Here is a 60,948-nt window from a genome sequence, read left to right as displayed (position 1 = left end):
GGCCCGCCTGCCGCCGCAGGAGTCGCCGCGGATTGGCTTCCGCGGTGGATGCGAGCGGGGAGCGGCTGCTTCTGCCTTACTCAGACCCCACTTTTTTTTTAACCATAGCTATGGTTACCACGTCTCTCCCCGCCTCCCTCCACCTGCCAAGAAGGCGGCCGGCCATTGGCTGCCTGTCACGAAGTCGGCCAGTCATTGGTCCCTGGTGAAACCGGGCGCTCCCCCTTCCCTGTCTCCTGGGTCTCTAGAGGAGCCCTGCAAGGAGGCTCGGCTAGTGCTGCCGGGCCAAGGGCTACCGGGACCGGGCTGCGGCAATCGCTAGCGGGTCATGTCGGCCGCCCAGGGCTGGGACAGGAACCGCAGGAGGGGAGGAGGCGCCGCGGGCAATGGTGGCGGCGGCGGAGGTAGCGGGGCCGGCGGGGGCAGCGGGGGCAGCGGGGGTCGGGGGACTGGCCAGCTCAACCGCTTCGTGCAACTCTCCGGACGGCCGCACCTGCCAGGTGAGTCGTGGGACGGGGTCCCGAGGTCCTGACCGCTTGCGGGCGCGGCGGGCCGGTGACTGCTGCCCTTGCTTTTCTCCCTGGCTTTCTTTCCCTTGAGAGGAGGAAAGGCAGGCCCCGCACATCTCAGAGGGACCGGGGCTTAGAGAAAAGGAAAGGTGTCTCTGAGGTCAGGGAGGGACAGGAACACACGGGGGGCGGGGGGTCTGTTTTTGCTCTGTTCTGAAGCTTTGTGCTGAGAGTTGTGTTTTCTTTCCAAAGGAGAGCCCGCTGTCTCACTGACACTCCCCAGTGGTTCGCTCACTCGGTTCCTAGTCTCGTCCTTTCCCGCAGTTTGATCTTGTAGAAGAAAGACATTGGCTCCTAGCTGTGGAAATTATGTTTTCAGGGGGTGCTGAATTGAGGAGAGAAGAGGGAAGGGCATTCCAAAGAGTGATTTTGGAAAAACCATCTCGAGTGTGTAAAAAAAAAGTTAGGCATTCTGAACCAAGAAAGGAGGGTTAGGCGTGGACGGGTTGTTGGGAGGTGGGTGGGAAACAGAACCAAGAGAATTTAGGGAAAACTAGTTACATTATTCATATTATAGAATGTCCAGAGACAGAATGGATAGTGTGACTGGATTTTAAGGGAAGAAAACGAAGATCGAGAATATACTGCCAAAATTATGCCGTGTCTACTCTATAAAAACAGCTGGCTAAGAATTGGAAAAATGTACCCAAATATGATTATTTCACGTTTTGGCCCACAATTCCATATCCTTCCGTTCAGGTGTCTTAAAAAACAAAGACAAATCAAATTGATATGTGTGTACAGACCATTGTAAAACTATACATTTATAAGTAAATAATCAGTGTAGTAGAATGAAGGCAGGGAAGTAAATACCACACAGAAGGTCAAACATTAATTGGGCAACCTTCTTTTACCATGAAGAGAACTATCAGGATGATGTGTTAATCATGCACCATGTTTTTTGTGTGAATAATGTTGAAGTTGATTTTATCAGTGATATATTTAGCTGATGAATTTTGAGAACATGATGGTTTTTGAATTGTGTTTATTATCGTGCCTTGTACTTTTAAGTAGTAAAAAATTGTTAGTTGGATTAATTTGAAGATAACAAAGGGAATTTTGTACATTCAATGAGACAATTGCTTATGTCTGTGATACAGTTATTGATGTGTGGTAGAAATACATGTTAGCCCATTTTTAATGCGCCATTGAAATTAACATTAAAGTACTATTAAATAGTCAAATGTATAATGCACCAGGAGTTGGTTTTGAGTTGATAGTATCAGATTGGGTATTTTACAATCACTAAATGGTATTTGATCTTTAACATGAAAAAGAAAACAGGAGTCTTTTTTTTCTCACCCCAAGTTAATAACAGAAACTTATATTTTTGTGTATTGACAGATTAGAAGATAAATCTCTTACCAAAACCTATCACCAGCTTGCCCTTTACTACTGAAATCTTTAGGTCTTTGATCTTAGATTAATTATACCATGGGCTTCCTAGAGATATTTCCGGGCTTCAAGAACCTGGTGATGCACTTCCTCAATGCTACCACTAGGTGGCAGTGGAAGCCATGATTTCTGATTAGGGGCCTCAGTGTGGAGCTATTATTTCTGTATTCCCTTAGCACGAAAGGCCAAGAACGGCTGTTTGTCCAGAGGTAAAGATAAACGTGTTTAAACCGTGAGAATTCATGCCTTGGGGTCATCAGCCTCTTTCTTTTTCTAATTCTTTCTTCCCCAAGTAGGCAGCCTCTGTCTTTTCTTTATTCTCAGAATTGGAAACATCTGATACCGCAATATATACTTTGAAATTCTTTCACACCAAGGCTTTCTTTTCCTAAGTATTGCATTTAAGCTTACCCTCCCCCTTATTTTGAGATGTTTAAAAAGATTTTAGGTGATGGGGAGGGATAGAAATGTCTAGGCCTGTTTTATGGCTGACCCTGGAGGTAAAAAATCAACAAATATAAATAGATATTTAAGTTTTTGCAGCTAATGTTCTCTTTCCTTTGAATCTAATCCCATTTTCCATTTTTCATCCTTTTCTACAAAGATTTCCAGATTCTGAGCACCCAGGTCCCTTTCTTACATTTTGTGCATCTCCCCTCTATCTATCTCTCATCGAAACAAAACAGAACAATCTGGTCTTCCTGGAGCATTCTCTCTTTCAGTGATAGCACCCTGACCCATGTTGTTATGCAAATTTAAAATTTGGGCATCCTCTTTAACATTTTCTTTTACCTTGCATTTTGGGTATAATCAATCATAAAGTCCTATTTATTTTATTTCTGCTCCAACTCCAGTCCATGCTGCTGTCATCTATCACGTAGGTCTCCTGCAGTAGCTTTCTAAGCAGTCTTCTGATTCTACTCTTGCCCGCAATTCGTAAGCATGCTTATCTTCTGCAAGCACAAATCTGTTCCCATCGCTGTTTATATCCCTTTACTAGCTTTTCATTGCTTTTAGGATAAGGCAAAAATCCTTAATATGGCCTAAAAGGCACTACACAGTTTGTGGTTAACTCTCTAGTTAATTCTACATCATATGGTCTTGCCCTTTGATCTTTTCCCACCTAATTAGACATATCATGCTCCCTTCTGCCATGGAGCCATTGCACCTGCTATCCCATCATTCAGGAACCCTCTTGCTCACCATTTTTTTTCTCTCTCTCTTTTTTTACTTTTCTTCCATTGGATCTCAGCTTGATCACACTGTTTTTTCAGGGAAGTCTTCTCAGACCTCTGATTTATTCTTTTCTCCTTATACACACGCATAGCACCATGTGGTTACCTGGGTATATTTTCCATTTGTGTGTGATTCCCTGATATGCATGAATTGATACTCTTCATACACACGCACACACACACATACACACACACACACATGGTGTCCCCAAAATGTATACACACTTTGGCTGCCATTATTAATTCCAATGGGTTAAATCGGAAAACAAAGAAACATCAGTTGAGCTATCAGCTGTTAAAATGTGTATACATTTTTGGGGAACACACCTGTATATGTACCCACTTCAAGTAATATATGTATATACACATAACTACTTATATACATATATATTCTTAAATTCTAAATTAATACATTGGCATTATGTGTAAGCAATTAGTTTCTTGTGAATTCAATTTAATTGATGTGGTTCATTCCTCTAGAGCAGGGTGGGGAACCTTTTTTCTGCCAAGGGCCATTTGATATTTATAACATCATTCGAGGGCCATACAAAATTAGCAAATTAAAAATGAGCCTGCGGTCAAACATTTAATTAACTCACTCCTAATGCCTTGGCAGGGCCAGGCCAAATGATTTTGAGGGCCTTCTATGACCCTTGAGCCAGACATCCCCCACCCCTGCCCTATAAGCTCCACTGACTCTGGACAAATGGGTAAAAATCAAGTTCTTAAACATGAAAATAGTGGACTGGACTCTCCATAGTGACCGTACAAATGATATTTTGTGAAACCTTGTTTGAGCAGCCTCTTTTTGCTGTCTCCTGAAATAGAGTAGTGACTGTTTGCCCCTAGGCCAAGAAATTTCATAGCTTCTTGGTCCTGGATTTTGACTAACTCATAATTTCCATACACACAAAGAATAGGGAACAGGGCTTTTTGTAGAGGAGGTATGCAGTGGTAGAGCTCAGGAGTAAGGAAATGTTGGGGATAATGGAACCCAAGTTAAGATTAATTGTGAGTTTTATTAAATACCATGTACAGTATTAGCCGGGGAAACAGTTAAAACATTATTGCTAATGTAGGAATTAGAAAAGGGATAAAAAAAAGGAGGAGGGAAAAATATAACAATTGGTAAAGCTGGGTAAAAATAATACTGAAATCTTAAGGTTTTAAAATGTGATATATGTTTGTGATATAAAATCCAAATGATACAAAAGAGCATGTGTTAAAAGGCAAGTTTTCCTTCTACTTTTGATTTCAGTTAATTGGCTTCCTTCCCAGAAGCAACCAGTGATAAATTTTTTTGTGTATCCTTGCCAGAGAGATGTGGGGTTGGGAGGAGGGGAGGAAGGAGGGTAGCATTTCTTTGTTTGGCTGGGCATTTAAAATGTGTACAGTTGTGCTAATGCAAATGATGATATAATGAATATTGTGCATATATAACTTTGTACATTGAGTGAGTCTGTCTTTAGGATATATTCCTAGAAGTTCAATTGCAGGTCAAAGGATATGTACTATTTACATTTTTCCCCTATTTTTGTTGTTGTTGTTTGTACTATTTAAATTTTGATAGATTTTTCAAATTGCCCTCCACAGAGGTTGTACCAGTTTATGTTCCACTATTGGTGTTGGAGCATTGACTTCCCATACCCTTGGTATCAGAGTAGGTTATCAAAATTTTTTAAATTGCCAATGTAATAGGTATGTTTTTTTCATCTTTTCAATAGGTATAAGAAACTTATTTCTTTCCTTTATAGCATTTGCTTGTATTTTTTAATTCATCTGGATATGTATTTTTTTGTTAATTTTTCTATTGGCATGTTTAATACTGTTTATGGGAACTCTGTTCTTAGGACATTTTTTGGGGGTCTTTGCTATATGTTGCAGACATTTTTCACAGTTTGTCACTTGGCTTTTGACTTTGTTTAATAGTGTATAACTTTAAAAGAAATGAAAACATTTTTATAGTTGTAATTATCAATCTCTTTTGGATTTTAAGTTTTGTGTCATAAGATAGGGTCTTCCCTATTTCAACATTATTTCTAACTAAAATTAAAATTCTCGTTTTCCCCCCTGATACTTTTATAATTTTATTTTTAAGTTAAATATACTTATCCATACAAAATATAAGTTGTGTAAAGTATAGAGAGGTGTATAGGAATCCAACTTTACTTTTCTTCCAGGTGACTACCCATTTATCACAGTACTGAAGTATTGTCTATAGGTATACTTAGTTCCTACATATAATTTTGGTTTCTATTGGACTTTTATTGTTTCAATAGAGGCCCGATGCACGAAGATTCGTGCAAGAATGGGCCTTCCTTCCCCTGGCTGCCGGCACCGCCATTGCTCCGGCCGGAGCCACCTTTCTGCCTTCCCATGCTGCCCAGAAGCCCGGAGCTGCTGGGGCAGTGAGGAACGCCTGCGTCGTTGCCATAGTGACGACGCAAGCGTCCCGCCCCACCCCAGGCCGCTCTGTGCCTGTGTATGCAAATTAACCTTCCACCTTTGTTGGGTTAATTTGCATACTCACTCCTGATTGGCTGGTGGGTGTCGCAAAGGTACGGTCAATTTTCATATTTCTCTTTTATTAGTGTAGATTGGTTAGTTTACCTATTTATACCTAATGACTTCATTCTTTGATTATAGTCCTCGCTCATTCTACTTCCAGGGATATTCTTGTTTGTTTATTTTTCCATAAAACTTAAAATTAGTTTATCAAGCTACCCTACCCTGTTAGTATTTTTATTGGTACTGCATTATATTTATAGATTTATTTAGATATAATTGACATCTACTTAAGGTTCAATCTTCTGTTCAAGAACAGGGTATATATTCATTTTTTAATTGTTCAAGTTTTCTTTTGCATCCCTCAAGATTTAAATTTTTTTCATATGGATGTTTCACATTTCTTATTTTGTTTATTCCTTGGTATTTTCTCTCTTTTTTTTGTTTTGTTGCTATTGTAAATGGAGTTTCTACTTCTATTATGTCTTTTATCTTGTTTGAATATGGGAATGCTATTAATTTCTGAGTATTAATTTGTACATAGACACCTTTGGAATTATAATACTTTCTGTAAATAGTAACAAAAAGATATTTGTTGCCCTGACCAGTATGACTCATTTGGTTGGGTGTCCTCCTGTGCATGAAGAGGTTGCCAATTTATTTATTTATTTATTTATTTATTTATTTATTTATTTATTTAAATATGTTTTATTGATTTTTAGAGAGAGTGTAGGGAGAGGGATTGAGAGATAGAAACATCGATGAGAGAGGAACAGCATCAATCAGCTGCCTCCTGCATGCCCCTACTGGGGATTGAGCCCACAACCTGGGAATGTGCCCCAACCAGGAATCAAACAAGTGACCTCTTGGTTCCTGGGTCGACATTAAAAAAGTGAACCCCACCAGCTGGCCCGAGAGGTTGCCAATTTAATTCTGGGTCAGGGCACATGATCCCTGGTAGGAGGGGGCATGCAGGGTTGGCCAATAGATGTTTTGCTCCCACATAGATGTTTCTTTCTCCCCTCCCTCTCCCTTCCTCTCTTTCTAAAAATCAATTTTTAAAAAATCTTTAAGAAAAAATAAGAGTTCTTTTTCTTGGGTTTTATAGTTAAATAATTATAAAATTATCAAATAAAGATATTTTATCTCCTCCTTAACAATTTTAATACTTATTTCTTTTATCAAATTGATTTGTCTAGTACTTCCCCAAAATATTAAACAATAAGATAGTAGTGGATCTTTGTCATATTCTTGACTTTAATGGCATATTGTTAGTGTTTTCCTATTAAGCTTTGACCTGACTTTAGATTAAAGTATACATATTTATCATGTGAAAGTAGTCAGCTGTTACCATTTTATTAAGATTTTTTAATATGGAAGTAAATTTTGTCAAAGGCCTTTTCAGCCCCTATGACAACTAAGGTAATTTTTCTCATTTGATCTACTATTGTAGTGAATTGTACTAATAGATTTACTATTACTGGACCATCCTTGTATTCCTTAATCCATTCACTCTGTCATTCTGTATTATCTATATAATAAAAGAATAATATGCAAATTGACTGTCACTCCAACACACAAGATGGCTGCCCCCATGTGGTCAAAGATCACTGTCCCCATGTGGACACAAGATGGCCACCACAAGATGGCCAGCAGGGGAGAGCAGTTGGGAGGGACCAGGCCTGCAAGGGAGGGCAGTTGTGGGCACTCAGGCCAGCAGGGGAGGGCAGTTGGGAGGGACCAGGCCTGCAAGGGAGGGAAGTTGGGGGCGATCAAGCCTGCAGGGGAGGGCAGTTAGGGGTGACCAGGCTGGCAGAGGAGGGAAGTTGGGGGTGACCGGGTCTGCAGGGAAGGGCAGTTGGGGGGGACCCAGGCCTGCAGGGGAGAGCAGTTGGGGGAAACCAGGCCTGCAGGGGAGGGCAGTTAGGGGCAAACAGGCTGGCAGGGGAGCAGTTAGGCATCAATCAGGCTGGGAGGGGAGTGGTTAGGGGGTGATCAGGCTGGCAGGCAGAAGCAGTTAGGGGCAATCAGGAAGGCAGGCAGGCGAGCAGTTGGGAGCCAGCAGTCCCGGTAGGATCGGGCCTAAACGGGCAGTCGGACATCCCTCGAGGGGTCCCAGATTGGAGAGGGTGCAGGCTGGGCTGAGGGACACCCCCCGCCCCCGGTGCACGAATTTCATGCACCGGGCCTCTAGTATAATATATGACTCCATTCATACGATAAATAGGGAAATCTATAGAGACAAAAAATAGATTAGTGGTTGCTTAAGGCTGGGGAGGGGGGTAGGTGGGAGGGTGGGCAGGAGGATAAGGGAGTGACAGCTAAAAGATATGGGGTTTCTTTCTGAAGTGATGAAAATGTTTTAAAATTACACATATCTGCCCTAGCTGGTTTGGCTCAATGGATAGAGCATTGGTCTGCGGACTGAAGGGTCCCAGGTTCGATTCCGGTCAAGGACATATGCCTGGATTGTTGGCTCAATCCCCAGTGGGGGGTCGTTCAGGAGGCAGCCAATCAATGATTCTCTCTCATCATTGATGTTTCTATCTTTCTTTCCCTCTCCCTTTCTCTCTGAAATAAATAAAAACATATTTAAAAAATAAATAAAATAAAATTGCACATATCTGAATATACTAAAAACCAGTGAATTGTACACTTTAAATGGTAAGTTGGATGGTATGTGAATTATCTATACTAATAAAATAGTAAGATGCAAATCGACCGTACCTTCACAGCGCCCACCAGCCAATCAGGAGTGAGTATGCAAATTAACCCAACAAAGATGATGGGTTAATTTGCATATGCACGTGTTGAGCGGCTGAGAGCAGGGCAGGACGCTTGCGTCATCGCTGTGGCATTGATGCAGGCATTCTGCCCCTCCCGCAGCCACTCCAGGCCTCTGGGCAGTGTGGGCAGGCAGGAAGACGGCTCTGGGCTGGAGTGAAAAGGCGGCTCTGGCCGGAGCGAAGGCAGTGCCGACAGCCAGGGGAAGGAAAGTCCATTTTTGCATGAATTTTCATGCATCGGGCCTCTAGTATCTCAATAAATCTATTAAAAATATAAATGAAAATATTCAGAAAAAGTTTAAAAGGATTAACCACTCTTGTGCTATAGAAAACAAATAAAAATGGAATTAGAAACCATTTATAAAATAACTACAACTATAACTCACAGAACACAACTACAGTACCATACAAAAGAAATCTTGTAATTTAAACACTTGGAAAGAATGAAAAGAACACTAAGCATCCATCATAAGAAGAGAGAAAAACAATCACAAAACAAAAAATAAAGGAAGGATTTAAAACAATGAAAGGAAAAATTAATAAATAAAAAGAACTAATTTTAAAAATCCAAGAGCTGGTTCTAAACAAGAAAAAGGGGCAAGGCCTCACATGTACAAAATAAGAAGTGATAATGAGTAAAGTGATAATGTAATCAAAGACACAAGAATTTTTTTTTAACTCATAAAAGGATATCTTCCTCAACTTCACACAAATAATTTTGAAAACTTGGATGAAATAGATTATTTTCTAGGATACTAGTAATATAAATTATCAAAGCTTCCCCCAAAAGATATAAACTTTAAGCAGTTAAATTATCATAGAAGTAGAGATATTGCCAAAGAGCTACTATCTCCCCAAAATACTCAAGGTCAAATGATTTCATGGGCAATTCAACCAAACCTTTAACTTCAATACCATTTAACCAGAGACGGAAAGAAAAGAAAAAAAGAAGCATAGAAAAGTTTGAAGTTATTTTTATGCAAGTGGCATAATTCAACAAAGATAAAACACAGAAAACTACAAGCAATTTAACTTATCTGAGGAGAGAGGCAAAACTGAATAAAGTTTAGCAAACAGAACCAAGCAATATATTTAAAACTAGAGGCCTGGTGCACGGATTCGTGCACCAATGGGGTCTCTCAGCCTGGCCTGCGCCCTCTCGCAATCTGGGACCCCTCGGGGGATGTCGGACTGCTGGTTTCGGCCAACCCCCGCAGGCCAGGCCGAGGAACCCCACCAGTGCATGAATCTGTGCACTGGGCCTCTATTATGCATATAAGATCTTTGCTTAATCTCTTCCCGCCCTTCCCCCTCCTCACTTCCCTCTGAGATTCATCAGTCTGTTCCATGTTTCCATGCCTGTGCATTGAGCGTCTGCCCCCTGGTGGTCAGTGCACATCATAGCTACCAGACAAACAGCCGCTTAGGCTTTTATATATATACTAGAGGCCCGGTGCACGAAATTCGTGCATGGGGGCGGGGGGTGTCCCTTAGCCCATCCTGCACCCTCTCCGATCTGGGATCCTTCTCACAATCCAGGACTGCTGGCTCCCAACTGCTTGCCTGCCTGCCTTCCTGATTGTCCCTAACCGCTTCTGCTGGCCAGCCTGATCACCCCTAACCACTCCCCTCCCAGCCTGATTGATGCCTAACTGCTCCCCTGCCAGCCTGTTTGCCCCTAATTGCCGTCCCCTGCAGGCCTGGTCACCCCTAACTGCCATCCCCTGCAGGCCTGGTCACCCCTAACTGTCCTCCCCTGCAGGCTTGGTCCCCCCAACTGCTCTCCACTGCAGGCCTGGGTCCCCCCCAACTGCCCTTCCCTGCAGGCCCGGTCACCCCCAACTGCCCTCTCTGCCAGCCTGGTCACCCCTAACTGCCCTCCCCTGCAGGCTTGATCGCCCCCAACTGCCCTTCCTTGCAGGCCTGGTCCCTCCCAACTGCCCTCCCCTGCTGGCCATCTTGTGGTGGCCATCTTGTATCCACATGGGGACAGGATCTTTGGCCACATGGGGGCAGCCATCTTGTGTGTTAGAGTGATGGTCAATCTGCATATTACTCTTTTATTAGATAGGATAGAGGCCTGGTGCATGGGTGGCGGCCAGCTGGTTTGACCTGAAGGGTGTCCCGGATCAGGGTGGGGGTTCCCTTGGGGCATGGGAGGCCTGGGCGAGGGGCCTGTGGTGGTTTGCAGGCCAGCCACGCCCCCCGGTGACCCAAGCGGAGGCCCTGGTATCTGGGATTTATTTATCTTCTACAATTGAAACTATGTAGCCTGGAGTGGAGCCAAGCCTCCTGCTTGCTCCATGGCGGAGGCCATTTCTGTTGGTATTTATGTATCGTCTATAATTGAAACTTTGTAGCCTGGAGTGGAGGCCAAGGCAGGCCAGGGCTTCAGAAGCTTGGCTTCCTCCATTGCCGGGGGCAACCCTAGCCTCCTGCTCTTTCCAGCTCCGTGGCTGCCACCATTTCTGTTTGGATTTATTTATCTTCTATCATTGAAACTTTGTAGCCTTGAGTGGAGGCCTAGGCCAGCAAGGGCAAGCGGAAAGCTTGGCTTCCTCCATTGCCGGGGAAACACAAGCCTCCCTCTTTCTCTCTGTGGCCGAAGCCATCTTGGTTGGGTTTATTTGCATATTCACTCCTAATTGGCTGTTGGGCGTGATTTGTGGGTGTGGCTTATGGGTGTAGCGGAGGTACGGTCAATTTGCATATTACTCTTTTATTAGATAGGGTGATCCTTTGTGACTGCCTTCTTTCACTTTGTATAATGTTTTCAAAGTTCATCACAAGTATCAGTATTTCATTCCTTTTCTTGGTTAAATAATATTCCATTGTATGGATATGCCATATTTTATTTATCCATTTATCCACTGATGGACATTTAGATTGTTTCCACTTTTGGGCTATTATGAATTATGGTGCTATTAACATTTGTGTACAGATTTCTGTGTGGACATATGTTTTTATTTCTCAGGTATATATCTAGGAGTAGAATTGTTCAGTCATATGGTAATTCTATGCAATGTTTAACCATTTGAGGAACTGCCAATCTGTTTTCCAAAACAGCTGGAATTTTACATTCCTACCAGCAGTGTTATGAGGATTCCAATTTCTCCACATCCTTGTCAATACTTGCTGTTATCTGACTTTTTCATTTTAACCATCCTAGTGGATATGAAGTGGCATCTTATTGTAGTTTTTTAATTTGCATTTACCTGATGACTGATAATGTTGAACATCTTTTGTTTTTTCTTTCTTTTCCAGCGTGCATATATATATATATATATATATATGATTTCAGAGAAGAAGGGAGAGGGAGAGAGAGATAAAAACATTAGTGATGAGAGAGAATCATTGATCGGCTGCCTCCTGCACACCCCGTATTAGGGATTGAGCCTGCAACCCAGGCATGTGCCCTGACTGGGAATTTAACTAGTAACCTCCTGGTTCATAGGTCAGTGTTCAACCACTGAGCCACATCCGGCTAGGCTTTTCCAGATTTTTTGAGATGTAATTGACATTGAGCATATTTTCATGTGCTTGCTGACTAGTTCTATGTCTTCTTTGAAGAAATGTCTGTTAGATCCTTTGCTAATTTTTAGTTGGATTACTTGTCTTTTTATTATTGAACTGTAAGGGCTCTTTATATATTCAAGATATAAGTCCCTTATCAGATAAATGATTTGTGAATATTTTCCCATTCCATGGTTATCTTTTCATGTTCTTAATTGTGTCCTTTGAAGCACAAAAGTTTTAAATTTTGGGAGTCCAATTTATCTACTTTTGTGGTAGTGGTTCTTGCTTTTGGTGCCTGATCTAAGAATCCTTTGCCAAATCTAAGGTCATGAAGACCTACCTGTGGTTTTTCTTATAGTTTTACTAGAGGCCTGTTGCATGAAGAGATTCGTGCAATAGGCCTTCCTTCCCTTGGCTTCCAGCACCGGTTTTCCTCTGGCACCTGGACCCAGGCCTTTGCTCCGGCCAGAGTCTGCCGCCTTTGCTGAAGACTCCAGCCAGAGTCTGCCTTCTTCGTCTTTGCTGCAGACTCAGGCCAGAGTCTGCCGCCTTTGTCTTTGCTGCAGACTCCGGCTGGAGTGTGCAGTCTTCATCTTCGCTGCGGCCGGAGTGCCGCTCCTGTAGATCCCTTTGCCCCCTGCCCTCCCTCTCATAGCAGGCGTCCTGCCCCACCTGGCCACTCTGCACCTGGAGCAGCTGGGCGGCTGTCATCTTTGCCCTTCTAATTTGCATATTCCCTCCTGATTGGCTGGTGGGTGTAGCGGAGTGATGGTCAATTTGCATGTTTCTCTTTTATTAGTGTAGATAGTTTGCTCTTACATTTATCTCTTTGACTCATTTTGAGTTAGTTTTCATGTTTTTGTAAGGTAAAGGCTATCTCAACCTGCTGTCTTATTGTCCCAGCCCTGTTTGTTGAAAATGCTGTTCTTTTCCCATTGGCATTCTTATAAAAAATTAGTTGACCATAAACATATAGTTTATTTCTGGACTCTCAGTTTTATTCCATTGCTCTATACTAGTATGTCTATCCATGTGCCAATACTATACTGCCTCAGTTACCATTGCTTTGTAGAAAATTTTGAAATCAGAAAGTGTGAGTCCTCCTACTTTATTCTTTTTCAGGGCTGTTTTGACTATCCTGGGTCCCTTGCAATTCCATTTAAATTTGTGAATCAGCTTGCCAATTTGAAGAACTCAGCTAGGATTCTTATAGGGATTGTGTTAAATATGCATATCATTTTCAGGAGTATAATGTTATGTCTTCCAATACCTGAACATGGGAAGTTTTTCCATTTATTTAGGTCTTCTTTCATTCTTTCAATAATGTTTTATGGTTTTCAGAGTTCATTTATATCTTGTTTGCCTTTCTTAGTCCTGTCGTCCATATCCCTTACTATGTTTTCAGCAATGTTTGTCCTCCTTTGTATTAACTGCAATGAAGATTTCACTTCTGTGTTGGTTTTATTTTTCCCTTCTATTTCTTTTCTGCTTTCTGCCTGCTTATATTTTATCTCTCTATTATCTGTCTTCCTTGAGTTAAAATATCTTACATCTTTTCTGCCCTTGAAGCATCATTAATTTTGGTAAAGCTCATTGTCTTCCAACCCCTATAACCACCTCTATAAAAGGAATATAAGCTCATTAAAATTTGTAAAATGTTGCAAACTTGAAACAAGGGAAAATCATCTATAGTAATTCCACTTAAAGACAACTATATCAACATTTTGATATTGTTTTCTTTTTAGTTCTTTATCAGTGAATGTTTTGTTTAATACTATGTAAAAAATTACATATAACTAGTAGCAACGGGACTCTCTTAAAACTTCTATATTTAAATGCTTTACTCATAAACATGTGTTTATATTTTTTGTTATTTTATCAGGTAGAATTTGTTTCTTCTCAGCTGATAAGGTTTTCCCCCCGAGACAATGTCTTATTTTACTTCTTGCCTTCACAGCCAAGCTTTCAGAAAAAATAGTCTGTTGTTTATTTTAATTTCTTTTTATTTTTTCTCTTCAATCTATTGTAGTCTCATTTCTGCCTCCATTGTTCTATTCAAGTGCTCTTGCTAAGGTAATAACTTCCTAATTACTAAATCCTTTAGAGACCTCTTAGTCTTCATCCTATCCAACCTCTCTAGATTTTGTTTTGACTACCTCCTTAGTAGAGCCTGGCAATCCACAGATTAGACAGTCTCTGTTTTAAAAGAGCTCTTAGTTATCCTTTTATTTCTTGAACTTTTATTTCTTGAGCTTTCTTTTATCTGCCCTTAATATTGGTATCCAAGAGTATATCTGTTTGTTTTTCTTTCTTACTCTATTTTCCATTGCTGTCATAATATCCTGGCAATGCCCAAATCTGTCACCAACCCAGACCTCTTTTCCTGGCCTGTTTGCCAATGGCTACTAGACATTGTCATCCAAGTGACTGATGAGTACCTTAAATTCAACATGTCCAAAAACAACTTTATCCTCTTTTCTGCCATATCTGTTCTTCTGTGCTTCTTATCTTGACCGATTTAATGTCTATCTCATCAATTTAGTGACTCAAGCCACAAACTTGAAAATATGGTCAAATTTCTTCTTTTTGCTTATCCCTTATCTAATTGGTCCCAAAATCTTGTCAGTTTTTCCTCATTACCCTATATCTCCTGTTTACCACTTTTTACCTCTCCAACCTTATAATTTATTTCTTTCATTTTATATTTCAGTTATATAGAAATATTTGTAACAAATAGTTGCCTTAAATTCTTTGAATAAGATAGGTTAGTAGAGATTAAAAACAAAAACAAAAAACTTGACCTGGCCAGTGTGGCTCAGTTGGTTGGGCATCGTCCTGTCTACTGAAAATTGCAGGTTGGATTCCTGGTCAGGGCACATGCCCAGTTGTGGGCTCAATCCCTAGTAGGGGGCCTGCAAGAGGCAGCAAGTTCATGTTTCTCTCTCATCGATGTTTCTATCTCTCCCTCTCCCTTCCTCTCTCTCTAAAGGTCAATAAAAACGTATTTTCATTAAAAAAGTATACCAGGAAGACAAAATCTCCTTTATACCCTAGATCAGTGGTCGGCAAACTCATTAGTCAACAGAGCCAAATATCAACAGTACAACGATTGAAATTTCTTTTGAGAGCCAAATTTTTTAAACTTAAATTATATAGGTAGGTACATTGTTATTAACTTAATTAGGGTACTCCTAAGCTGGCCTTTGCTAAAAACTCAAGGGGCCAAAGAGCCGCATGTGGCTCACGAGCCGCAGTTTGCCGACCACTGCCCTAGATCCCTAGTTCTGTAGTCTCACTCCAGAGGTATCATCTATTAGAGTTTCTGGCGTATCTTTTCAGAAATAGAATGTGCACATATATGCATATAGGTATATGATATCTTTAATTTTAAACAAATTAGAGTACAACATAAAGTATTTTTTCTGAACCTTTCTTTTTTTTTAAACTAAAAATATAATTTGGGGATTGATCTCTATTCACACATTAGATCTGATTTTTCTTCATGGCTTAAAGTATTGCACTGTATGGATGTACAATAATTTACTTAGATTGTTTCTGGTCTTCCATTTAGAAACATTGCTGTGATACATAGTGATAAGTATTGCCAACTTACTCTTTTAATATTTGTGTTTTTAAAGTTTTCTTCAAGTTATAGAACTTAAAAACTCACATTTATATTTATTCCGTTATTTTACTCAACTTTTCCCATCCAGCTAATCTTTAAGTACTTAAGTTTTATCCCCATAATAATATTACTAGCTATAAACCTTTACTCATAACTGACTTATTGTCCCTTTTTTATAGAGAAGGAAGCTGAGGCCGAGTGCCATATAGCTAGCAAGGGACAGAGCCAGGATGTGAACATGGTCAGTGTAGTTCTAAGGTCCATGCTCTTCTCTGTTGCCTGTCTTTCCCACTTCTTTCTGATATGACTGTAATTCAGGCCTCCACTGCCTTAAACTGGAATATACTAACAGTGTTTTTGTCATTCCCAGTGTTCATTTCCTATTCCCAGTCTTCCTTTTCCTATGTACTGAAAAAGATTAATCTTCAAAAGCACAGCTAGGATCATTGCTTCCCAGCTCAAAAGGGGCTTCCTGTTGCATTTAGACTGTAGCCTGATCTCATACTCTTCCCGTTTATATTTGCTATTCTGTTAGTGAATTTGCTCCAAGCTTTATGTAAGATATGATAATTGAATTGTGTATAAGACTAGATAATAAAATTGGAAGTATGATAACTAGCAAAAAAGTGAAGCAAGTAATCTTTGGAGTTGAATGGTGCTTTTTTTGAGTTGTTTCCCTTTTTACCCATAGTAGCTCCTGCCATATGGTTTCAACAAACTGTCAACTCAGTTAATTTAAATCAGATGTGTTATTGATCAAACGCTAACCACAAACATCTTGGTGTCACATAAAACACATTCCTTGAAACATGCAAAACCCCACAAACCTGATGGAGGAGTATGAAATTTCTAAAGTGCACTCTGAACTTGGTGCTTCAGAAAGAGGTAATATATTTAGCTTTAAATACACATACATATACAAAACAAAATATTGAGGAAACCATTCAGGAAGAGAAATAACTTCTTAAAACTACATCAGTTTTTCTGATTTGAAGTTTGAAACTTATCTCTCCATCTATAGATGTGAAATGTTATTCTTTGAATAGCTGTTCTTTCTGAATATAATGCTTCCTACTGATGTCTTACTAGACATCATGTCTACTTTGGCAGTATTCGTATCTGACATTTTTTAGTTTTGCATTTAAGATATTTTTATTGGCTCTCTGCTTGTTACATTAAAAATTATTATCCATTTTTTAGAGTATCTTGTTTTTAAATATTAGAGTTTTAAAAACAGTTTTTAAAATATCACGCATTCAAATTTGAGCCTGGCCAGTGTGGTTCAGTGCTTAAAACGCTGACCCATGAACCAGGAGGTCACAATTCGATTCTCGGTCAGGGCACATGCCCGGGTTGTGACTTGATCCCCAGTGTGGGACGTGTAAGAGGCAGCCGATCCATGATTCTCTCTCATCACGGATGTTTCTCTCTCTCTCTCTTTCTCCCTTCCTCTCTAAAATCAATTACAAAAAAATGTTTAAAAAATTGTTGTTTAGTGAATGCCTTGTTGCCTTTTGCTAGAATTAGTCTAACACAAGCTTTTATTACCTTTAGTTAAGTCTAGATATTGCCTTGGAAGATATTGCATTTGCCAACAGAAAATGGTGACTTGAGAGAAGGGGAAGTGAGTTCATAAAGAACAGTTGTGTTTTCACTTTCAAAACATTACTTTTCTAGTTTTAATCAAGGAACAGAATGAGTAGTAAAAGTAATAAATGACATTTCTCCGTATAATCATTTAACATAAGAATTTGAGGATTTCCTTCTGCTGAGTTTCTTAGTTTTACTTACAGAAATAGGGAAGGCTCTGTGTCTATAGAGCTACCCATCTTTGGTGCTCCTTCAAGGAGGGAGGTTGCAAAATTTTAGTTCATCAGGCATTGTTAAAATGTATTGATTAAAAATCTGTTTTTCATATTTAGTCTTCTACATCTACATTTACCCAGTACATAGTCTTTCCTCTCTCTCTTTCTCTCTCCCTCAGGGATGTTTTTGAAGAGAGAGGTTATTCTCTGAATACTAAAATTAGAGTGCAAGAAATCCAAGAAGCAAGAAAAGACCAAACAATGTACTCTGATTCTTGAGTGGATTATTACTATAAATTTTTATTTCAGTATAATTAGGATACAAAATTTAGTTGTTAGTAAGGAAACTGATTGGGTTATTTTGTAGTGTTGTAGGATGATTTCTATACTTATTCTTTTAAAGAATAAAGTTTTGCTGGGGATAAAAAGTAAGGAGGTGATATTAAATTAAAAACATCTTTTGGCAATAGTTTACATTTCAAGACAGGCACACTGACATAGCTACACACAGAGTACAAATGCAGGCAGTCTTTTTTAAAATCTAAAATACAAAACAACCTTTAAGCAGTAAAAAAGGCTTAAAATTAAATTTTTATCTTTTTCCTCTTCTAAAACTCCTTAGGATTATAAAACGTTAAAATTGAAAGATCTTGGAAGTCATCTTGCCCCACTTCTATCCAGTGTGGGAATCCTTTCCATAATAGCTCTAATCTTTTTGTTTTTAAACTTTCATTTTATTTTTAAATTATTTTAGAGAGAGAGAGAAGAAGGGAGGGAGAAACATCAATTTGTTGTTCTACTTATTTATGCATTTATTGTTTGATTTTTGTATGTGCCCTGTCCTGGGATCGAACCTACTGCCTTGGTGTATCAGGACGATGCTCTAACCAACTGAGCTACCTGGCCAGGGGCTAAACCTTAATTTTAAAGAGGTCTACTTATTTCAACCTGCTTATTGCTTTGTTAAGAGAACTGTCAGATTATTTGTTGGCTTTAATTATTACAAAGAGTTGCCATAAATTCAACTGCAACTTTTACGAGTTTCTCCCAGCTTTGTCATCTGGTAGAATATGGAATAAATGTATTCCTTCCATTTAACTACCCTTTTGAAAATAACCATAAAATTCTGGGTCTAAATTATTTTTTTATTTTTTAACCTGGGGTCCATCAATTCATGAGTGTGGGGCTGGTTTATCATATGTAAAATTGTGAGTATATGTGCATTTTTCTGGAGAGAGAGCCAATAATTTTTACTAGTCTCAGTGGAACCTGATTCCCCACCAAAGTTAATATGCCAGGCCTACTGGGATGGGCCTAGAAATCTGCTTTTTGTTTTTATTATTATTTTGTTACTACTTGCCCGAGGATACTTCTTTTTTTTAAAATATATTTTATTGATTTTTTACAGAGAGGAAGAGAGAGGGATAGAGAGTTAGAAACATCGATCAGCTGCCTCTTGCACACCCCCTACTGGGGATGTGCCCGCAACCAAGGTACATGCCTTTGACCGGAATCGAACCTGGGACCCTTGAGTCCGCAGGCCGACGCTCTATCCACTGAGCCAAACCGGTCTCGGCCCGAGGATACTTTTTCCATTGATTTTTTAATTTGTTTTGTTAATCCTCACCTGAGGATATTTTTCCATTGATTTTTAGAGAGAGTGGAAGGGAGGAGGAGAGACACAGAGAGAGAAACATCAATGTGAGAGAGACACATTGATTAGTTGCCTCCTGCATTCATCCCGACTGGGGCCAAGGATGGAACCTGAAACCTGGGAATTGGATCCTCAACCCTTTGGTGCTAGGGACCACACTCTAACCATTGAGCACACCATCCAGGGCTAATTATTATTATTTTTAACAAGCTTTCAATGAGTCGGCTAGTCTAGCATCTCTGGAACCATTTCACTAGATGAGTTCTTATATTCTCAGAACATTTTTTTTTAAAGAGAAGATGGTTTTGCTCTAAATGTTTTCCAAAGTTTTGAATTACTCTTGGTTTAAATATATTTCTTTATTGATTTCAGAGAGGAAGGGAGAGGGTGAGAGAGATAGAAACATCAATGATGAGAGAGAATCATTGATCAGCTGCCTCCTGCACACCCCCAACTGGGGATTGAGCCCGCAACCTGGGCATGTACCCTTGGCCGGAATCGAACCCTGGAGCCTTCAGTCCACAGGCCGACGCTATATCCACTGAGCTAAACCGACTAGGGCTTGGAACATTTCTGATTTCATTGAGAATTGTATAATTTTTAGAGCTTTAGAGACCATCTGGTATACATATAATTTATGGTATATTTATAGTTAGTCTTTCAAAAGAGCATGCAGGAGGCCGCTGATCAATGTTTCACTCTCACATCGATGCTTTCTCTCTCTCTCTCTCTCCCTCTTTCTTCCTCTCTCTCTAAAAATCAACTGGTCCAAAGGGTGGGGTTTTATTTAAAAATTTATTTCAGTCTTGGCAGTCATCACAAACATTAAGAATGTGATGAGACCCTGGCCAGGTAGCTCAGTTGGTTAGAGCATCATTCCAATATGTCAAGGTTGTGGGTTTGATTCCCAATCAGGGCACCTGTAAGAATTAACCAATGAATGCATAAATAAGTGGAACAACAAGCTGATATTTCTCTCTCTCTCTTTCTCAAAAAAAAAAATAAAAATAAAAAATCAGTAAATGAAAACAAAAAGAAAAGAATGTGATGATGTTATTTTATTTTAATTTTTTATTTATTGACTTTTTAGAGGGAGAGAAGAAGGGGGGGGGGAGACATCGATTTGTTGTTCTATTTATTTATGTATTCATTGGTTGACTCCTGTATGTGCCCTGACCAGGGATACCGGAACCTTGGCTTATGGGGATGATGCTATAACCAATTGAGCTACCCAGTCAGGGCTGATGATGATATTTTAAATCAAGAGTGTTCCCAGGATTTTTGTTTGTTAGTTTCAGACTTAATATTTTAATCTAACACAGGTTTATAAATTATAATACTTTTGGATTTTTAATTTGTAAAGTTTATAGGTTGTTTAAAACAATTTCTAAGGAAGAAAAGTATAACTTATAATTCAGTCATTTATGAATACTGGTTTCAAATACCACATCTAGCCCTGGCCGGTGTGGCTTAGTTAGTTAGGGTGTTGTCCTGTCCACTGAAAGGTCACAGGTTTGATTCCTGGTCAGGGCACATGCCCCTGTTGCAGGCTCGATCCCCTATCCCCAGTAGGGAACATGCAGGAGGCCGCTGATCAATGTTTCACTCTCACATCGATGCTTTCTCTCTCTCTCTCCCTCTTTCTTCCTCTCTCTCTAAAAATCAATAATTTTAAAAAGTCAAATACCACATCTACACTTGAAACAGTTTGAGCCTGATACAACTCCTCCTGTGCACCTGCTTTTAATCACGGACAGAACTGCTCAACCAACAAACCTGCTTTTTTCAGTAAAGTAATATTTGAATAATTAATTTTATAAACCAAAATGACAAAGCACAGCTTAAGATTTGAAGATACTTCTCAATGGGCTATGATTACTTCACTGTTATAGAAGGAAAGAAGACTATGATAGTTTCACTTAAAAATATATATATTTATTGATTTCAGAGAGAGAGAGAGAGAGAGAAACATCAATGATGAGAGAATCATCGATCGGCTGCCTCCTGCATGTCACCTACGGGGATCAAACTCGAAACCCCAGCATGTGCCCTTGACCAGAATCGAACCCGGGAGCCTTCAGTCCACAGGCCGACACTTGATCCACTGAGCCAAACTGGATTGGGCAGTAGATTCACTTTTTGCTACAAATGTCAGAGGGGTAATATCAGAAGAGACAGGAGACTAAAGTGAAATAAAACAGAAAATTGAAATATGGCAGGGGAAATGAACATGTTTTATTGAACAATAGAAATGGCAAGCAACAGAGAAGGCGAGAACTAGCTATTTTCATTTTTTTATTCCTCTCTTAATGCCAAAAATATTTGAGTTGGTTTATAAACAGAGATATGTATGAAAATAGAATGCTTAAATAAATATGGGCGTGTTTAAAAACAGACGGTATATCTGTTATCTGGGGTGCAAATAATTGCCTTTCTCTCAATAATGTAACTCCCTAAAGATACATTTCCTGTGTGTGTGCATTAGGGAGGTACAGTAGAAGCCAGTAAGCAGTCAACAGCTTCTCACACCCTAGCTTGAAGGCCCTTAAAAGAATCAGAGTGCATGTTCACTTTGCCAGCACTGTTGTTCTTAACCATTTTTTGACTCCTAAAAACTTAAAGGATGGGAAATATTAGTTATTTCATTAGTTACAATGACTTATAGTTTTTATTCTTAATAAAGTGGCAGTATGATGGTATATTGGGGGATAAGACCAGACAGAATCTTGGGAGATGAGAGCAACTTCGTTATGGGGTTGGGAGAGTTATACCTTTGGTTGAGAATCATTATTTTTGTATTTATTTATTCAACAAGTATCTTATCAGATGCCTCTATTAGACAGTTTTTCAGGTGCCAACTTGAATTGTGACTAAGAGCATTATTGTAGAGTGGTTAAGAGTGATTTGGACCCAAACTTCATGGGTTTGAATCCCAGATTTTTCACTTAGTTAAGAGACCTTGGGCAAATTACTTAATCTCTCTATGTCTTAATTTCTAGATCTGTAAATTGGGAATCATCATAGTATGTACCTAATAGAGTTGTGGTGAGGATTAAGTAAGTTCTTGGAAGAGTATTATTAAGGAATGCAGTTGTTTTCACACACACACACACACACACACACACACACACACACACACACACACACACTATGCCATGACTAATTAAACCATAACAGAACAATATAGTACTGTAACTCATATTTTAGTTTGTATTGATTTATACACTTTGTTTCAAAAAGGTTTGAGAAAAAACTGAGGCCTCCTAAGGAATACGGTATACCCATGTAGCACAACAGAACTAAGATATGGGCTCAGATTTCCTTGTTTTGAAAGGCAGAAATTTAAAAATGAGTATATACAAGTGCTAGGAATAGGCACTCAATAAACATTATTTCTCTTATGTTTAAAAGAAAGTTATTTACTTAACAAGTGGGTCACTGTTAGCCCAAAGTGTACCATTGTGCAACGTTTTAAAAAATGCCTTTTTCAGGTAGACATAAATGCTATGGGTGCATTGGGGAGTAGAGTACAGACTAGATTTTAGCCTCCACCCCCACTTAGCCTCTTGGCGTGGAGCTCTTGTGCAGTAAGCAATCTGCACAACTGTGTGGTGATTCTAAATCCAGTATTAGTTTCCTTCTCTTTTGAAATTCTTTATAGATACTGAATTGTATAAAGTGGTAGGACCATACCACAGCTCTAGCCACCTAAGTCAGAATTCTTAGAGTGTGTTCTCTATCAATAGTTCTCATTATTAAAATATTTATTGTTTCAGACATATCATTTTGAATGTAATCTGCCCAATATCAGCATCAATTTTTTTCATTTTGATTTTTAGTTATTTAAAATTTTTATAGTTTTTACTTTGAGATATTGTAGATTCACATGTAATTTAAGAAATAATACACAGAGATCTATATGTTCTTCATCCAGTTTTCTCAAATGATAACATCTTGTTACTATTGTACAATGAACATAACCAGCAAATCAACTTAAAAAATGTATTTAATCCTTACCTGAGGATATGTTTTTATTGATTTTTAGAGAGAGAGGAAGGGGTGGGAGGAAAGAGAGACATACATCGATGTGAGAGAAACATCAGTCGGTTGCCTCCCATACTCATCTCAACGTAGGCGTATGCCCTGACCAGAAATCAAACCCGCAGCCTTTTTGGTGTCGACGCTCCAACCAACTGAGCCACCTGGCCAGGTCCAGTAAATCAACTTTGATACACCATCCACTGACTTTACACAGATTTCATTAGTTTTACAAGAGGGGGGGGGGGGAGAGAGAGAGAGAAAGAGAGAGAGTATTGTGTATGTATTGAGTTCTAAACAGTTTTATCATAGGTGCAGATTTGTGTGATCACCTAGTTAAGATATAGAACAAATCCATCACAAGGCTCCCTCATGTTACCCTTTTATAGCCAACCCCTGGCAAACCCCTGGCAACTACTAATCTGTTCTCCATTTCTATAATTTTATCATCTCAAGAATGTTATACACATGGAATCATAAAATATATAACATTTGAAATTGGCTATTTTTATTCAGCATAATTTCCTTGAGAGCCATCCAAGTTGTTGCATATATCAGTAGTTCATTGATACTGAGTAGTAATGCCATAGTATAGATGTACCGCAGTTTGTTTAACCATTCATCCATTAGAAAGTTGTTTCCAGATTTTGGCTATTATGAATGAACCTTCTGTGAACATTTGTGCACAAGTTTTTGTGTGAGCATAAGTTTATTTTTCCCCCAATTTGCTTGGTGTTGAATTTTATCAAATGCTTTTTCTATATTTATCGAGAGGATCATATGTTCTTTTCCTTATTCTGCCAATGAGGTGAATTATACTGATTTTTGAATGTTAAATCAGCCTTACATTCTTAGAATAAATTTCACTTAGCCAAGATGTATTCTCCTTTTTACGTAACTTTGATTTGATTTGGTAGTATTTTGTTTAGAATTTTTGTGCCTATGTCTATAAGGATGTTGACCTGCAATTATTTTTATGTCTGTATCGGATTTTGATATCAGGGTTCTTCTAGTTTCACAAATGAGTTTCTGTATTCTCCGAAAGTGTTTGTGTAGAGTAGGCATTATATCTTCTTAAATGTTTAAAGTGAAGCCATCTAATATTCTTAATCTTTTTTACATAATATTTAAATTTATGTTTTCTATTGATATTTATGTTAATCCATTTCTATTTCTTTCTTCTAAATAAGACAAGGACTTTATAATTCACCTGCTTTCCCTTCTCCCAACCCCTCTTCTTACCCTCACAATTACTCCTGTCAATATCACATATTGTAGTTTTGAATATCAGTAAGCGTTTGTGTTTTGTTTTTTATTTCAAATCAACACTTACTTAAAGGCTTTGCTGGTTTCTCTGCTTTACTCTTCTTATACCTTGATTATTATTTTGGATTAAATTTTTTTATTCCAGATATATATCTTTGAACAATTATCTCACCAGAAATCTGAAGGAAGCAAAATTTTTGCGTCCTTGTAGATTAAAAAATGTCTTAATTGTACTCTCACACTGAGTGAGAGTTTGAGTAGATATATAATTCTAGGTTTAAAAGTATATCCAGTTGTCCCAGGACCGTGTTGAAAGACTATTCTTTTCCCATTGGATAGTCTTGTCACCCTTGTCTTAAGTCCATTGACCATAGACATAAGGGTTTATTTGTGGACTCTCAATTCTAATCCATTGATATATGCCCATCCTTATGAAAGTACTACATTGTTTTGGATAATGTATTTTTTTAAATTTCTTTATTGATTAAGATAGTATTTAAGTCAGGAAGTGTGAGTCTTCCAATTTAGTTATTTTTCAAGATTGTTTTGGTTTTCTGGGGTCCTTACATTTCCATATGAAGTTTAGGATTAGCATTTCTGCAAGAAAGGCAGTTGAACTTTTGATAGAACTTACTTAATTCTATTTTATATATTAAGTTTAAAAACGATTTTCACTTCTTTTTCCTTCTATACTGTATTCTGGTGAATTTCTTGGCTTCAGATTACTAATTTAATTTGTTCTTTTTTTCAGTCCTTATTTACATTTTTTAGTTCAGTGATCAAAACTTAACTTCGAAGAGTTCCAGTTGATTTCATTTATTTATTTATTTTAAAGACTAGTTTATTGCTTTTTAGAGAGAGAGGAAGGGAGAAGTGAAAAGCATTGATGTGAGAGCACAACATCGATCAGCTGCCTCCTGCATGCCCCCTACCTGGGATCGAGTCTGCAAACCGGGGCATGTGCCCTGACCCAAATCGAACCAGCAACCTTGTGGTGCACAGGACGACACCCAGCCAACTGAGCCACGCCAGCCAGGACCAATTGATTTTATTTTAAGTAAATGTTATCTTGCCTATCTCTGAAGATATTAATTGTACTTAATCTAAGGTCTTATTCTATTTAATGTATTGACTCTTTAAGTGTGAGTTCTATTTGTGACACGAATGCCTCTTTTTCATGTTCGAGTCTTGGTTTTGTGCTCATTCATCTTTGTTTGAGTGTCCTGGTTAGCCTCCCATGAATATGATAGTGTGTATTGCAGCAGGTCTCCATTGATTGTGGGTAGTGATGAAATAGGCAGAGAGATGGAGTGTACCAATTTCCAGTCTTCTTTAATGTGAGTGTCCCCACTTCTGCCTCAGGCTTAATGTCCACCCAGGGCTCTGTCCTGTCTCTCTCATCCAAGTGTTTTTCCTGGCAGGGTGACACCTTTATACCTCTGTTCTATAATGCTTGACCCAAAGAGGTAGAACAGGTGGGAGAGGTTGACCTCCTTTGTGAGTTCTGTGCTATCCTCCAGCCAGTTATGCTGTAAATTCTGTAAATTGTTTCCGTTCTTCCTGCTGTCTTCCACCTCTGGGCTTAGTTTATACTGAGGACTCCAACCTTTCCAATAGCTCTCCACTCTGGGCATATTAGATTGTGGTTTCCTCCTTTAAACTGATTCTATCAGCTTTTCATCTTTCAGTGACTCCTTATAGTTTTAGCTCACTAAGGACATTTCTTGGTTTCTTTTGATGATTGACTTTTTTAAAAATGGCATTTTTGTTATTTGTGGGGTTAATGTGGAAAGGAAGTTTGCTTGCAGTGCTCTTAGCCTACCATCTTGATTCAGTCAACAATTATATTATATTTTTAGTGAAATAAATCTAATAAAGAAAAAAAATTTTTAAATCTAGCAAAAAATGAAATATTTATAAAATGATTGAATAAATTATGGTTTTTGTTTTGAAGAGTAGATGCAATCATAAATGAAGATTGGCAGTTTAAATACATAACAATGAAAACTTCAGTAAACAAAACTTCAGACCAGGAATATATTTACATGAAATTGGAAAGGCATATATTTGTGATGTTGCTGGTTTTTCTTGTTTTCTGCTCTTTGGGAGAAGGAAGAAAACATGGGTTCCGAAGTCAGTGTCTACCTTGTTTGAATAACCTCCATAGAGTCAACATTAGCCTATGCCTGTAGAGACTTACGTTGGTTGCTAAGGGAGAAACAGGCCAAAAATGTTTGACAGAGCTCTGAGAAAACATCATAAAAGGATTTTTACTACAGCTTTGGTTCAATAATTTTCATTGTTATTCCCTCACTGTTATTCTAAATTTTAAAAAATATTCTTCCAGTATAAAATAATATGTCATAGACTTTTTGGATAATATAAAAGAAGTGATAACCCTCAACCCCAGTCACAACCACTGTTAACACTTCAGTATATTTCTTTATAGTCTTTTTTTAAACCATAGCTTTAAAACAAAATTAAAGTAATATGGTATTGTTTTTCTTCCAGTCCAAAAGTAATGCCTACTCAATGAGAAAACTTGGAAAATAAAGACCAGCACTAAGGAGAAAAAAACAAAAAGCACTCATAATAACCACCCAAAGATAACCACAATTGAAATTTGGTGTATATCCTTCCTGTATTTTTTATGAATATATACAAATAATTTTTCATTATTAATATGGTGTCATAATCTAGTACTATTTTGTACTTTGCATTTTTCATTTGCAGTATATTGTGAATGTTTTTGTATGTTAGTAAATATTCTTGTATATACTTTTTAGTGTTACATAGAATATGAACATATTTAAGTATGTTTATTTGGCATACTTAACCACCTCCCTATCATTGGACATTGAAAGTATTTCTAATTTTTTACCATCACAAATTATATTATATATCTTTGTCCCTACATTTTTCCATGCATCTATGACTGTTTCTTTAGGAATAAATTCCTAGAAGTGGAATAGCTGGGTAAAAGGGTATGTACATTTTAATGCTTTTGGTACATAAAAATGTCAAGTTTTAAGCTAATCTCTTGTTATATTCTGTCTTGTATTGCTATATAATTGTTTTATGTGTCTGTCTTGTCTCCCTAATTAGAATATAAGCTTCTTGAGGTCAAGGGAAGTTTCTTATACATCTTACGTATCCTTTGACAGTCTGTGGTTTACAATGTTGGATTTATGAGTAATCAACAAATATTGTATTGATTTAAACCTGTGGTTTTACAGGCTTTTGAATGTCATAAACCTGTAAATTTAGAAATATATGTATTTTGGGGATACACAAGGCTTGCAAATTTTCTATTTTTCCAAGAAAGGATATTAAAAAACAAAACCAACTACCATTTCCTACAACCTCCATCTCATAAAATAAAGAATGCTTAATAACAAAATGTTTCTAATCTCTGAAAAATGGACAGGTTTTTAAATGGAACATTTTAGCTTTTAAAAAAACTCACTGCCTTATCCATATTTTTCTCATTTTGTATTGGACTGTTGAATCTTCACCTTAGTCAATCATTGCTCTGTAGATCAACATTTGAGAACTACTGATTTAAAAGACTTAGAGGATTAAAAGATAACCCTTTTTGCAAAATAAATTTCTTCTTGCCCACAAGCCTGTCTTTTTCACAATAAGAACACAAGTGCAGGTAATGCCATTTTTTAATTACACAGAATTTGTGTATCTCAATGTACAAGTACTGCACTAAACAAACCAGACCTTGCTGATGAGCATTTAAATATATTCCAATTGCCCAAACCAAAAAACTGTGCTTTCTAAGAAATTTGAGACAGGTTAAGTGTGGTATAATGGAGAGAAGGCAGATGTTTGAGTCAGACGACCTGGGTTTGAATCCTGACTCTGGCATTGCCACTTATTTCCCTCTAGCTTCCTTATTTGTAAAATAAGATATCTTCCTCCAAGAGTTTCTATAGCTCCAGTTCTGGCAGTTACTTCACTGTAATGAAATTATTTGTTTAGACATCTGCCTTCCTCCAAGACCATGAGCTCTTGAGGGGAGGAGTCATAGCTTTCTTTCCCTACACTAGAGCCTCACCTAGGATTCAAGGCATAGCAGGTACTTAATGAAATGGCCATTGAATCTGTACATGATTGTTGTGAGGATCAAATGAGGTAATGTGTGAAAGCTCTTTGTAAACTTTAAATTCTATACAAATGTTAATTATTTTTATTGCTAATAAGAGCTGTCTTTGGGAGCTATCAAAATTTTGGGTAGAAACAAAATTACCCATTTCACAGTTCTATAATGTTTTCTATTTTTCTTTTATTTTATAAGAAAACAAGTTTTAATTGGATCAAGATAGAGCTAATTTGCTCCCTGGGAAGGCAGATGAATCCCCTCACCCCTCACCAATGGAAGTGCCAAGAGATTATTTCATATTTAAAGAATGGTGCCCCTTATTTTATCCTCTTAACCATATAACTTGTAAAAGGATACCAAACCTGGAAGAGAACAGGAGCCTACATTAATTTTAATCAGTACTTTTTTTACATTCACTGACTTTTTTAAAATGTCTTAGTTTCTAATCTGTTTGTAAAGCTCATGGTGAATTTTTGCCACAAGATGGCATTGGTGATTATTGAATGCATGTTCTTTTGACCCAGAATTCTGAAAAAATGGTGCACATAATTGTATTCTTTTGGGGATGAGCTGAAAACTTTCATCACTGCTTATATATTAATTTAATTTTGTTTTGACTCCTAAAACAGGGTTAAATGCTACTTTACATCACTTCTTTCTGTATTCAAGTATTGTTTTGTTTCCTGTTTTTCTGTCTTTATAACTACAGTAACTATGTATTATTTGCCATGTGTTGTATGTGTCTGACTTATTGCTGATAATTGTGGTAACAGGTAAGAAGAAAATACGATGGGACCCTGTTAGGAGGCGCTTCATTCAGTCCTGTCCCATCATAAGGATCCCTAACAGGTTTTTGAGAGGTGGGTGTGACGAGCAAGAGATCTGTGCTTCATATGGGTTGAAGGGAACTTGGAATGAATTTTATAAACTCAAAACTCTGGTTTTTAAAAATTGTCTAAACAGCCAAGATTGAAATAAGTCTAGAGCAAATTTAAGCCTGTGTTTCATATTGACCACTGTTGGAATTGTAATTAAGTTTTAGTGAGTTAGATCACTTAATGTGTATTAGATGATAGAAATAATTGATCTCACTGATATCACTATTATTCCACTATAACCATATTAAAAAGAACTTTGAATAATTTATAAAATACGGGTGTGGGAAAGAGTTTTCTAAACATGATTCAAAGGAAGAAATAATTTATGTGACTAAAATATTAAAAACCTCTTACGGTAAAAAATAATAAAAAGATATAAGGGGAAGTATTTGTAACAAATGGTTAATATTATGAATATATAAAGAGATTTTATAAATCAACAGTTTAAAAACAAATACCCATGCCCACTAGAAAAATAGGTAAAACAACATGAATAGGTAAAAGAATATCAGTTGATAAAAAAGAAAGTTCAATAAATATGAACAAATATTTATTTCACTATTGTTATAAGCATGATAATTCAAATAATAGATATCATTTTCACCTGTTAGATTTGCAAAGACTAAAAATAAGAATACCCAGTGTTGGCAAGGTTATGGGAAAATGAAGCTCATATATTTAAGAAGGTGTAAATTTAACACAGCCTTTTTGAATTCAGCTTGCCAATATGTATCAAAAGCCTTAAAAATGTTCACATTCTTTGACCTTGTAATCCTTACTTCTATTTTTATTTATTAATTTTGAAAATTTTCATTATTGACAGTATTACAGATGTCTCCCATTTCCCCCCACATACCTTCTATTTATAATATTTTTCCACAAAAAAATACTCCATAGTGAAAAAAGAAAATCTCAGAAGAGAATTGAAAACTCTGGTTCACACTATTTCTAGATTAACAAATTGTCAGATAAGCATGCTTAATGTTGTAATTTAGACTTTATTAAATTATTTATAAATCAGTGTATCTGATTTTAACTGAAGAGATTATATTTTTAAAAACTAAAAAAAAAAAAAAAAACTTTGCAGCTGCTATAGATGTTTTTAGTACCTACCTATTTTAACAGCCAAATTCCAGAACTTGAAAATAATAAAATCTATTTTAAATGGGTCAAGATAAGATACTTAGGATGGTGTGCTACCCTTTAGCATCAATAAATTATTGATACAAATTAAGAGGTAATTTTAGTGTTATGTGGCAAAAAGAACCTAGTGGCCAAGCAGATACGTTTAACTCTGTAACATCTTTTTCTTGTTTTGTGTTATAAATTAGAATGTTAATTTATTGATTTACAATGAGAAAGCTAACTTAGGCTGACTAAATTTAAAATGTAATTAAGAAATTGTTTAATTAGGATATACAACTTAATATATCATATTTTGTACAAAAATAAACATAAAAAATACAAAGGAAGTAGTGTTATATCTGGATGGTGGGATTTACTTTTGTGTATTCTCTGTTTTTCAATTTTTTAATCATGGAAAAAAGGAGATTAGCACAGGTAAGTTTTATACCTTTGATTATTTTGTTGGCCCTAAATTGCCTCAAACAATGGCTGAGGAAGACGGTCTCTGACAGTACTAAGAGTGAGGCAGGAGTAAACTCAGTATTAGCAATATCAAGGTCACCAGTGACCACCTCTAAATCAGTGGCCTTGTCTTAGTTCACACCTTCTTTGACCTGTTCGTAGTATTTGATGCTGTTGACCCACTTGCACCTTCTTAGATTTCTCTTCTTTTGGGTTACTTTACTGTACAATCCCAGATGTCTTCCTACTTCTTTGATTGTTCATTCTGTTTCCTTCACTGGCTTCTTTCTTCCTACCCACTAAAGGTGGGTATTACTTCAACGTTCTGTCCTCTCCATTATCTCCTTTAGTTATCGCATCAGCTTTCACAGACTTAACTATCTTCGTTCGTTCGTTCATTCTTTCATTCGTTCAGTATTTCTTGATTGCCTCCTAACTAACAGGCACTGTGCTAGCTCAATGATCTAGATAATAGAGAATCAGAGAAAGAAACAGTTACAGAATAAATTGAGTGCAATTCTTTGTGATAAGTGTCCTGATGAGGTCGTATGGTATGGGAGCATACAGAAAAGGTACCTGGCCCAGCTCATGGGAGGATGGAGAGAGGGTGTCCATTAGAATGACTTTTCAGAAGAGATGTACTTAAAGGCTGAGTGGGTGTTAGGAAGGGAGTGTTGGAACATCTCAAACCACAGGACCAACCAGCTGGAGTAAAGGCAATCAGGCAAAACAGCATGGTCTTTCAGAGAACTGCAGGAAGTTCAGCTTAGTGGGAAAGAGTGTGGAGAGAAATTGGAGAGGGCCCAGATCAAGTGGGGTACCACCCAATGCGAGTTTTTAGGATCTGTTTGTTTTTCAATTAGTGAAGAAATTTAATTGAAAGGCCAGTTACAAGGTGATTATATAATTATTAAGGCAGCTACAAGTAAGGCAGTTGTAGGAATAGAGAGGAGGAAATTGATTTGAAATCTAAGGAAGTGGAATTCATTGAGACTTGACTTATTGAAGAGGAGGAGGGAAAAGTCAAGAAAGCTTCCAGCTTTCTGTGTGGACCATTGTGCTTGTCACAAGGTGTTATATAGATGGATGGAGGAGCAGACTGAGGTGAAAGATGACACATTTAGTTTAATCTCCCCAAACCAATAATAGTGGTTTGGGGAGATTAACTCTTAGATTAAACACCCAGTTTAAGAGTTATTTCCTGGGAAACTGTCTTTGAAGGCCCATCTCTTTGTTCTGATGGCACCCTGTGTACCTGCCTGTATCATAGCACTTATCACACTGAATTATAGTTGTTTACTTGTTTATGCCTGCCATAGACTGTAAGCTCTATAAGGGCAGGGACAGTGCCTTTGAGTAGAATTGAATTATTTATAAGGCCACTGACAGGGAATAGAATGGAACTAAAAATGTAGTACGTTTCAACTTATCTTTGGTGGTGGTGACAGTAAATAAATGAGAATATGAAAATGCTGCTGTTTAGTGTTTACTTAGATTAAATATACCTTATCTATGCTTTTGAAATGTCCACTTTTAGGTCTCTCATTTTGGGAATCCTCCACATTACCTGTGTTGATACTGATTGAACACTAGTGCATACGGCTTGTTTTCTACCACTAGATTGCTTCACTCAATCCTATATCATCTCTAAAATACATTTCTACCAATTAAAATTGTGTGGTGTGAAAACAATACTGATACAGTGGAAACAATGAGTTTCCATTGATGGACCTAACATACCCATTTACCTTTCCATACTTTTCAGATATAACTGAAAATGACAAAACTGACATATGAAAAAGAAATCATAATTGTACTGAAAAATGGAAAAGGGAGGCTTTGAAGCCAGGTTACCTAGGTCTGAATCCAGTCTCTGCCATTTACCTATTGTGTGACTTTGGGCAAGTTGCTTATTTTTGGGGGCTCAATTTCCTCAACTGTAAATTAGGATGGTGCTGGCTAGTGTGATCAACCTTGCTCACCAAAGGGTCTCTGATTCAATTCCCAGTCAAGGGCGTGTACTTGGGTTGCAGGTTTGATCCCCAGCCCCTGTCAGAGTGAGTGTGGGAGACAGCCAGTTGATATGTCACTCTCACATCTTCTCTCTCTCTCCTCCCTCCCTTCTACTTTCTCTAAAAATCAATGGGTGAAAAAATATCCTTGGGTGAGGATTAACAACAACAAAAATAATTAGGATAATGATAATAGTACCTACTTCCTAGAGTTGTTGTGAGGCTCAAGAGAGAGAATATGAGCAAAGAACACTTAAGAGAGTTTTTCCATTTAGCCAATTCATGTTAGCTGCTATCGTTCTATCTGTTATTATACCAGAAAATTGGTGGAATTTCAGAGTAATAGAAAGTAGTTGTAATTATAATGATTGAGAAACGAGAACAGAATAAAATGCAACCTCAATGAGTGTTCCTGGTGCATGCTGGAAGTCAGGAGAATTTCTTAGTAGGGCCCCTTTTCTGAAACTCTAAGCCTAGAGTCAGCAAATGTAGAAGGAAGGAGAAGGTTTGAGAAAGATGAAATATTAGGGCAAATAATTAAGGGACTGTCTCTAAAATAGTTATTTCCCCCACTCCTTCTCTCTCTCCATGGAGGTTTGGAGACAGTAACACAACTGTTAAGGAAACCTGTATCTCTTACAATTGTCAATCAATGTAGTCCTTCATTTATTTTTTATTATTTTTTAAAATATATTTTATTGATTTTTTATAGAGAGGAAGGGAGAGGGATAGAGAGTCAGAAACATCGATGAGAGAGAAACATCTATCAGCTGCCTCCGGCACGCCCCCTACTGGGGATGTGCCCGCAACCAAGGTACATGCCCTTGACCGGAATCGAACCTGGGACCTTTCAGTCCAAAGGCCGACGCTCTATCCACTGAGCCAAACCGGTTTCGGCAAGTCCTTCATTTATTAATATGAATAGATGACCCGATATTTGAGGGAAACTAGACTTGAAAGAGGGTGACGAAGATGAACAAATAAAATAGCTGGCTGTGTTGAAAGCAGAGGTAATGATGAAGGAGATTGAAACTTTAGGAAGTTCTGATCATAGGAGGTTTCCTCAGAGTCAAGAGTAATTGGAACCATAAATAAAAAACCAATGCCGTGGAGAAAAAGGAATGACTAAAGAATTAATTCTATATTGAAAACTTGATTGCTGAAATAAAAATGCAGTTGGAGGCTTAAATAATATATAGGCTTAAGGCCAATCTTTATGAAAATAAAGCAAAGGAAATATTCAGACCATAAAGCAAGAAGACAAAAAAAGAAAGTACATAAGGAAAAGTATACTTTGATGACCATTCTGTGTGATCCAGTATCCATTCATGGCATTACAAAAGGAAGGACAGAAGAAGGGAGAAAATAAGTAAAGAGTATTTTCCTACGTTGAATAAAGATTCTGAGTTTTCAAGTGTAAAGGGCCCACTAGGGAACAAGCTGGAAGGCAACAACAACAAACAAAAGCATCTGTCTATACATTACTGAACTATTTATGATTCCAGAGATAAAATGCAGATATATAGAAAGACTCAAGTCTAAGAAGCAGACTGGTGTTGCATTTCTCACCTGCAAACTAGTTTGCCTTCAGTGTTATTTTTCTGTTGTTGTTAATCCTCACTCGAGGATATTTTTCCATTGATTTTTAGAGAGAGTGGAAGGGAGGGGGAGAGACACACAGAGAGAAACATCAATGTGAGAAAGATACATCAATTGGTTGCCACCTGCACGTGCCCTGACTGGGCTGGAGATTGAGCCTACAAATGAGGTATGTTCCCTTGACCAGAATCGAACCTGTGACCCTTAAGTCCACAGGCTGACGCTCTAACCACTGAGCAACCAGCTAGCAATTGCCTTCAGTGTCCTGAGGGGAAATTATTTTGAAGGCAGAATGTACCCAACCTCACTAATGTTTAAATGGGGCTCAAAATAAATAAGAACTCTGAAAGTTTATGACATAAACTCTTTTTGAGAAAATTACTTAAAGAGGTACTCCTGGTAAAATGGAAAATCTAAGAAAGAGTAAGTTTTGGATATAAGAAGCAGTAGTGTGCAAAGGAACAAACAATAAAACTTAGAGTTGCATCTAAATGAAGGAACTGTGAAGCCTAGTATAAAAGTTAAGAAAAGCGTTCTAGCCTGGCTGGTGTGGCTCAGTGGTTGAGTGTCGGACCCATGAATCAGGAGGTCATAGTTGGAGTCCGGTCAGGGCACATGACTGGGTTGTGGGCTCGATCCCCAGTAGGGGGAGTGCAGGAGGCAGCCAGTCAATGATTCTCTCTCATCATTGATGTTTCTATCCCTCTCCTTCTCCCTCTCTCTGAAATCAACAAAAACTTAAAAAAATAAAAGATTTCTAAATATATAGAATAATAATCTATAATAATAAAAGTGTAATATGCTAATTAGACTGGGCAGCCGAACGACCTTCCGGACATCCTTCCAGATGACCTTCCTGACGAAGCTGGGGCTGTGAGGGCCGAGGCAAGCTGCCACAGCTGCAAGGGCGGAGCCCCTTGCATGTATTTCGTGCATCAGGCCTCTAGTATTAATATATGTGTGTGTGTGTGTGTGTGTGTGTGTGTGTGTATTATATCTAACATTCTGTAACATTTCAGATGATTTAAAGTGTGGGTAGGGAGAAAGTAAAACTGCTAAAGATCTTTTACATTTTTGTTTTGAAATTTATAAGTATATAGTATGTGCTTATTAAAATTCAAATAATATGGAAATACATAGGGTGAAAAGTGAATGTATTTCAAGCATGCATACAAATTTGTACAAATCAGTAAAAAAAAAAAAGACAGACATCTCAATAGAAAAATGTATAAAAGGGTTAAGCAAGCACTTCCCAAAAGGAACAATTCAATTGGCCATTAAACATGGAAAGGTGCTCAACCTCATTTGTAATGAGAGAAATGCACATTAAAACCACAATGAGATAGGTCTACAAACCCACAAGAATTGCTAAATTAAAAGTGCAATACCAATACTAAGCACTTTGTAAACAAAAGTTTGGCCTTATCTAGTAAAGGTAAAGATTTCCATACATCTGACTCAGAAATTTCATTTTTAGATTTAAAGCCAACAAATGTGGGCCTCTGTGTACCTGAAAACATGTTTGAAAAAATGTTTATAGCATTAAGAGCCACTAATTTGAAACAACCCAAGTGTCCATTCTTACAATATAGACTGGATAAATTGTGGTATATATTTATACAAGGAAATATTATTTGGCAATGGAAATTAACAGTGACCTTTACCCCCAGCAACATGGATGAATCTCAAAGACATAATTGTGAAAGAAAGAGTCCGGTATAATACATCTGTGATGAGGAAACAGAGTCAGTGAGGGCCAGTGACTTGCTCAAGGTAACAGAAAGAACCTGGGTTCAAATCTAGACATTTGTAGGAGCCCTTGCTCTTTCTTTCACACCACACTTTCTGTGTTTCAGGATTCCTAAAATGAGAAATTGAGTTCTTTACTTGAAGTAAATCACAGCTCATGAGTAAATTTTCTGATTATAGTTTGCCTAATATTATATATAGTCATGTATTTACATAATTATGGTATAATAATCTTATTAATTGTACCTGTAAACCCTAATATTTGAGTACTAAGGTACTGAACTATAAGGGCCCTAGGGCTTGTTTGTTTTTTGATGAGGAAGAGCAGTATGGGCTGGACTTGGAGGTATTTCCACAACTAGGCATTGAAGGGTAGGCAGACCAGGTCAAGGTCTAAAGGAAGGACTCAGTTTCCCAAGCAGAGAGACAAACTTAAACAAGCAGGCGTGTCAGAGCTCAGGACAAGACTAGGTCGTGAAAGGCTCTAAATTGCTGGTTGAGGACTTTGAGCAGTAAGGAACCATTAAAGACTCAGGATGGATAGTTTGGTCTTGAGTGATTCAACACTTTGTGGTTTGTTTGTTTTCTGGTTTCTCTAGATCTGTACAATTTTTTTCAGTTCTTGTTTAAAAGCATACCCTAGGAAGTGGAATTATAATTTTAAAATAAATATATAAGGCTTATGTTAGGTTGGTAATAAATGTTTATTTATATAACAGATGCTTATTAGGTATCCAGCATTGTCCTAAACATTAATTAACATCATTTAGTATTTACTCCTAATCTGTGAAAGTAGATAAGTCTTTAGGGTTAACAGTCAACTATAGTAGTTTCTTACCATCCAATATATATTTAAGCATATTTGGTTCTATAGCTATGTAAGGGTTTGTGTAGTCTGGTATAAAAATTATAAGGATATTAGAAATAATGTCAAGTTTTGGGATTTTTTTTCCTCTAAAATAATCCCAAAATCATTTTTAGTGAAATTATGGTTGACATAATTTAAACTTCAGAAAGCTTTCAAATATAATTGTAGAAATAGCTTTTCTTAGTGTGGAGCTCTCTCTAAGAGCTCTTTTAGATAAATATAAGGATATTTTTTTGTTAACTGACAGAATATCTGGAGTATTTAAATTCTACATTTTGCTGTAACTCTTTGAAAAACGAGTTTTCTTTTTAAGTGAATTATTATATATTGTGGAAAAATAATAGGTTTTATGTGTGTGTATTTTTATTTATACATGACTCATTCACATTTGTGATTATATTTATGTAGTTTTCTAATATTTTCAGTTAAATTTAGTTAGCCTGTGCTTTTTTCTCCTCTAAGGAAATAAGAAAATTTATCCTTTAAGCTTTTGGATTATTAAACCCCTTCTCTTCCTTTTCTTGAAAATTTCAAGCTATCAGCCATTTTCTTGAGTTTATAATGCTATTTTGCCTCCCTTGGGAAAAATCTTTTTACAGTTATCAAAATCTGAAAGTAGTCATATGAAATAGAAATGGAGACCAGCTCCCTAAAATCTTTAGTGTGTGGGAATGTATAAAATAACCCAAGCAAATGAAAAGTACATCCATGTTATAAATCTTCCCTGATCCCCTTTTAAAACTAAAAAGATTGTTACCAAATTTTGTCTATGCTTTTAATCTGCTGGGCCATCTGTGGAAAACTGTCCTCCTCTTTCCTAGGCCACAGACCTCCACCTGCACGAAGTGGACATCGTTGTGTGGCAGATAATACCAATCTATATGTATTTGGAGGTTATAACCCAGATTATGATGAATCAGGAGGGCCAGATAATGAAGACTATCCTCTCTTCAGGGAACTTTGGCGGTATCATTTTGCTACAGGAGTATGGCACCAGATGGGCACAGATGGGTACATGCCCCGGGAATTGGCATCTATGTCACGTGAGTGCAAGCAGTTCTGAACTTTTGACTTCATGAAATGTCTGAGAGGTCCTGTTCAATGTCACTTGTTCTTTGTTAATAATTTATAGTAACACTGTAATATGATTAAACCCTGTTCATGGATAGTTCACACATGGTATCAATTTAATTTTCATAACATCCCTACTGCAGGTACTGGATATATTGCCATTGTACAAATGAGGAAGCTGAGGCTTTAGCGAGGCACTCTGGGTAGTGGCTAAGAATGCAGGCTCTGGAGCCAACTGCCTGGGATTAAATACTAATTTGGCAAGGTTCTTTTTTAGGAAACCTTCAACAAGTGATTTAAACCACTACCACTTCTGTTTCATTATCTATAAAAATGGAGAAGATAATAGTTCCTACCTCTAAGATTTAATTTAGAGAGATAAGTAACTTTCCTGGGGTCACAAAGGAATTTAAACCTAGCTTTTTGATGGCTCCAGAGCCCATGCTGTTGACTCTTACACTATATCTATTGAAAGATTGGTAAAATGCCATTGAAATAATATGGTAGCACTATTTTGGGAGTATTTGCCATCAGAGAAGGAAAGAGAGTGTGTGTGTGTGTGTGTGTGTGTGTGTGTGTGTGTGTGTGTGTGTGTGTGAAATAGAAGTGATACCGAGAAGAACACCAGAGTTATCAGCAGCAGTTCTTCCCCTGGCAAAAACAGAGTGATTCTTTTACCCCTTCATTCTGAATCCCACTGGGTCTTTGCTAGGACAAAGATGATACTTCTTTTTCCTCTGCTTCGTTGTACACTTGAACTGTCTTGAGCGGTAGTGGTGTACTGTAGTTCATATCATTCCATATTGTTATATGATATATTCCATATAGCATGAATTAGATCTCTTTTTTGCAGAACTTTGTAGTAGTTAGATGTCAGTGGGTTGAGCTATCTTCTGAGAGCATTTAAGCAGACATTTTTGAGTTTCTCAGGTATTCTGGGTTTGTATGGGAATACATTTTAAGTACCCAGTACATAAACGGAATTTGTGCTTCTTCTTCCCCAGTTGTGCTGCATGGAAACAACCTGTTAGTGTTTGGAGGTACCGGCATCCCGTTTGGTGAGAGCAATGGAAATGATGTCCACGTCTGTAATGTGAAGTATAAGAGATGGGCTTTACTCAGCTGTCGGGGGAAGAAACCCAGTCGTATATATGGACAGGTACCAATCTATGGCTGGTCATGGTGGATATATTTGTTTGGATTTTTCTAGTTCTGGGAACAAACAATGTCAGAATCTTTATATTACTACCAATTTTTGTTTGTTTGTTTTTTTGTTAATCCTCACCTGCAGATATTTTTCCCATTAATTTTTAGAGCAAGTGGAAGGGGAGGTAGGGAAGGGGAGAGAGAGAGAAACATCGATGTGAGACACATTGATTGGTTGCCTCCCACACGCACCCTGACCAGGGACTAGGGCTGGGGATTAAATTTGCAACCCAGGTACATACTCTTGACCAGTAATGGAACCTAAGACCCTTCAGTACATGGGCCAACACTCCAACCACTGAGCTACATGGCCAGGGTACTACCAGTTGTTTAAATGGAGAGTAAATTTACTCTAGTTAATATTTGTTTTTTCAGTTCTGATGTGAAATTGTAATTTGTAAATCTGGGATCTTGCCTTCTCTCCTTCCCCCCTCTTTATTTCAAATCCAATTTAGGATTATGATGTAGACCTGTATGGAAGTTTCTTAAATGTCAGGACCCCACCCCACCTTCTCTCCCACCCCCAACAAGAGATTGGGCTCCATATGGTCTAGGTCTTGTCATCCTTAGAGTGATAGGATTCTTTGAAGAGCTTTTTGACCTAAGTAGCAGAGTATGTGATCCCTGCACTTGGTTAAGATCTGAGCTAAAACACAGATTATGAAGAGATTAGTTTCCAGTTAGGTTCCAGTGCTTTAAACCTAGGTTTGAAAAGTTATGTCCAAAAAGTTAGAGTGCAACTCACCATACATCAGAGACCCTTTGAGAATAATGGCTAAGCTTAAAATAACCAATCTTTGTTTCTTACTTACTTGACTGGCTGGCATCAGTACTGATAAATACCTTCTGGCTATGTGTAGAGTCACATACTGGATAACCCTATATTTCACAACAGGAAGCATTTAAACTCTTAAGAAATGATAATAAAAATAGCCAAACTTACTTGGAAGAAGAAAGTCTGGTGGAAAATGTCAAGTTTTGGGGACTGTCAACTCTAGATCTTACCTAAGGAATTCTGGTGACTTATTTTCATTTCTGCTCCTGCTTGAGAGCATTTTTCTTCAAATTGCTTAGGAAGAGAAACAGTTTTCTTTTTCTTTTTTAAATATATTTTTTATTGATTTCAGAGAGGAAAGGAGAGGGAGAGATAGATAGAAACATCAAAGATGAGAGAGAATCATTGATCAGCTGCCTCCTGCATGCCCCACATTGGGGATTGAGCCTGCAACCCAGGCATGTGCCCTGACTGGGAATTGAACTGTGACCTCCTGGTTCATAGGTTGACACTCAACTACTGACCCATGCTGGCTGGGTGAGAAGCAGTTTTCAATGAAAATGCTCACGTCCATGATCTATAAATTCTTTGGTTGGCTAGAAGCCCTTATGATCATCTGACCCCCTTGCCTATCTAGGTGAAACTGGCTTTCCAGTTGAGTAAACTTTACCTTCTAAAAACAATCTCTGTGCCCTGGCCAGTGTGGCTCAGTTGGCTAGTGTGGCTTAGTGTGGCTCCCATGCACTGAAAGGTTGCCTGTTCGATTCCCACGATGCCTGGGTTTCGGGCTCCACGGTGGGAGGCAGCTGATCAATGTCTTGCTCTCACATCGATGTTTCTCCCTCTTTTACCCATATCTTCTCCCTTCCTCTCTCTCTCTCTCAAAATAAAAATAAAAATAATCTCTGTGTTCTCTAAAATCTTTAGTTCATTAAGTGTCTTGTGTTTTAGAAGGTTAAAAAATACAAGAGGCCCGGCTGGTGTTGCTCAGTGATTCAGTGTTAAACTATGAACCAGGAGGTCACAGTTCGGTTCCCAGTCAGAGCACATGCCCAGGTTTCGGGCTCAATCCCTAGTAAGGGGCGTGCAGGAGGCAGCCAGTCCATGATTCTCTCTCATCATTGATGTTTCTATCTCTCTCTTCCTCTTCCTTCCTCTCTCTGAAATCAATAAAAATATTTTTAAAAAATACAAGAGAATTTTATAAAACCTGATTTGGAGGTATTTAATAAGTTTATATTCTTTAATCAAGTGCTAACGAGTCAGTCTTCTTCACCTTTCCTTGTTTTCCAGGCCATGGCTATCATCAATGGCTCCCTTTATGTCTTTGGAGGGACAACTGGCTATATTTACAGCACAGACCTGCACAAATTAGATCTTAATACCAGAGAGTGGACACAACTGAAACCAAACAACCTATCCTGTGACCTACCAGAAGAGAGGTAAGGTTCTAAGATTAAAGCACATTTATTCTTTCTTCCTAAGATTTGACTTTTTTCCACATATTGGTAATATGGTTTCAAGAAAATCCTTTGGCCTGGTTAAGATAGCTAACTGGTTGTTACATCCCAATTCATCATTAAAGAAGGGTCTCCTGGTAAGGGAGTGATATTTCCCTCTGAACTCTAGAATTTTTTTCCATGTTATTTTCTCTTATACTTCACTTTTCCTGCATTAGGAAGATAGTAACACTTTGAAGAAGAAACCAATGGTAGCATTGTAACTAAATGTCATATCACAGGTAAAACAATTACTTTCTAGTTATTTTTTTATTTCCCATCTTAATTTGCATATTTTGATTCTTTGGCTCATTTGCTCACAGCTGTATCACCAGTATAGTGCTTAGTGCCATACCTATAGTGGTATTCAATGAAAATTGATTGGATGGGTGAGAAGGAGGAAGGGAGGTATGGAGGGAGAGAAGAAGGGAGAGAGAAGGAAGGGGTGGAGGGTTCTTCAAGTTCTCTGTTAAACACTCAGACAGCACATGATTCACTCTGGTTGCCTTCTAGTAGACCCTAGATCTTTCACTTTTTTTCCCTAATAGTGGTTGCTGCTTCTTAGAGTTAAACTCACTGGAAAACTTAGAATGATCTTTTGCCCTCTTAGAATGATCTTTTGCCCTCTAGTTTAAAATCAAAGGTATGGTAAATAATTTTTTAATTATTTTGTTTAAACTAATCTAAGGTTTCTTTGTTGTCTTTAAGCAAAATGGTATACAGATGGTAAGAAAGAATTTATTTTTATTTTAGTATAGTAGTGGGCTGACTTGCATAACTTACCATGAGAGGACTTGGGAAATGGACTGTTACTGGAATAATTTTGATGTAATTTATTTTATCAGCACTTATTTCCTTCATGGAAAGGAGGAAATAGATGAAGTTTTCAAAACATTTTAATATGGTTGCCTTCTTGAATTATTTTATGGACATATTATAAATTATTTCAGCTGGTAGCTAGGCTGCTTGGATAAAAGTGATAGGCATTTCACATTATACTCACAGTTCTCTATAGCATAATTTTCCTGGTATCTTTGTATCTGTTAAATAAGTATTTTAGTTTGAAAGCCCATGGTCTAGAGTTTCTAATTAAATGTAGGCAGATCTCTTTTTAAATCTCTATAATAGCTTCCTTCCTTATGCAAAGTTATCACAAAAAGATTATAGAAAATACAAATAAGCAAGATGAAGAAAATAAAAAACAAAATCTAAACTCAGAGATAACCAGGGTTAATATTTTGGATGTAACCTTATAATAATTTTCCTTGCATATTTATGTATCTATAATTTATTTATTTTGAGAGTACATTTATTAAAACTGGGGACACAGGGCTTGGGGCACAAGAAGCAACAGGAGAGAGCCTAGGCAGTGCTCCGCTTTGGCTCTCCAGAAATGGTAGAGGAAAGAAGTGGGCCATGGCGGGGCTGCTGTTAGCTCCCTGAAACGTCAGAGAAAAGGCAGCCTTGGAGACAGGTTCAGGGTTAGCCTGGGATGAGCTGGCGCTGCTCATTGCTCCCCTGGTTGCAAGTCTCATGGGAACCCTTAGCATTTAGGAGAGGAAAGTAAAGATGCATTCAACGAACATTGCCTAGCCCTTCCAGTTCTCCCTTATTGCACACTAACACAAAGCCATTAGAAGTCTCATCAGAGGAGTACAATGTGAAGGTGCCAGGAAAGAGAAGAAAGGAAGGCATGGGCATGCTCCAGAGAGAGCCTGCAATTATCTATAAATTTTTAATGGAATTATAGCCTATCTGCTCTTATATAACTCTTTTTCCCCCTCAGTTAGTGACACAAATACAACTTCTCAACATATTAATTATTCTCTATGCCAACATTCTTACTGGTTGCATACTAATCTATTTTATGTATATTTTATAATTTATTTAACCAATTCACATTATTAAACACTTAGGTTATTTCTAATAATTTGTTATCCTATCTAATAATAGACAAATATGCAAATTGACCATACCTCCGACACACCCACAAGACACGCCCATAAGACACGCCCACCATCCAATCAGAGCGAGTATGCAAATTAACCCAAACCAAGATGGCTACAGCCACAGAGAGCAAGGTTTCCTAGGTAACAGAGGAAGCCAAGCTTTCTGCCTGCCCTTGCCAGGCCTAAGCCTCCACTCAAGCTACAAAGTTTCAATTATAGAAGGTAAACAAATTCAAACAAATGGCGGCAGAATGGAGCTTGAGAGAGCAGGCCAGGGTTGCCGCCGGCAAGTGGGGAAGCAAAGCTTTCCGAACACCCTGGCTGGGCTCACCCGCTTAAGGCAACAAAGTTTCAATTATAACCCCAACACAAATGGCTGCCGGCCGCGGAGGGAGCCCCAGGCTTGGCTCCACTCCAGGCTACAAAGTTTCAATTGTAGAAGGAAAATAAATTCCAGATACCAGGGCCTCTGCTTGGGTTGCCAGGGGGCGTGGCCGGCCTGCAAACCACCACAGGCCCCTCGCTCAGGCCACCCCACGCCCCAAGGGAACCCCACCCTGATCCAGGACACCCTTCAGGGCAAACCAGCTGGCCCCCACCCATGCACCAGGCCTCTATCCTATCTAATAAATATGCAGATTGACCATCACTCCAACACACAATATAGCTGCCCCCATGTGGTCAAAGATCCTGCCCCCATGTGGACACAAGATGGCCACCACAGATGGCCAGCAGGAGAGGGCAGTTGGGAGGCACCCGGCCTGCAAGGGAGGGCAGTTGAGAAGGACCAAGCCTGCAAGGGAGGGCAGTTGAGAGGGACCAAGCCTGCAAGGGAGGGCAGTTGGAGGTGATCAGCCCTGCAGGAGAGGGCAGTTAGGAGTGACCAGGCCGGCAGAGGAGGGAAGTTGGGGGAAAACAGGCTGGCAGCGGAGTGGTTAGGGGATGATCAGGCTGGCAGGCAGAAGCGATTAGGGGCAATCAGGAAGGCAGGCAGGCAAGCAGTTGGGAGCCAGCAGTCCTGGATTGGAGAGGGTACAGGCTGGGCTGAGGGACAACCCCCCTCCGTGCACAAATTTCGTGCACCGGGCCTCTAGTTATAAATAATAATCCAGTAAGAAGCCTAGTGGCTAAATCTTAGGTAGATCATTTTCACTTAATTATAAACATATTTTATTGTATATTTTAGATACAGACATGAAATTGCACATGATGGACAGAGGATTTACATCTTGGGAGGTGGTACTTCCTGGACAGCTTATTCCTTAAACAAGGTATATATTTTTTTAAAAAAGAGAGAGAAAAAAGAGGGAGAAGTATAGGGGGAGGCATGTGCTATGCTAAGCAAGATGCTTCTGTTACTGTAGATATCTTAAGTTTTGAAAAGGTTCTTCATTAACATCTATTTTATGTTGCATGCTCTTTATCATGTAAGGTTGAGCTCCGTGCCCCTAATATGCTCTCCATTTGACAGCTGAATTATCACACATTGAATACACTTCATGAAAATTATCCTCTCACGCTGGATGAGGAAAATGCCTAAAAGGAAGATATAGTAGCTTGAATGGAGCAACTAATTGGAATTGGAACCAGCATTCTCAGAATGTCACATCCTTATCATCATCAGTGCTCTGTATCTAAAAAGAACAGGCATTTGTAGGGCTGTGCATCACTATCTTGAGAAAGCTGAGCTCTGAAGGGCTTTCAGTTTTTCCATCCCTGTGGCATTTCTAAACGCATGTATGCAGAGGAAATCTAGAGTAGGATGCAGAGCTCCTGGTCTGCTTTGGAATCTTAATGGTCTTTTCCCAGTTTGGTTAAAACTGCATTCTGGTGCTTTCTTACCAACACTTGCTTTTTTCTGTTATAAAATCATACATACTCATTGTAGAAAATGTGGAAGTTGCAAAATTCTAATTTTTTTCTTCATTATTTTCTGTGTTTTTTAAATATTGAGATAATCTATGTGCTTAATTTTTAACTGTTAATGTTTTGTCTTAGAATTAGCAACAAATCAGATAAAAACAGGAAAAGAAGACTTTTCAAAAAAGAATATATGTTTGTTCAGGCTGTTGTTTAAAATCCAGTTTTTAGGCTGGCTAAAATTATCTGTTTGTGTATCTTCTTTTTCTCTCTCTCCAAGATTCATGCATACAACCTTGAAACAAATGCATGGGAGGAAATTGCAACAAAACCCCATGAAAAAATAGGTAAATTTATAGTATTGACTCATTTATCTTTAACAAATGTATTTTATACTTTTACTTGTTTTGGAAGGGAAAAATTAATTTTATTGAGTTATATGACAAGTAAAATATCTGTTGAACTGTTATTAGAAATTACTTGTATTCCTTAGCCCAATTCTTCTTCAGCAGTTGAGCAGAGACTTTTAAAGGGAATTGCTGATTTCTGTGGAAGTGAGGAATTATGGGTGGGATAAGAAATAGGTACTTAAGTCAAGATCTATCTACCTGTTTGTGAGTAAAAGGGCTTGGGAAACCTACTAGTAACCCTGACCTCTGCCACCCCAGTTTGTTTTCCTGGCACCTTAACATTGTACCACTCTGATGAGACTTCTAATGGCTTTATGTTTGTGTGCAATAAGGGAGGACTGGAAGTGCTAGGCAGTGCTTATTGAATGCAGCACAGGGACTGTTTGAAGTGAGTTGCTCAGAGGATGTCTATCACTATGTCGTATCAATGTTATTTCTGTGAATAATGGAATTTCTGTGTTTATGTGTCTGGCAGGTTTCCCTGCAGCCCGAAGATGCCACAGTTGTGTTCAAATAAAAAATGGTAAGGATTCTAATTAACTTTCTGGTTCCGTTTTTGTAATTGTATATACTGAGAATGCCTTATTTCCTAATGATATCTCCTTAAAAGACACTAACTTTGTGAACAGTCTGTTTCTTATAATTTCAACTTAAAAGGAAATTCATAAAGTTATGCTTCTCTCAGCAGTTTTTATAAAGTAAACTCGTATGTTTGGGTTCCTCCAGTTATCAGAGAACTCAAGACTTGGTGATAAATAAGCTTTTATTGTACCACCTGATTTTCAGCACCCCACCTCAGCAGATGTCGGTAGTTATGGTGGGGAATACTAATAATCTTGACATACAATAGAGACCTCAGTGAACATTGTATTAAAATTGTAATAACTCCTTCTGGAGTATTATATCGTAAAGTTTATTTTGTTCTCTGTCTGATGCCAAACAGAACTGTTAGCTTATTCCTGGGCCATATTACAACAAAGGCATTGTGTGGCTTCAGAGAGCAGCTGCAGCTACTTTATCTAAGTGTGATAAATTACTCCTCTTTGGATAACCTTTCTGTCTTTTAATTTACAGCTTGTTTTATAGTTTGATATAGCACCTTAAATGTGTTTTTGGGAGGAAGTTGTATATAACTGAGTTTGATAGCCTGTATCCTTTCAGCAGCTTAGTTTGGATTTTCCTGGGATTATGCTGCTGTCTCTAGTACAGAGATTCTTTTTATTATGCTTCTGCTTTTTGGATAAGATTTATAGATAGTGGCATTGTTCAGCTTTGCCTCTCTTAAGAATGGAACTGTACTTTTTTTGAATCCTAGTCAAAATGGTTTCCTGTGTATTTTATCGTTTGTTTAAGTACTGGCTTAAATTTAATCAAGACTTGAAATATGACAGCTATTATTTTGATTCTTTGAGACCAGGCACTGTACAAACAAAATTCAGCCTTAGTTCTGGACATTTAATTTGAAGGCTCACATAGCCTTTACTACAAGTTGTCTAATTAGTTATAACTAACTGAATTTATAAAGCTAAAAACAAACAAAACAACAACAAAGAAAAACTTTGAATTTGGGAAGGTTTTTTTCCCTCTGACATAAATAACCATACACATCAAATGGGTCTTCAGACTGTCCTCTTTGGGCTGAAGAAAACTTGGAAGAGCCTCTTTTGTGCCCCCAAACAGAACAGCCCAACAAATGTTTCTCCTCAGGTTAAATGTCTACATAGAGAACATTTGTCTCTACGTGCAGATAAGTGTCGATCCTTTCCAGGACATTATTTAAAAGAAGAATTTACACACTGGTGGTCTGCAGATGTGTTTTATTTGGCTCATGTGTGTATTAAAATTTTTTGAATTACTGACTAACACTTAAAATCAAAATGCTTCACTTTTAAAGAAATCCAGATTTTTTTTTCTTTCCTGGGAACCCAATGTGTGATACCAGATTTCTTGCATGATTACATGAGGTGTCCAGTGGAGGAATGTAGTTCATCTAGCTGAGAAGCTTTGCTCTTTTATTTATTTACTTTAAAGAATAGTTTATGCCCTAGCAGGTTTGGTTCAGTGGATAGAGCGTCGGCCTGTGAACTGAAAGGTCCCAGGTTCAATTCCGGTCAAGGGCACATACCCAGGTTATGGGCTCGATCCCCAGTGGGGGACTTGCAGGAGGCAGCCGATCAATGAGTCTCTGTCATCATGGATGTTTCTATCTCTCTCTCCCTCTTCCTTCCTCTCTGAAATCAATACAAATACATTTTAAAAAAAAGAATAGTTTATAGATTTTTAGAGAGCAAGGAAGGGAGAGGGAGAGAGAGAGAAACATTGATGTGAACATCAATTGGCTGCCTCCTGCATGACCCACTGGGGATTGAGTCTGCAACCTGGGCATGCACCCTTAACAAGGAATCGAACCGGCAACTTCCTGGTGCATGGGCTAATGCCCACCAACCGAGCCACACCATCCAAGGCTAGCTTTCTTTAAGGCAAACCTGACCTTAAGTCTGGCATGGTATTGATCACCTGGGGCTCCATTGCCATCTCCCCTATAGAGCATGTGCACTCCTGTTTGTGCCCTGGACCTTGTTTTTGTTTATTTTCCCTGGACCTTTTTACTTCTTTCTATGCCTGGCACCTATAGGTATCGGAACCCAGACATGAAGCCTCCTTAGAGGCTTGCTTCCTTTGTCCTAGCAAAGATCCTAACATAGTGTCCATCGAGGGACAAGGCGGCAGCATGAGAGGCCCATCCAGCTGAAGTCCTCTGTGGTTTGGGGAAATCTGAACGGGTCCCAGGTCAACTAGCCATGAGCTAGAGCTGTGGCTCATTTTCTTTGTGTGATCTCGGCTTTCTCTTTTTGTTTGATAGATGTGTTTATTTGTGGGGGCTATAATGGAGAAGTGATCCTGGGAGATATCTGGAAATTGAATCTGCAGACTTTTCAATGGGTAAAGCTCCCAGCTACCATGCCAGAGCCCGTTTATTTTCACTGTGCAGCTGTTACACCAGTAAGTTTTTATTTTCATATCTTCCTTACATAGTTGCAGATAAGGAAATCTTTTTAGGAATATTATCAAGAAAAAAAGGTTCTGACATGAGCAGATTCTGGATTAAGGATGTGTTTTTAAAACGTTCTCCCAAAGCTAGCTCTTCCTCTGAGAAGCGGGGAGAGAGCACACCATATACAAGTGTAAGAGAGCAGCGTAAATGTAAAAGAAGTGCTACATGCAGCATTCAGGCCCTGACTGCTGTCAAAGGTGTTTCCTGGGAGGGCAGAATAGATTTACCCCATGATGCCAGGTTATTGAGAATTCTACTAGTTTTTTTAATGCAAAGACCTTGATTTTCATCTCTTTATTTCCAGTATTGGGCACAATGGATAGTAACCTTAATGTTTGTTGAAGTAAAAAAAATCTATAGTTTCCCCCTTATGATCTCATTCATTATTTAAACCAGTCGTGATCGCTGCACTATGTTGGGATCAGTGAGAAATTTTTTGTTTCACCTCATCTTAATTCAGCCTACTTTGAATTTTTTTCTTTAGTCTTAGTATCTATTTCTCTCCCGTTTGAATTTATCCTCTTTGACTGCCATTTGTTCATAGGCTGGTTGCATGTACATTCATGGAGGAGTGGTGAACATCCACGAAAACAAACGGACTGGCTCGTTGTTTAAGATCTGGCTGGTGGTACCTAGCTTGCTGGAACTGGCATGGGAGAAGCTGCTTGCAGCCTTCCCTAACCTAGCCAACCTCTCCCGAACACAGCTTCTGCACCTTGGACTCACACAGGGACTCATCGAACGCTTGAAATGAGGATTTCTGGACTGTTCATTGATACTGGAAATGTTAATTTAAAGAGACTCCTTTATTTATGGGCAGTGTAGAATGTGCTACAAAGAGGATTGGTTACCCTGATCAAGGCCTTATTCAGAAAATACATCAGATGCCTTTCTGTACATTGGTTTTGGTTTTAAGTTTATGGAATCTCACTTTCCCTTGTGTTTCTTTCTTTGCTTCTCTCCCTCCCACCCCAATACATACACACACATACTCACATACTCCCTCTTCCTTGATGGCATTGAGGGAAAGTCTGAAAGTACCTTAATAATGTTATGAATCAAGATAAGATAAATAATTTTTAAAGAAAATTTGAACATATGACCATGTCAGCTAATGCTCTATAAATTAAAGCAACATCATCAATGAAAACAAAAATAAAATTAAAAATTTTAAAATCCTGCAACAAGACATTTGGGGGATAGAACAAGAAGGCTAACCTTGAGAGTCTTGCAGATTGTGTGTAAAGCTAGATGTTTAACTTACTGCTTTCAAAGATATATCTGAATAGCTGGTTCTAAAGGCCACAGTGGTTGACATCTTGCTGCAGAGATACCCAAACCTAAATTTTGACTTTGGAGGAAATTTAAGCAGCTCAGCAACTCTTAATTAGTGATTTCTTTTTTCATCCTTATGGTGCCAGCAATAGTTAGAGGTGGCTTGTCAAAAGACTTACGTGTGTCATAGTTGTGCTGTTTGTTGTTGCTCTTAGGAATTAGGACACCAAGAATGTTTCAAATCAAGAAACGATGGTGGTCCAAGTTCTTCGTTTGAGCAGTTTTGAAATTCTCCTATGCTTATTAATTCTTCAAGTATCACTTTGGCTTCTTTTTCATGGGGAGTTGTAGACCCTAAATAAGTGGCATAAATTCTGTGGGACATAAATGTAAGCTCATGAGAGGCCGGAGAAGAGCAGGGCCGGGAGGGCTTCTGCTCTGGGCTGCGAGCTTCGACTGTCACGGTGACCATTTCCTTTCAGAACTTGCTTCTTCTCCAACTCTGGGCCATGCACCTGACATTTTCTTAGGTGACAGGTTTATCTCTAGAAAGCCAGTTGGCCCTTGATTTTTCTCTTAGCTTATCGCCTCCTTCTCCGTGTGCTTTAATGTGCATAGTGCTGTGAGTACTTGTCTAGTAAATGGATAGAAGGTCCTGGGGGGAAAGCCACAGGTCATCTTTCCTGAAGAACTAAGCATCATTTTAAAAACTAACATGAGGAGCCCTGGCTGGTTGCTCAGTGGTTAGAGCATCATCCCCGGACCTAAAGGTCTCGGGTTCAATTCCTTGTCAAGAGCACGTACCTCGGTTGCAGATTCAATCCCAGGCCCTGGTCGGGGCGTGTGCAGGAGGCAACCAATCAATGTGTCTCTCACACATAGATTTTCTCTCTCTTTCTCTCTCTACCCCACCCCTTCCACTCTCTCTAAACAAAACAAAACAAAAACTAACATGAGGAAGGAATGAAACTGAGGATCATTTGCTTTTTGGTGTGAAATTTTAGTTCTGGTTTATTTTGTGTTGTTTTTAATTCTAGGAAAGAAATGACGTAACTTTTCCCTTGCTCTGCCATCACGCTGCTGGAGTAGTTCAGCATCTGGAAGGCCTTGGGCGTATGGAAGGTGCTAAAGGCACACAGTGCTGGTCACCCCATTGGCTGCCTCACACAGGAGCCTCGGATGGGATATTTAGGACACATTTTCCTTTAAGTGCCTCTTTTTCACTTAGCTTTTAAAGTTATTCTTTTTACTTCATCCCAGAAGGGATATTTTTAGCTCATGTGTGGATTTAAAATCACCTTTGAGTTATGCCTAAAAGTTACCATCTAGAGTTCAGTGCTGGGGAAGAGAAAATTGTGGCCTCTAGACTTGAACTCCTAACTTGCAGGCCTTATTATAACATCCCATCCATGTTGGATTGAGTTTATGGAGCCTGTGTTGGGCAAGGTCTTGTAATAACCATTCATCTCTGAGTTTGGGTCCTTTTGCAGGGCGTGAGGGGTGTGGAGAAAGGCAGGAAAAGGAGCAAGTCCTCTAGAGGCCCCACCCTCATTTTGCCACGACCAGTCTGTTTGGCACTAACTTTCCAGCCACTGCGAGGCTTGCTGCAATGAGGAGCTCTCTCCAGAGCAAGTCAGTCTGAGCAGCCCCATTAATTCAAAACAAAGCTTTGCTGCCTGACTCCAGTGTAGTCTCTGGATCATTGGGGGAAATATGTCTAGGATTAAACAAGTCGTGCAGTCTAGGGTGTGAAAGGATTTTGTCATGGGTTTACATAGGGACCAAAGACTGAGTGCTCAGCCTCTGTGCTTCTCCTTCCATGGTTCTTGGGGTATAAGTGGGTCTCTAGTTCTTCTGCACAGAGAGCTAGAAAGAAAGTCTGGTTCAGTCCACACTTGCTAGCATTCTTTTTGTAAAGCCGCCTCAGGGCGGTTGTCTTTGAGGTAGACTTTGGAGGCCTGACATCCAAGACCTGTGTGACGTTTTCATAAAAGTACATATCTTTGGTCCAAAATGTCTTCTTTTAATATAACACTAGTGAAAATGATGTAGTATGACCAACTCTGAGTGCTGTAGACTACACTTTATGCACATGTTCTGGATGCCAAATGAGACTGTGTGTATGATGACTTAAATGTAGATGACTAGGATTTTATATAAAGGGTCACCAGGCATTTTAGTATATCTGTAACCAGCTTTTAAAGTTATTCTTGAACTTTAACTCTGAATTCCTGACACTGTTACTTGATTTAGGAAAGTTTATGCCTGCTGCTTCTCCACCTCTTTGAGGTATTCCCTGCCATCTTCCTGCAGTCCTGTAAATTTAAGTGCAATATAAAGAAACACATATAATGTACAGATTATATATGGGATATGACTATAAGGCAGGTAGCCAACTTTCTTGGGGAAGGCAGCTCATCACTTTAGAGTCAAACTATAACCAGAATTGGAGTTGGGATCGGCTGGCTTAAGCCAACTCTTGGTAGAGCTGGATTTTCAAGTCAGTGTTTTGTTACTCCAGTCCTTCGGTTTGTTCGAGTTGAGACTTCCCCCAGTCATCTTTGTACTGTCTCGTGTTTGCATATCTGCCTACATTTCTTTGCCCAGGAACAAGGAAGTCTATCTGTGAGAGTTTCCTAAGTGGAGAATTAAAACCTAATATTTAATACTACCAGTTCTCCCATGTATATACTAATTTATCTGTGAATGTCAGACTTTAAGTAAAGAAAATCATGCTTTCTTAATTTAATAGAGTGTTTTCCACTTCCTGGAGAAATCTATAAAACAATATAGACTAGAGTGAAATGTTAGCTATTCTTCAGGGGCCAAACTGAAACGGTTTCCACTGGCAGAATCTTCTTCCTTCCGGGCCCCAGGACATGATGTGAAACTTCGCTCTGAACTGTTCATGTCTATTACATAGCTAGATTTAGATGTACAATAAACGTTAACATTTCTAAGCAACGGTATATTAACAGGGACCTTTGGTTACCCAGAGTAGCAAGAGTAAAGCACAGATCATTGAAATCCATAGATAATCAGTTTCAACTTTTCTGTCACACTTGATTCATATAGTTTTTCCTTCCTACCCCTTCCCCCAGAAGCACCTTCTCTTCAATGGGTGGAGCTGCGAGTGGTTAGAAATGGAAAAGGAAGAATCCTGGTAGGGGTTGGGAACCAGTAGACATATAAGCAGCCTGATTAGCTTGGGCAGTCTGCTGACATTAGGACCCACCGGTGGTAATCCTGAGTTTAGCTTTGGCATAGTTTCCTGCCCTGAGTTCTAGACCATCCGCCGTCTAACCATCAAAGAACTCTCAGCACCTGTGGGAAGACTACGCAGTGTGTGAGGAGGAGAAAGCCCGTCATGTCAGCACATTTCTTTAGCTTTTGACATATACTTGCTTTCCCACTATTCATGCAGGAGCCTTACTGTTTCCTTTCCAGCCATAGTGCTTGGCATGTAGGAAAGGTTGAATTATCTTCGGAGACTGTTGTCTTAATTCTGTAAAACCCCTTTGTCTTCAGGTGGTCTTACATCTAGAACGAGGCACAGGTTACTGAATTGCCTGCCTGACAGCACTCTGATGTAACACAAAAAGCCATTTTCCTTATTCTTCATTGTTCTGGCATTGAGCTTCAAGATGGGCAAGGTTTTATGGTCTCGTGACCATAAACTCCAAAAACTGTCACCGTTAGCTTACATTGCTTTGGTTCCCAAAATACCCGAGGACTCCCGGAGCGGAGCGTTGGCCAGGCCTGAGGTAGACTCAGTCGAGGTCTGTAACCTCTGCGTTCCGTTGGTCGCCACCAGATCATGCCCAGCAGTGGGGTTTCCTTCTAAGGTTGTAAGATTCGGTGGAAAGCAATCACCTGTCTTGTCTGATGTTATGAAAAGAAGTTCTGAGTTGTGCTTCAAAAGTGGTGCCATCTTTTTAGTATAATTCTCATGTTTTTAATTTTTTTTCACTGTTTAGAAGTTTCTTAAGGGCCCTGCTTAGTGGACAGGGTGAGTCAGAGGCAGTTTCACCAAGCTGAGTAATTGCTGTTGTACTAGTTGCACATTTAGAATACAAAGGAGGCATCAGAAACACACTGACCTTCTCTAAAGCCACTCCCTTGTACAGAGCCTGAGCAGGGACAGCGCCAGGCATCTCCCTGTAAAGGCACCTGCCAATGAGGATTTTCTGGAAGAACCTAGGCAAGAAAGGGAAACCTCTCCCACACGCAGTCTCTGAGGGTGAGCCTGGGCTTGGCTCTCATACAGGGTATGCTTAGGCCACACGCGATGCTTGCCTTATTATAAAGCTATTGCCACAGTCCTGTTAAATAGTGTGGAAGTCCTTTTGCAGTCTGGTGTGCATGCCGTATGATCAGGACAGCTTTTCCACCTTACCTGGTTTCCTACAAACAGGTAGGAAATATAGTGAATTTACCCTGAAATGTCCAATCTGTATTTATGTACCTTGTCAGTGTTTTGCTGTTGGTTTTCTAAAAACAATATGATCAATAAATCATCCAAATCTATTTGGTTCAAGGCTACCTTGATTGTCTGATGGTAATTTGTGGGTATGTGAGCTCACCTATGTGACCTAAGCATCAGTCTCACCCACCCTCACCCCCTACTTTATCACCCCACCAGGGTCCACTTTTCTGTATAATTTCTGTGGGTCATCCACCTTCCACCCCCACGCACTGTGGGCTCCTTCTCTCTGCTTGCCATCTGGAACTCCTGGGCAAAATAGTCACCTCCCCGGAACACGAGTCCCTTCAGGACATCAGCAAGGGTGTGACTGTGGGGCAGGTCCCACTCCCTTTTACTGCCCACCATGTGTTCCGCAGACTACCACTAGGCAAGTTTGTATGGATGTTTGAACACTTTTCTGAGTGGTTGGAGGAGCCACAGAGAATTGAAAGGGAAAATTGTGAGCTTTTATCTACAGTCATTACTGTCTTTATGATTCAAGGGAAAAGCCGCAGGAGGAGCTGAGCCCTTCACGGGGGTCCTTTGGGGGTGAAACCAGTTCCTAGTCTGGCTTTGCTCTTCCACACGTTTCCCTCTGCAGACCTGTGCTTTGCATCACTTCACCCTCTAATAGGACCCCTTCTCCCACAGTGCTGTTCCCCACTTCCTTGTGTCCGGAGCAGGTGCCCCTTTCAGATCTAACATTCTGTGATTATGACCAAAGGCTTGGAGCATCACGGTGAGAATCATACGAGAACACTGAGGTTGGACCGGGTTAGCTCTTCACCTTGATCTTGGGATTAAGATCGTGGATCCGACTGCAGTGGGAGGTCTCCTGCAGAAGCCAGGCCGTTCCTGTGAGTGCCGCGGTCGTGCAGGCTCCGAGTGACCGTGCTGGCACTGGGGTTGCAATAGAACAAGCCCAGCTGCCGGCCCACCTGTGACCCCCTGGTTTCCAAACCGTGAGGCATTGCTGGTTAAAAATACAGATTCCTGGGCCAAAATCCCAAAGATTCGGTTTTAGCAGGTGAATTCTGAACAAACTCCTCAGTTGATTTCAATTTAGCTGGTTTGTGGCATGAGGGAATCCAAGCTCCACAGCTGAGTAACTAACTGCCTGGTGCCGGCCGAGATGACTGAGAGAACTTGCTGCCTTACTTGTCACTGTCATTCTTTTTTTCAATTTTTAAAAAATGTTATTGATTTTTGAGAGAAACATTGATGTGAGAGAGAAACATTGATCAGTTGCCTTCCACACACACCCTGACTGGGGATTGAACCCGAAACCTGGGTATGTGCCCTGACCAGGAATCAAACCACCACCTTTTTGGTGCATAGGCCAGGGCATCACTGTCGTTCTTTATTATTCAGCAGGGAACTAGAGCGAGGGCCAGAATGAATGCCTCCCAATCCTTGTTCTGTTAAAACTCTGTAAAGATGGCAGACTGCCCCCTGCGTTTACCTCCTCTCGCTCTTGGAGAACCACTAAAACAATAGTAAGATGGCCTTTTCCTAAAGTGGGGCCAATAATAGTAACCTGTCTCTTGACATTATGTGGCTTAAATGAGCAGGAATGTGTCAAGTGCTTTGGATGCTGCCTGGCATGTAGTAAACATTATTAGGCATTATTATTGTTCTCTATAGTTGATGGAACAAGAAATAAAAGTGAAATATTTACTTAAAATTACAGTTAATCAAGAAGTTAAATATATGAGGATGAGGCAGGGGAGGTAGAATTATGTAAGTGAGCTAACTCCTCATCTTCCATAGCAGGAAGGCAATATATGGAATGTCTCAAATCGAAGCAATAACCAGTAAAGCATATTAATTAGAGATGTAAAGGACAGTATCCAAAAAGCAGCCCAAAGAGCTAACAGTAATGAGATGGGTAGGGAGGGAAGGGCTGTAGGGACTGCTGTTATTTTGTGTTTTTTTAAGTGTTCTTGTTTTTTTGTGTGTTTTTTTCTCTCTCCCCTTTCTAAAGCAGAACCCTTCACAGCTCTTCCAATTTAGTTCCTCAGAATACTGTAAATCTGGGTCAGAATGTAAATGATCGGGTGTTTCAAAGGGTGGGGCTGGAGTATTAGTATTTTTAATTTCTTCATTGATTCAGTTGTAGCCTGACTTGTTTGGGGGAATCTTTGATTTAAAAGCCCATCTTGGAAGCTAGTAGAAGGAAAAAAAGTGCAGGGAGGGAGGGACTTTTTAAAAACTACACAGTCTCTCCAGGTTTAAGTGTGGTTTTAATCCTGTCACCCAGAGCCTATTCCTCATTATTCCATCCATTCATAAAATCAAGCAAGAACATTATTCCAGGGCAGACGTTTTTTATTCCATAAACACAGTGAGAGGAGGTAGAGGGTTTCTGAGTGACATACAAAGCAGACCCAGCAAATCCATCCATCCTGCACAGGCCTTGGGGGTCTGGCCCGGAAGTTGCAAATGCAGAAGGGAGACGCTTCTCTCAGATTCTCAAATACAGTGTGTCCTGTCCACGCTCCTCTGCAGCAGTCAGCTGCGCAGGGAGACCTCAGCAGCTCCTGTAGGAAGGAAGATGGTAGCCCTGCTCAGGAAGGGCAGTAACCACCTGGCCCACACCAGGGCTGTGGACAGGGACAGGCAGGTGGGAGGGCAGGCCACTTATTTCCGGACCTCCCACCAGGCCAGGAGCTTTAGAGCAGTATTGCACATGGCAGCTGTGAAAAGAAGAGAAAGCAGCTGTCGTTCAGTTTGTCCCCTTAGAGGGGACAGACTGGTCAGTTCATCCTTTTTTATTTTTATTGATTTCAGAGAGGAAGGGAGAGGAGAGACAGAAACATCGATGATAAGAGAGAATCATTGATTGGCTGCCTCCTGCACGCCTCATACTAGAGATTGAGCCTGAAACCTGGGCATGTGCTCTGACCGGGAACCAAACCGTGACCTCCTGGTTTATAGGTGGACGCTCAACCACTGAATCATGTCAGCTGGGCAAATCCTTCTTGAACCTTCCACCTAAAGCTGTCTTTCTATTGGAGCTGAGGTGACTGGGAAAGGTGTTTTCAAAATCCCCCTCATCTATATCTATAATAATAAAAGTGTAATATGCTAATTAGACCGGACGTCCTTCCGGATGTAGCCAGGGCTGCCAGGGCCGAGGCAGCTACCGAGGCAGGCGGGGCTGAGCCCCTGGCACGAATTTTGTGCATCGGGCCTCTAGTACCACTATAAAGGAACAAACTTATTTGCTCTGCCAACCACAAAGAAATGCATCAGGCATCTGGGGTCTCAGTTTCCTCCCTCAGCTCAGCCTAGAGGAAAAGGTAGAATGTGCACTGACACAGCCAAGATCGGGTCGTGGTTCAGGATGGCAACATCTGCCTCCTGCTCCCCCTGCGCTGCCCAGACTCCCTTGAAAGTAAGTGGCCTTGCAGGTCGCTCAGGTGGCATGTGCCGAGGGGTGCACCAGGGCGTGGGGACTGACTGCTGCCCTGCTTGGTCTCCCCATGACCGCAGAGCCCAGCCTCCGCCTCCCAGCATGTCAGCCAAGCATTGTCACGGGTCATTTTCTCCTCAGCAGCCCGGTGTTGGAATGTAAGCCTGGAGGTCTTACCCATTCCACAGGTTGGTAGGCCAAGACAAGCCAAGCCAAGTGGTTAGCCAAGGGGGTTAGCCAGATCTGCAGAGCTCAGGAAAGGGTGACCCTGCCTGCAAATCCGAGAGGTTTCCTTTTTAAGAAATGTCATCCTCTGGGCGCGTGACAGCCAGTCCTTAACGAGAAGACCTCGGAAGGGTGTATGGAGAATCGAATTCCCACCCCACCCCCCACCACCACATCCCCCTATCGGACGGCGGTGGGGGTGGGGAGGAGGGTGGCGCTGGGGCAAAGACTGAGGGGCGGGACGCCCGCGCACACAGGGCCGGGCAGCCCTGGTGGGGCTCTCCCTGCGCAGCAAGGTGTTCGGGTGCTGGCGTCCCGCACCGCCGAGGCCGGCGGCTGGCTTCTCGGCCTCCCCTGGCGGGAAGCAGGGCCCATCGGACTCCGCCAGGAGGGGGGGCCGCGCTGGCCAGATTCCGAGCTCCCGGCCCCCGCCGGGCTCACCTGCCCCCGGGAATTGGGGTGGGGGAGGCCGGCTGGGCAGCCCGGGACTGGCTCACCCCTCTGGGCCGTTGTTGAGCACCTGGTAGCGCCGGCCCTGACGGCCTGCCCTCAGGGGGCTTCCAGGAGATGAGCCTGCTCACAGGGAGGCCGCCAGAGGCTGATGCCAGGCGGGCTGCTTTACAGACCGACCAGGGGCGCCTTTCTGCGGCCCAGGAAACGTGCACGAGGAGCTAGAAAGCTAATGAGAGGATGTTCCTGCCTCAGGACCAGAGCCTTCCAGAAGCCCTGGTGTCTTCTGGGGGGAAGGGGCCATGTGGCGGGGGCGGGAGGCGGCCTGGGGGAGCCGAGGGGCGGCCGGCCGGGCGTCGGGAGAGGCCGAGTCTGGCTTGTGCTGCAGGAGCACGGGGAGCCGGGAGCCGGGGGCAAAGCGCCCCTCTGGTCGGAGGACCGGGCGTGGTACAGGGCCAGCGCGGGCTGGTTTCAGCTCCATCACGCCCCCCTCTCTGCAGGGCCCCGGGGGGGCGGGTGCGGGGAGAGCAACTGCCCAGCTCGGAGCGGAGGCCCAGCGACCGGGGCAGCACCACAAAGGCTTGGCTCCCACCCCGCGCCGGCGGGCAGGAGGCCGGCCGAGGTGGAAGGAGGGGGTGGGGGTGGGGGTGGGGGTGGGGGTGGGCAGAGTCGCCTCCAGACTAAAGCTGCTCTCGGGCCTCCCAGCCCACCCCGCCTAGCGGGAGAGGCGCTCCGAACCGGAATGATCCGGTTTGGAGTGGCTGGCTCCCCCGCCCCTCCGCTCCCCTCCCCCGCCCGCCGCCCTCCCTCCCTCCCTCCCTCCGCGACAGGCTGGTTTTTGCCGCAGTCCCGGACCAAGGTAAACAGAGGGAGAAGGAAAGAATGCTCCGTTTCCATGGCAACCCAGAGGGCAGCCGAGGTGCTCTCGGATGTCAGTGTGACGGGGAGAGCAGGCTCACCGGAAAAACAGCGGGCCGGTGGGGGAGGCGGGAGGTGGGGAGGAGGGGGGCAGATGAGCGGGAAGGCTGGGGGTGCACACACATGGGCTCGGTCCTCACACTCAGGGGGCAGCTCAGCCCGGGGCAGCCACGGAGGTTGGACCCGGGGCCGCAGGGTCAGAAGCAGGTTTTGCCGGACCCGAGAGGCCCACGCTGGTCCCCAGCAGCGGGTGAGCTGGGGGTCCCTGCTGCCTCCTCTGTGCCCCTCACAGGCCTCCTGCTCCTCCTTTAGGCCCCTGAAGGCCGACCCCTCCAAGTGGCCTCCTGACTGGAGGGTGCGTGTGATGGAAACAGTCGCTTCTGCACGGGATTAGGGGTGTTGGTCACAGAGGGGGGGTGGGTGGGGGGCCCTCGCCCCAGCCGAGGACCACAGGATTCTTCACCAGGTCCCTCTCCAGCCCCGGAGGGCCTGCACGCGGGGGTCTTCTCTCAGGAGCAACGTGAGGGCATCAGAATCCTCTTCCGGGTCCAAGGCTCACATTTGTTCACCATAAATGGGCCAGGAGCCTCTTCAGCTCGCGCCTGTGTGCGCAGGGATGGGAGGAAACCTAGGACAGACGCAGGATGGAGGTGGTAAGCTCCTGCCCAGCAGAACAAAGAACTTGGAGGGGTTTCCCAGGCCACACAGAGAGTCCTGGCCGTGGGCTTCAGGGCCCGGGAGAGCGCACCCTCAGCATGGGCCCTCAGCCTGGGGTCTGCCTGGGAGACTCCTTCAGGGCAGAACCGAGGGGGTGGGAGGGAGGCCAGGTGAGGACAAGAGCAGAGCAGACAGGCCCACTCTTCCCTTGCAAAACGCCCAGGTATGCCGAGTCATGGCCATGGATTCCAGACGTCTCTGAACTTAACCCCTGCCCCTGGGCTCACTCTGTTCCAATCACAGCACGGCTTCGCTGATCCTTCAGCAGCCAGACACGCTCCCCCGTCAGGGCCGTGGCACTGTCTGCAGGCTCTTCCTCCAGTGTCACATGGCTCAGTCTCTCCCCTCCTTTAGTTCTTAATTCAAATGTCATCTTTGCAATGAAACAGAGCCAGGGCGAGGATGCGGTGAGTCAGCCTGGCCTTCTCTGACCCCGCTATATAAATTGTACACAACACCT

At 40.4% G+C, this 60,948-nt stretch overlaps 1 protein-coding gene across 3 annotated transcripts; it reads left to right on the top strand.

Annotated features, from left to right (window-relative positions):
- Window positions 1–272: 272 nt before the first annotated feature.
- On the top strand, window positions 273–49,920 carry KLHDC10 (kelch domain containing 10). 3 transcript variants are annotated; one of them, XM_079786434.1, is made up of 10 exons: window positions 273–404; window positions 29,279–29,365; window positions 38,020–38,241; window positions 39,274–39,428; window positions 41,544–41,692; window positions 44,885–44,969; window positions 45,839–45,905; window positions 46,444–46,491; window positions 48,832–48,971; window positions 49,568–49,920. In XM_079786434.1, exons 1-10 carry the CDS (start codon window positions 329–331, stop codon window positions 49,775–49,777), a joined length of 1,239 nt encoding a protein of 412 aa, XP_079642560.1. In that variant the 5' UTR covers window positions 273–328; the 3' UTR covers window positions 49,778–49,920. The 3 variants fall into 3 exon arrangements, with proteins under 3 accessions (XP_079642560.1, XP_079642558.1, XP_079642559.1); XM_079786432.1 differs by having other exon boundaries at window positions 273–500; XM_079786433.1 differs by lacking the exon at window positions 29,279–29,365 and having other exon boundaries at window positions 275–500.
- Window positions 49,921–60,948: the final 11,028 nt, after the last annotated feature.

Source organism: Cnephaeus nilssonii (assembly GCF_951640355.1).
Source record: "Cnephaeus nilssonii genome assembly, chromosome: 12".
NCBI classification, from domain to species: Eukaryota; Metazoa; Chordata; class Mammalia; order Chiroptera; family Vespertilionidae; genus Cnephaeus; species Cnephaeus nilssonii.
Note: the sequence above shows the minus strand (reverse complement) of the source record. Positions and strands in the feature narration are given on the sequence as shown.

Bases quoted from the DNA above. Each gene is read 5' to 3' on its own strand.
- KLHDC10 (XM_079786432.1), top strand. From the start codon at position 329: ATGTCGGCCGCCCAGGGCTGGGACAGGAACCGCAGGAGGGGAGGAGGC. The intron at 38,242-39,273 runs GTGAGTGCAAGC...CTTCTTCCCCAG, and splicing joins GGAATTGGCATCTATGTCAC to TTGTGCTGCATGGAAACAAC. The intron at 45,906-46,443 runs GTAAATTTATAG...TGTGTCTGGCAG, and splicing joins AAAACCCCATGAAAAAATAG to GTTTCCCTGCAGCCCGAAGA.